Consider the following 72,089-nt stretch of genomic DNA (forward strand, 5'->3'; position numbering starts at 1 on the left):
CCCCCCGCACACCACAACCCCATCCCACAACCCCATATCTCCCACACACCCTTCACAATTACAACACCCATCCAACACCCCCTGCACCAAAGCACAAGCTTAGCCATCTGACAAATCACACCTCTGAACAAAAACCTCACCCACCCACAACTTCAACACACTACACCCCCCCACTACAATTAAACCACCACACCTCACAAACACATCCATCTACCACACAAGCACAATACCGAACACACCCCTTCCATAAATACATCCCACCTTGCACCTCAACACAGCCTTCCACATCCCCCTAGCCTACTCACCCCCCATCCTCCCATGCACACACCACACGACCCTACACACCTCACCCTATCCAGACAACCCTGCGCCATGGCACCTTTACACACCCTACCCCTTATCCACACACCTACAACTCCGCCAAGTGCAGTACCTCAGGCCCCCTCCACCAACCTCACCCCTAGCCCAAAGTATACAGTGACCGGACCACATCCACCGTCCAGCCTTACTGTGGTCAGCCACCAACCACAGCTTCTTACGGACAGACAGCCGTATCCATGTACCCCTTCCCACAAAACACTCCACCAACCACAGTCCCTTCACCCCCCTCCACAATGTACACCAAAGCCGCCCTAAACCTATTACATCCAACCTTTCAACCTACCCTTAACCCACATACAACCCCACCCACAGCCTACACCCCCATCAAGTCCCCCTTGCACATGCCACAGACACACCCTGCACCCCCTCTCAACCTACCTGCCCGCAAACCCTTCCTCCCTCACACACACACACACACACACACACACACACACACACACACACACACACACACACACACACACACACACACTTTACCTTCACCCTCCCTTATTGCCATCCCTCCCAATGCTAACCACCCACCACTCACATCATGTACACACCACATTTTCTTCCACACCTCAAGAACATCACCCCCATCCGCACGCCCCTTTCCCAAAAAACCATCCTCCACATCCACCTCACACAATACCATCCCACTCTGCACACTGTCACTACCTACATCATAAAACACTCCCACCACAAACAAACCCCTACCCCTCAACACAACCCCACCCACACCTTCAACTCACCCACCTCCACCACATCCCCTGCACCTCACAAGCACATCCCACATACAACCTAACACTCACCATCCACACAGACACCACCCAACCATTGCCCCATACACCTGACCAGCCCATTCACCATCCCCCTACAACAATCCCCACCCCCCTTCCTAAATTACACCACACTACCCCAAATACCCTACATCATCCCACCACACTCCCCATGTGCAACTCCCCCACCTTCCAACACCCTCCCATGTCCCCGTGTACCCCACAAACACAAATCCAACAAATACAATTCCTCATAGCACCTACACCATCCCTTACCCCTTGCCCCCTATATACGCAGTCACCGGCCCCCATCCATGGGTAAGCCCATACACGCTCATTCACCCTCCCCAGCATCTTACCAACCCACAGCCCTAACCTACTAACACTCACACCACCACACCAAACCCATTACCATCAACACTCCAAACACAACCCCCACTCTCCCTATCACATACATCCTCAAACCCTAACCCACCTAACCAACCCACCACACTCACAACACCCCCTAACCACTTATGAACACCCTGCCAAATGCTAAACACCCTCTCAACCCACCTGCACACCACACATTCCTCCATCACTCACAGCACATCAGTTCCCCCTTCAACAGTTCCATACCCCCCCTGGCAACCCTCCACCACTCACAACATCCACATACCCCATTTACAACACCACCTCTGCACCAACATCCCCGTCCACAAGACAATTTTACACACAACCATCCACCACTCACACCACCTACAACACCAACCCTACACACAACCAGTCAATACCACAATCACAGGGCAACGCCAACACACACACACACACACCTCCACCTCACTACACCCACCCCCTTTCACATTCAAACAACACACCATGTACACTGTTGCCCCACACTCGCACAACACACACATGCCAAGCACCCACAACGCCTCACACTAACATCCACCCAACCCCCTTGCCCCATCCTTGACACACAGCTTATTCAAATACACCACCCCTCCACCTCCCCCTAAACATCAACAAAACCATCAACCTCCGCCTACCCCACTCCTCCCATGAACACTACAAAGCCATGTGAAACTCCACCACCCATTACTCTACACCTTCACCTTTCTGTAGGGGTTACGGGGGCGTAGCCCCTTACGACGGTGTGAAGAGCGCCCGTAGGGCGCGATGAATCACCTAGTTATGTATATATGTCATTTTGCTTTGTATGATGCTGCAGAACTTTGTGGTACCTTATAAATAAATATTAATAATAATAATAGTAATAATAATAATAATAATGATGATGATGTAGGGATAGTCCTGAATAAATACTTATAGATGTCTTCAGAACTTTTGTGTAGGAGACTTTCTACTACTATCTCTGACCACCACGTTTGAAAAGTCCTTTCCTCCTCTTCACTTCCTCCATTGCTGGCTTTGATGGAGTGGATTTAGGCAGCAGTCCATAGATAATTTGAAGAATATTGTCTATTGTACATGCAATGTGGAATACTTTGCTTAGCACTGTAGGATATTTGTCAGGATACAACCAATATCTGCATATAGATGGATTTTGAATAGGGTATGGCAAAATGAGTATTAGTGAGATTATCTATCTGAGAAGACGATAATGTACAGCAATTGCAGTAGGACTGGTAAAAAATATTTTTGGCAAAGTGATATATATATATATATATATATATATATACTGTGTGTGTATATATATATATATATATATATATATACTAGGTGATTCATCGCGCCCTACGGGCGCTCTTCACACCGTCGTAAGGGGCTACGCCCCTGTAATCTCTACTGAAAAGTGAAGGTGTAGAATAGTAGTTGTATAGTTTGTGTTGGTGGAATGGGAGGTTTGTTCGTGGGTAGATGTAGTATGACACAAGGGAATGTGATGGTGAAGGTTGTGCGCGTGTTGTCTGTGTGGTTATAGAAGGGGAGATGTGGATGGGGTTGTTATTGTAGAGGTGTACTGTAAAAAGGTCTATGTAGCTGTAGTCAGTGGTGGTGGGTGTCCTGTGTGGAGGATGTGAATGTGTGAGTCTGAAGGGAGGTGGTGTGTGTGTGTGTGTGTGTGTGTGTGTGTGTGTGTGTGTATGGTTTGGTGTATGGTTGGTTTTAAATGAGGGTGTTGGGCATGGTCGAGGGGTGCATAGGTGCTGTACTTGTGTAAAGGTAGGTGTATTAGGGGTAGGGGCATAGTAGTTATGAGTTTTCGGTTGTGGTCTCTTGTGATAGGGTTTGTGGAGGATGAAGAATGTTGTGAGGTTTTTGGAGTGGTGGTAGGGCGTGTTAAGTTGATTGTGTGGAGTGGGCCTGTAAATGTTTGTAGTGCATGTGGTTGGTTGTAGGGTAGACGGGTAGTGTTGTGGGGTAACTGTTGTTGTTGTTATGGGCAGATATAATCCGTGTTGAGGGTCAGAGTTTGTACGTGGTAGGTGTATATATTGCATGCTGCATTGTGGAGGGGGGTGAAGGAACAATGTTTGGTGTTTAGTTTGTTGTGGAAGGGGTACATAGATTGTGCATGGTGTAGAGAAAATGGTGTGTTTGGGGGGCTGAGCAGAGTGAGGTTGGACGGTGGATATGGTCTGGCCAGTGTATGAGTTGGCGTAGGGGTGAGGGGTGGGTGAGGGTTTAGGAGGTGTAGTAGTTGGTGGAGTGGTATGTGTGTGCTTTAGAGTGAGTGTTTTGGAAGGTGGCATGGCTGTGGGTTTTCTGCATAGGTTGCTTTGTGTAGGGTAGTGTGGTGTGTGGCTGGGAGGTTGTGTGTGTGTGTGTGTGTGTGGGGGGGGCAGCAATTGGCATGTGGGTGCCTGGTTGTGAGACGGGTACTGTTGTGGCCTAATTGTTGTGGTGATGGGTTGACAGAATCCATGGGCTGCATAGAGAGAGGTGGGTGTGTAGTAGGGGTAGTGTGATGTTGTGCAGGATTGTGGAGTGTGTGGAAGGGAATGTGGGTGTTGGAGTGTTATGTAGGAGGGGTACGTTGGTGTGTGTGTGTGTGTGGTGTGTGTGTGTGTGTGGGTTAAGAAAAAGTGTTGGGTAGTGATGTATGGTGCTTGCGGAATAGCGTGGGGGTGGGTGGCTGCCTCTATATGTATTGGTGTAGGGATGAGGGATGGGGGTTGTGACAGGACGTGCAGTGTGTGATGTAGTTGTGGGTGTTAGGGGGATGGAGTTGGAGGTGTGCATGGGTGGAGTGTGTTGATATGTAATGGACGGGTGGAGGGTGGTGTTTTTTTTTTTTGGGGGGGGAGGTAGGGGTGTGGGCATGGAAGGGGGGGCCATTAGGTGAAGGTAGAGATATTTTTGTGGGTTTTTTTTTTTGGGGGGGGGGGAGAAGCTGGATGGGTGTTGTATTTGTGGTGGGTGGTTGGCAGGTATGGGGTTATGGTGGGTGTGGGATGACCTTACGGTGTGCGGGTTGTGTAGGAGAGGGGTTTGGATGGGTGGGTGGGTGTGTAAGAAGGTGTGTTGCGGGTGTGTGTGATTTGTATATGTTATTGTGGAGTGAGGGTGATAGGGGTAGGAGTGAAAGTTGGTGGGTGTTGGTGGTGTACACATGGGGAAGGTGTATTGTCTGTGTTTGGGGGGGTGTAGGGTACGTGTGTTATGTTAGGAGTGTGCAGGCTGAGTGTGTGTGTGTGTGTGTGTGTGTGTAAAAGTATAGTAGACCATGGTATATGTGGGTGTAAAAGGCAGCACCGCGGCCCCCCCCCCCCACCCTGAGATGAGAGGGATGTGAGCGGAGTTGTGAGCAAAAGGGAGGCATGCTCATTTATGGCCTTCGGGGGATGGCTGATAGGGGTGTGTGGATGGATGATGTGGGGGGGTATGATGGCTGATAAGGGGTGGGGGGGATGGCTGATAGGAGGGGGATGTATGGCTGATAGTGGGGGGTGTATGGCTGATAAAGGGGGATGGCTGTTAGAGGGGGGTGTATGGCTGATGGGGGGGCCTTATAGAGGGGTGTGTGGCTGATAGGGGGGTGGCAGGGGCGGTGATGGCTGATGGGGGGGTGATGGCTGATAGGGGGGGCGGAATGGCTGATAGGGGGGTGGGGGTGATGGCTGACGGGGGGGTTAGATGGCTGACGGGGGGGTAGATGGCTGACAGGGGGGTAGATGGCTGAGGGGGGGGTAGATGGCTGAGGGGGGGGGTAGATGGCTGACAGGGGGGGTAGATGGCTGACAGAGGGGGTAAGTCATGGGGGGTGATGGCTGACAGGGGGGTGATGGGTGACGGGGGGGTGATGGCTGATAGGGGGTGGGATGGGTGATGGGGGGGGTGATGGCTGACAGGGGGGTGTGATGGCTGAGGGGGGGGATGGCTGACGGGGGGGGAGATGGCTGACAGGGGGGGCGGAGATGGCTGACAGGGCGGGAGGTAGATGGCTGACGGGGGGGGGGTAGATGGCTGACGGGGGGGGTAGATGGCTGAGGGGGGGGGGGTAGATGGCTGAGAGGGGGTGTTGGCTGATAGGATAGGTGATGGCTGATAGGGGTGGGAGGTGATGGCTGAGAGGGGGTGGTGGCTCATGGGGGGGTGATGGCTGACAGGGGGGGTGATGGGGTGATGGCTGATGGGGGGCGGGATGGCTGGGTGTATGGTGCTGGGAGGGGAGAGACTGTGTATGTGGCACTGGGGGCTGGAGCGGCGAGAGTCCTGTCGCCTGCACACAGACAGGTGCGGGTGATGGGGGACGGGGATGTGTGAGTGCAGCGTGTCCCGGCGGTACAGTGTGGTCGGCGGTCGGGAGACAGTTTGTGCTGGGGTTGTGGGGAGGGCGGGTGTGGTCTGTGCGGCCGTGGTGTGGACGGCGTGCTGCGGGACTGTGTGCCCGCGGCGCGCCTGCAAAGTGACAGATGGTGCGGCGAGGGGGGGGGTTATCGGCGGTGTGTGCTGCGGCCGTGGCGGGGAAGGTGTGTGCGCTAACGGGGGGGGCGGTGTGCGGTGCGGCTGACGGGAGGGCCGGTGTGCGGTGCGGCTGACGGGAGGGGCGGTGTGCAGCGCGGTGCGGCCGTGGTGCGTGTCCCTGCCACTGGATGTGGGGTTAGGCTGGGCAGTGTGGTGAGTTATGCAGGCATCGGGATGGGGGTGGGTGGGCCGTCCATGGCTGGATGTGGGAGCTGGTGGAGGGGGGGGGGTTTGGGGGTGTGTGGTGCGGGTGGCATTGTGGTGTCCGTGGTTACCTGGGGCGTCCATGCACTGGTGGCTGGGGCTGGTGGGTGGATTCTGCTGCTGCTGCTCCGTTCTGCTAGTGGTGTGCTGGGATAAGGCAGGAGCTGCTCACTCCACCCACCACTGTGACTCCGCCCAGCGTTAGAGGGCCAAGCACAGAGTCACAAGGCAAATATATAGGAGATATATATAGATGTATTCACATCTGACATTTAATGTGAATTCATTTTAAAGACAGGATCTTGCTCATCAAGTTTAGGCTCCACCATTGTGTGTATTTTTAGATTTTCACCAGATTCAATGGGATGCTTTGTAAACCTAGGGTAAAGGTCAGTATGGAACAGATCATTCAGTGTCCTCCCTTCCCCTGAAGGAATGCATATATTGATCACCTAAAATCTGTTGTATTTCTTTTTTAAATATTGATACACTCTGAACAATCAGAAGCTTTTTGGAAGGGATTAGAAAACGAGGTAATGGTCCCATACATTTCCAGTTCATTCTGTCAAAGGCTTTTGAGGAAAAAGTGGGAGAGAAATGGCGAAAAGGTCAGAGGATGAGAGGATGGGGTGAGTAGAGACGGGGACAGGAGGGAAGAAGGCAGAATCTTTTGTCAAAACAGTGTAAATTTGTAACAAGTAGAAGTATCTGTCATAGCAAGTAGGAACAGATGTGTTTATCTCTTCCAGCGTAGACTAGATCAACATTTATTTTATATTCTTGTGGGTAGAAACAAAATATCGACATGTAAGAATTGTCCTAGAGTCTTAAAGTTCATTAAGTTGTTTTTAGTCGGCTGCTAAGTACTACTGGAATCTTAAAGTGTTGTAGTAAACTTCACAGACTGTAGGAGACCATTTGTTGCCGGATTGCATGACTGTGGGCAGATAATAAAGTTTAATAAGTCTTTCATAGCTGTTGTAAGAGAATACTTGGATTAATGGGATGGGCATCACCAGTGTTTTCTGAAGTTTTTGTATTGAATCTTAAGCAATGCGAAAATTCTTTATAAAGCACAACGAAATACTATATGTGTGCATTATGTAAATGTTAAATCAATCAATCAATCAATCAATCAATCAATCAATCAATCAATCAATGTGTGTGTATGTGATTTTGTTCCTTACTGAAACTGGAAAATTTCATGTCACAGCAGCAGAGGTTGTTTCCGTGTGATTTTAGGATTAATTAATAGACTCGATATGACTGCACATTTATAAAAACTGGTATATTTGGAGTGACTCTAGCACCAGATAGCTAGCCCTTCCTCCTTCATCATATTAACATATTACATCTACCTGCCACCATAAGTAGACGGGGTTGGTGTAAAACCAGTACTCTGACCATACAGTATGTGTGCTGTATAAATCTCACTCCATGTGATTCATTTGCATGTTGAGCTGTGTTATATGGACTGTTACTATGAGTGAAATGTATCAAACCTTGTAAACAGTGGTCTAGTGGAGAAGTTGCTCATAGCTACCGTTCAGATTCCTTTTATGTACTTGGTAAATGCATGCTAGAAACTGGTTGGTTGCTATAGGCAACTTCTCCATGGTTTAGAAGTCTTTATATATCTCCCCCATTAACTGGTCTCTCCTGCTTACTCCAGTCAAACACAATTTATTTTACATTAACAAGCTAACTAGTGTTCCATAATCAGCAAAAGTGAAAAATCTGTCTATTACACCTGCTTTATCTTTAATTTCTTATACTGTACTTGACAAATGCTAGCTAAAAGAGAATTGCTATGGGCAGGATCGAACTGGAACACGCCGGAGAAATCCCCAGTGGGCCCCACCACCTGAGAGCCCCACCCCCTCCTTAAGAGGTCAGTAACTTGTGGGAGTAGGATCATGGATTATCTTCTTGGGTGTTTGTTTTGTTTCTATGGAAATTATACCAAGATTAGCACTCACTCCAATCAAAATGGGTGGTCCTGACACACCCTGTATCTTCCTTTCTAAAGCAGCCATGTTGTTTGTATGTTCTCTTTAATGGTTGTCCAAGTTTCTATGTGGTGGCTGGCCACACCCCATCTGATGGCAGAATGCACCTTTTAATGGCCCCTACCACTGTATGCCCTGGTGGGCCCCTTTTGCCGCAGTCCAAACCTGGCCATGAGCCACTTCTCCATTTGTTCACTTTTCCACTCTTTAGGAGGTTTGATTAATTTTCCCCTGTATCACCTCTAGAGATTGAATTGTCCTTTTATGTTTGTAAATCCTCTAATAATGCAATCTCCAAACATGAGTAAGACACCATAGAACAATAAACGCTTACTAAAAGAGGCCTGATACCATTATAAAAGTAATGGCCAAGTGGGCTCTCTTGGGAACAAAAACCTATATAGACAGTTTTGAGGGAAGAAGACCGTAGCAGTTCATAGTATGTTTCTGTGCTTTAAGATTTATATGGAAAAGAAAAATCATCACAATACAACATCGCTGCAACCTAAATGCCAAGTTGTGATGTACTGTACAGTAATGCACTTATAATCATACAATAATAACATAGCTTAGTGAATAAAGACGGTGTCCAGCAGGGACTGCCTGACAACTTTTTGCCTTTTGGAAAACACAGTTAAGTGGCCCCTGCGTTTCTACCTCTATGCAATACAAAGAACATTCTATGAACCTATCTGCAATACACAGAGCATTCTAGAACTTTTAGACCACACATAGAGCAATCTAAGGCTCTCTATACTATATACAGAGAATTCTAAGAACCTCTCTACAATACTCATAGCATTATAATGGCCTCTATACCATACTTGAAGCATTCCGAAGACCTATATATCATAAACAGAGCATTCTAAGGGCTAATTGTAATAGCCTGCAAGATGCCGGAAGAGTAAGACTTTGTGCAAGTCTGCCCGTATTTTCAAATCAGCAATCAAGTCAAAACCAACCTGGTTTTGCCCTGTAAATGATTGGCGCTTTAAAAATATGGGCAGACTTGCACAAACTCTCGCACCTCTGGCAGCTCGCAGGCTACTACATTTAGCCCTAAGTTTCTACAATACACATAGTATTCTAATGATCTCTATACCATACACATAGCATTCTAATGACCTCTATACCATACACATAGCATTCTAATGAACTCTACATCATACACATAGTATTCTAATGAACTATGGGGGTCATTCAGACCTGATCGCACGCTGCCGTTTTTCGCAGCACAGCGATCAGGTCACTACTGCGCATGCATATGCACCGCAATGCGCACGCGCATTGTATGGGTACAAAGCGGATTGGTGCTGGGTAATGGATTTAACGAAGAATCCATTCGCACAGCCGATCGCAAGAAGATTGACAGGAAGAAGGCGTTTACGGGTGTCAATTGACCGTTTTCAGGGAGTGGTTGGAAAAACGCAGGCATTTCAAAGCATTTGCAAGGCGGGTGTCTGACGTCAATTCCGGGACTGGACAGGCTGAAGTGATCGCAGCGGCTGAGTAAGTTCAGACCTACTCAGAAACTGCACAAACTGTTTACTGTACTACTCGGCTGCACAAGCGTTCGCACACTTGCAAAGCGAAAATACACTCCCCCATAGGCGGCGACTATCTGATCACAGTGCTGCAAAAAATAGCGAGTGAGCGATCAACTCGGAATGACCCCCTTTATACCATACACATAGCATTCTAATGAACTCTATACCATACACATAGCATTCTAAGGCCTTTCACATCATAGGCAATGCATCCTAAGGACTGCTGTACCATACACAGAGAATTCTAAGAACCTCTCTACATAAGAACCTCTCTACAATACAAATAGCATTATAATGACCTCTATATCATACAGAGGTGGCCAGTGATTATCATCACTATTAGCTCGCAACCTGCACCCGAGCTTAAGTACTTGCAAGGCAGCCTCTTCCAAACATGCACATTTAAGACAGTTATGTGGCCACCTTGGCAGTATCTCTACATGTCCCCTCCAACTCCCACTCTACCACCATGCCGCACAGTGCCGTAAGCACAAAATGCAACCGAGTCACTAGTGCAAAAGACATGCAGTGCAAATTGAAGCTCATGTGCACTTTAAGGGCGGGATGTACTAAATGGAAAATGCAGTAAACCCCTGTTTACCGCATTTTCCGAATGTACTAAGCCCCAGCCGCCAAGTCAGCGCCGTGGAGATCGACAGCTTTTGCTGGCGATACCCCATTGAAGCCTATGGGTTTCTCTCTGCAGCACTGGTGTGAGGGATCCAATCAGATCCCTCCCAGCATGCCCCGCGGCCGCCCCGGTCACTCTGTGCATGCGCAGAATGATTCCGGGGGCTAAAATCCGGAAGTCAGGGAGCCGCCATGGATCGCGAAGGACAGCTCTTATTGGAAGAGCTGTCCTTCCCAATGCTAATCACGTATGTAAGTACATATGCGAGTAACGATGGGCGGCGATGTCTCTTAGTATATCCGGCCCTAAAAGAGAGCAAGTTATGGTGGGAAAAATAAACACATTTACAAACACCTCGGAATGAAGTCCTGTTATGTATTGCTTACTGTATGCCAACTTTAAAGTTTCTTATACAAGATGATTAGCTACAGTATATTCTATTTTAAATAATTCCAATCCGATCGCCCATCATGGAGGCCGTACCTAATTGTAGGCATGACAGCCTGGCTCTGTCTAGGAGTTTGTACTGTATGTATGTATATATGTATGTATGATCAGAGAGCAACCACATATATCATCTACTGTACATTTATCTCTCATAATCCACCTCCAGTAGTAACAGTAACTCTCTTTCCGCCTTTGTATAACTACCATATGTCAGCTATGTCATCTTTCCTTTATCAACTATATTTCGGTGATTCATACCTTTTTGAAACAATACAGTCTTTAAAACATTTAGACATAGATATTTTGGGTTTCCTAGCATGTATTAAGCTACGTTCGTCTGAAACTTTCAAGGGTTGTAGAATGAATCATCTGCTGTCAGGTTTGATATCCTGAGGTCCATATGCCTAGAGGGTGCCTAGCAGGTAAGTAGAGCCGAGTTTGCCTTCAATATATAGTGTTTGCAACAAATGTGTCTGTTTGCTGTGCTACTGTGCAATGTCTTTATCATCCTTTTCACATCACACAGGTGAAGAAGAATGGCACTGCCAAGTTATTATTATGGTTATGAATTATGAATATCGTTAGGCTACAAAAATAACTGGACTTTGAAATACACAACAATATGCGATATGCAAAATAGCACACAGGTTTAAATAACAGTGGCATCAAATATGGTGCTACAAAGTGCTGACTAGTCTAGTTGGGGATGATTATAAGACATTAGAAACATAAAGTTCTAAATAAAACAAAGAGATTGATGTTTCCAACATTTAGGGGTCATCTCACTTGTGGGCGATGGAATATCAGCAAACCAAAGAGACCCACAACCATTCTGATTTTGCCTACTAATTGATTATTTTTGTTCAAAGCTACCATAAATGCTGCATGTACATGCACAAGACGGCAGGCATCATCGGCACCGTCTGTAATTATATTGAAACTGTAATGGTTTAATTCCGGGTTCTTTTCTTCCTTTTTTTTTCAACAGGATCTTTACTTTTTTACAGTGGACATCTGGAATTTTAGTTTTCCCAGGATTCATGTTGATTATAAATGAAAGGTCCTGGAACGGGATGTAGTTAATACACCGGCTGTCAGGATCCCAGTGTTCAGGATCCTCATGTTGGAATCCCAACAGCCGGTAAAATGCTAGTGGTCGTAATACCAAACACTCCCCTGTATTGCCACTTGGGTGGTGGTGGGTACATGCCACCACCCAAGGGTGAATAGAACCTGTGGAGAACGGAGCTCGCTACCGGGCCTGAAGTGTGGCGAGCACAATGAGCCCGCAAGGGGACTCGCTAACTCACTGCCGGTATTCTGGCTGGCGGTATGCCACTGTCGGGATCCTGACAGCCGGCATCCCGTCAGCAGGGAAATCATACTGAATCCCCTGTAAAACTAGGCACTGTAGCAATAGGAACATACTGTAGCAGGGACTATAGCAAATGAATAAAATATTTTATACAGTAATAATTTTCTGCCCTATCTCAGTCTTCAGTCATTGAAGTCCTGAAATAGTTACTTGTTCCAGGCAAGCCATAGATAATACAGTGGAGAGACATATACTGGGAACTGCACGCAATCCTCCTATCTAATGATGGATTCTTTCAATCTAAGGGGCTCATTAATCAAGCCTTGGAGAATGATAAATAACATGGTGATAAAGTACCAACCAATCAGCTCCTAACTGCCATGTTACAGGCTGGGTTTGAAAAATTACAGGAGCTGATTGGTTAGTACTTTATCAGTCTATGTCCCTCAGTCCCAGGGACATAGACTGACTTTCTATGTCCCTGGAAGGGAGATCTGATGATAGTTTGACTGATTGCACTTGGAGCCATGTGGTCTAGAAACGGGATCCGGTCTCTAGGTCGACAGTAACTAGGTCGACACTGTCTAGGTCGACCGCTATTGGTCGACAGTAACTAGGTCGACAGGGTTTCTAGCTCGACAGGGTCTCTAGGTCAACATGTTCTAGGTTGACAGGTCAAAAGGTCGACTTGAGTTTTTCACAATTTTTTTCTTTTTTTTAAACTTTTTTATAATTAACGATCCACGCTGACTACGGTTGGGAATAGTAACCTGCTGAGCGCAGTGGTAGCGGAGCGATGCAACCTTGCCCGAAGCATGGCGAGCGAAGCAAGCCATGCGAGGGGACACGGTACACTAATTGGGGTTCCCGGTCACTCTATGAAGAAAACAACACAAAAACATAAAACACGCATGTCGACCTTTTGACCTGTCGACCTAGAACATGTCAACCTAGAGACCCTGTCGACTTAGCATCCCTGTCGACCTAGTTACTGTCGACCAATAGTGGCTGACCTAGACACTGTCAACCTAGTGTTATGTTCTTTCCCCTATGATAACATGACATGAGCGAAGAGTTCTGAAGGGGTTTAAGGTCATTATCTGTCACTACCATGGGCCATACTTTTTTGGCTGCTCTGTTTATATCAATGCTCATATGGTTACATTTATTAACCCACACATGTCTATTTTGCACCTTTTTGGCATTCTTATTTTTTTTCCAAAGACACAATATGTCAAATGAAAAAATGGCGCTCCTTTCTGTTCGTATTGTTCCTCAAAAAGAAATAAATAAATATATCATAGTGTAGTATGTTAATGACATTTCCACTTTTTGTGTCAAAAAAAGGGGAATTTTATTTGAAGTCGGGGGTGAGTGATAGCAAATCCGTTATACCCGTGTGGATCACCTTATGGTAATACAATTACCTTTATATACACCTCAAACAAATGAGGTATATACGTATAGGTATTATTGTTTTTTGAGTCACACGTCAAAAATTGTTTTATTTTGTATTTCTTTTCATTGTGCTCAAAATCAATCATTTTTCTACTATTTTTATTTTTATATGTTGCTCTACAGGGTAAGCAATTCCCACATCTGTGGAACCCCATATTTCTAGCACTACCCCTTTTATCTTCGTATATGGCACTTTTAACAACTTTGTCCCTTAGAGAGGGTGCCTTTCTATAAATGAAGGATGGATGATCGGGAAGATATTTCCCTAAAATTTTATCTTCCTTCAGGAGATGCCAATTATTCTTAAATGCCTTCTCTATTCTACCATGAAAATGTCCATATCTGGTTATAAAGGCCCATTTGTGTCTATCGTCCACATTTGGCCTCTTCCCTTTTTCTTTTAAAAGGTCCTCCCTCTCTATATTTTTAATTTTATCTATAGCTGTATTAATTGAAGTTTCCTTATATCCCTTTCTTTTGAACCTCTTTTTCATTTCACATATTTGGGTATCCAAAACTTCTGGTTGTGAGCAGTTGCGCTTTAATCGCTTAAATTGACCCAAAGGCACATTATTGAGCCAACTTTTGTGATGCTCACTTTGTATCCCTATATATGAATTTGAGTCAGTGTTTTTGCGATAGGTCTTTGTTTCCAATTTTCCATCTTTTTTATAGATACATAAATCCAAAAAATATATTTCTTGCTGGCTTATGGAAAAGACCAACTTGATATTTAAGTTATTTGTGTTCAACTTATTACAAAAAAGGGCTAAATTGTCTTGATTTCCCTTCCAAAGAAATAATATGTCGTCGATAAAGCGATACCAACAGACCAGGTCCGCCTCCAGCCTACCGTCCCGCCACACCTCCTTGCCCTCCCAATAGGCCATAAAGAGGTTGGCATAGCTGGGGGCGAACCTGGTCCCCATCGCCGTACCTACTAATTGTACATAGTAACAACCATCAAAATAGAAATAGTTGTTGACAAAGGGAGAAGATCATTACAGGAAAAATACAGAAAATAACTAAAGATCTAAGAATAAAAAAACAGAAAAAATTCATTCGAGATAAAGAATTCAAAAATAGTGGTGAAAGGGATAAGGAATCAACAAAAAATGATTTAGTAACAACAGGAGAAAAATATAGAATGAGATATAAAGAAAATCCATTAGAACAAGAAGGTAATTGGCAATTACCTAGAAATAGGGGCCACTATAAAAATAAACAGAGAAATTGGAGGGGAAGAAATTATTGGGATGGAAGGTTTGAGGATCAAGAAATAGATGACTCAAATAACTCATATTTTGAAAAGAATTACACACATCCATCTTTGTTACCTTTAACAAATAGATATGAAGCTCTAAATAGAAATTATGATCAGCCAATAACCCCAGTTATGCGTCCAAAAACTTTTTTTCAACGAAATCACCCATTCACCAGAAGAAAATAAGAACAAAAACAAGGAAATTTAGAAGGGGAAAAAGGGCAGGTAAAAAGAAAAAGAATAAGGTTAGTAATGAAAGTGAAACTAATATCCAGGAATATTTTAGGTCAGAGGATGATAATACAAATATAAAACAGCCAATAGATCAGGAAGATAGTAAAATCTTCAACCTGAGTGATAGAATTTTGACTAGGGAAGAAACATCTGTTTTATGTAAGGGCCTAAAATTTGCCCCAACAAATTTAATAAATCCCTTTGAGGTCTATATTGATCTGCAAAAATTTATTAGAAAAATAACCATAAAGAAATTTTTCATTGATAAGAATGAAGGTGAATTAGAGAACAATGATCAAAGTAAAGGACTGTTTAAAAAGAAGTCCACCTTTTACCCAACGCATATAAAGGGTAGTTGTATAGATTGTTTTAGTCAAGTATTGAGTAGTGAGTTGAATAAAATTGATAAATTAGAAGGGAAAAGTAAAAAGAAGTTTAATCTAACAAGAAATGAACGCAAAGCATTGAGCTCCCTACAAAAAGACCCCTCTATCATAATAAAACCGGCAGATAAGGGGGGTGGGGTAGTAATATTAAATAAAAACGACTATATGGGAGAGATACATAAACAGTTAACACAAGAAAATACATATAAAAAAATCAAAAGTGATCCAACAGTAAGGATCCAGGAAGAACTTAAAGAGCTTACGAAAAAAGCTCTTGATAATGGATCCATTACAAAGGAACAATTTGAGTTCATTAATATCACCAATCCGAATACGCCGACCATCTATGTCCTCCCGAAGGTTCACAAAGATCCTGTGAACCCCCCAGGGAGGCCCATAATTTCAGGGGTAAAGTCAATTACATCGAATTTGTCAGCAGTAATTGATTACCACTTACAACCAATGGTAAAAAATACAGAATCATATTTGAAAGATACGGGTGACATCTTAAGAAAATTGTCCCATTTGGAAGATATCAAAGATTGCTTTTTAGTCAGTGCAGACGTCAGCACATTATACACTATTATACAACATGATAAGGGTTTGGAAGCTATATCCTTTTTTCTAGATAAAAATGCGGTTGAACCAAACCTAAAAGCATTTTTGTTGGATGGTATCAAATTCATTCTTGTCAACAACTATTTCTATTTTGATGGTTGTTACTATGTACAATTAGTAGGTACGGCGATGGGGACCAGGTTCGCCCCCAGCTATGCCAACCTCTTTATGGCCTATTGGGAGGGCAAGGAGGTGTGGCGGGACGGTAGGCTGGAGGCGGACCTGGTCTGTTGGTATCGCTTTATCGACGACATATTATTTCTTTGGAAGGGAAATCAAGACAATTTAGCCCTTTTTTGTAATAAGTTGAACACAAATAACTTAAATATCAAGTTGGTCTTTTCCATAAGCCAGCAAGAAATATATTTTTTGGATTTATGTATCTATAAAAAAGATGGAAAATTGGAAACAAAGACCTATCGCAAAAACACTGACTCAAATTCATATATAGGGATACAAAGTGAGCATCACAAAAGTTGGCTCAATAATGTGCCTTTGGGTCAATTTAAGCGATTAAAGCGCAACTGCTCACAACCAGAAGTTTTGGATACCCAAATATGTGAAATGAAAAAGAGGTTCAAAAGAAAGGGATATAAGGAAACTTCAATTAATACAGCTATAGATAAAATTAAAAATATAGAGAGGGAGGACCTTTTAAAAGAAAAAGGGAAGAGGCCAAATGTGGACGATAGACACAAATGGGCCTTTATAACCAGATATGGACATTTTCATGGTAGAATAGAGAAGGCATTTAAGAATAATTGGCATCTCCTGAAGGAAGATAAAATTTTAGGGAAATATCTTCCCGATCATCCATCCTTCATTTATAGAAAGGCACCCTCTCTAAGGGACAAAGTTGTTAAAAGTGCCATATACGAAGATAAAAGGGGTAGTGCTAGAAATATGGGGTTCCACAGATGTGGGAATTGCTTACCCTGTAGAGCAACATATAAAAATAAAAATAGTAGAAAAATGATTGATTTTGAGCACAATGAAAAGAAATATAAAATAAAACAATTTTTGACGTGTGACTCAAAAAACGTCATTTATGTTATTAAATGTACCTGTGGTCTCCTATATATAGGAAAGACCTCAAGACCCCTAAAAAAGCGTATATCTGAACACATCTACAACATAAGAAAGGGTCTTTTAACCCATTCCCTTTCGAGTCACTTTAAAGAGAAGCATGGATGTAATGAACAAAACATCCTATCTTTTTGGGCAATAGAACAAATTACTCCAAATTGGAGGTCCAGGGATTTAGAAAATGTTTTATCTAAAACAGAAATGAAGTGGGTATTCAATCTGGGAACTTTAATCCCAAAAGGATTGAATGCGGACTTCGAATTAAAATGCTTTCTGGAAGAGTAGTATTTGTTTCTAAATATAATGACAGATAGAACAATGTCTTTTATAATTGTTATTAAAGTATTTAACGCACTCTTTGTTTATCATAGAAAATTGACACATTTTGTTCTTCCTGTGAGTTTAGATATTCACTCTGTTTAAAAACAAGAGAGAGATGCAGGAAATGGTCGGAGCTGGCGGACGCGTGGAACGCATGGTGCGTTCCACGAACCTTTGCGGAAGTGACGAAATAAGATCTTGTCCGGAAGTCCGGGCCGCGCGGTGTGCGTTCCACGGCCGCCTGCATCGGATTACCTGGATCTCTTACAATTAAGGAGCCCTATAAATAGGATAATTTTAAAAGAGGACAGACACCGGAAGCCTGAGGAAGGGAAACCGAAACGCGTTGCTGACGGAGGGGATTGTCTTGGGACTCAGCTGGACCTACCATCGGAAGAGAAGGACTGAATCTCCACAAGGGGTAACCGGGACTCCAAGAGGACTTTCTGTTCTCTCCCTTGCACTGTACATTTACCATCTGGTAGGCGCTTTGACTCATCAGACACCCCCCCCTTTTTTTAATTCATTTTAATTGTCTGTCTTGTATTACGGATACTTCCATACAAACAGTATTATGCTATGTGAGTATCCTCTTTTTTTACAAGTTCATTTTGGAGGATTGTAATAAAAGAAACTGCTTTTAAGAAACTGAAGTGTTCCTGACTCTGCTGGGTATAAAACCTACACGTATATACCTCATTGGTTTGAGGTGTATATAAAGGTAATTGTATTACCATAAGGTGATCCACACGGGTATAACGGATTTGCTATCACTCACCCCCGACTTCAAATAACCTGTATGATCTGTTTCTGCTGGGCCAATAAGTGACACGTATACACCTCATTATTTTGAGGGGTATATAAAGGTAATTAGACTACCTAAAGGGGATCAACATACCTATTTATCCTTGAGTAATCTGTTTTTAAGAAATTGAAGTGTTCCCGACTCTGCCGGGTATAATACCTATACGTATATACCTCATTTGTTTGAGGTGTATATAAAGGTAATTGTATTACCATAAGGTGATCCACACGGGTATAACGGATTTGCTATCACTCACCCCCGACTTCAAATAAAATTCCCCTTTTTTTGACACAAAAAGTGGAAATGTCATTAACATACTACACTATGATATATTTATTTCTTTCTTTTTGAGGAACAATACGTACACAGAAAGGAGCGCCATTTTTTCATTTGACATATTGTGTCTTTGGAAAGTTTGTATTTGAAAGAACGGTGGTATTCTTTATTTGTCATTTGAAGGCTGTCACCTTACTTCTGTTTGTAAAGAGCGCTAAGAATTGTCACCCTATTTTCTCTTAGAGCATTCTTATTTTTGCCTAGCAACTGCTCTGGAGACAACGACAATACCTTTTCTTTAGCCTTCTCTAGACAGGACGTTGAATAACCTCTTTCTAAAAACTTTTCATACATCACCTCAACCTGTCTAATACCATCTGCTCTTTCAGAAGATAAAAGCAAGGCGTGCAAAAATTGTGAAAAGGGCAACGCATTTTTTAGTGGGGCTGGATGGGAACTACTGGCCAGCAACAAATTGTTTCTATCTGTAGCTTTACTAAATAACGAGGTTTTAAGTTTACCTTCCGACTTCGTGATGGTAACGTCAAAGAAATTGATCTGTTCACCATCCATTACAAACGTGAATTTGACTGGACTATCAGTACCATTGTGTTCACTGATGATGCGTCCAAATTCAGCCTCTGTGCCCCCCATGCAATTAACAAATCATCGATGTACCGATGAAAGGCTAAGATCTTACTAACAATAGCCGTCTCAGAAAAAACGCATCATGTTCTACAGCGAACATGAACGCATTGGCGTATGGTGGGGCCTCATTGGAGCCCATTGTACACCCAGACGTCTGTATATACGGCCTAATTCAGACCTGGTCGCACGCAGGCTATTTTTTGCACTGCTGCAACCAGGTAATCGCCGCCTACAGGGGAGAGGGTTAGGGCTTTGCAGGGATGCGTTCGGCTGTGCAGTGTCTGCACAGCCCAGGACTTAATCACCCACTGTGATGATTCAGGAAGAAGCTCACGTCAGGATCCCTCTCTGGAAACGGCCGGGCACGCCTGCATTTTTCCGACCACTCCAAGAAAACGGTGAGTTGTCGCCCACGAGCGTCTTCTGTCTGTCAATCTTCTAGCGATCGCCGGTGCTAACGCTTTCTTCGTTCCTTTCGTCGCTGCCCACGCATTGCGGCCCGCACGCATGTGCTGTTCAGACCCGATCACACGGCTACAAAAAACTGCAGCGTGCGATCGGTTCTGAATGACCCCCATAGAACGCCTCATCATGAATAAAATAGTTACGTTTCAATATGAGCTCCAGGAGAGATAGTACAAACTCCACACCGGGACCATTGTATAAATGGTTGTTGGTAAGTAATATCTGCATAGCTCGTATACCAGTAGTATGAGGGATACATGTATATAAACTACACACATCAACAGTGCAAAGAAAACAAACCTCAGGTATTAAAGGTAATTTGGATAACGCAGATAGTAAACTACCAGTATCTTTCAAAAAAGTAGGGCGGCCTGTACGCATGGCTGAACAAGTGCATCTAGGTAAGTTGATATTGTCTGGTACAACGAGCCTCGTGCTGCTATAATGGGCCAACCCGGAGGGTGTACTGGCTTCTTATGAAGCTTAGGAATCATATAAAATAACGGTCTTATAGGATGAGACACCTCTAATGCTTTTTTAATAGCTACTGTAATCACACCCTGCGCACAGGCCTCCCCCACTACACCATCTAATTGTCTTTCGAAAGTTACTGTCAGATCTCCTGATAACTTCCTATATGTGGAGACATCCTGCAATTGTCCTTCCGCTTCTTTTTTATAATCATCCAAATGAAGAACCACAATGGCTCCCCCCTTGTCCGCTTGGCGGATAACTATGTCATCATACAAGGCTAAATCCTTCAAAGCCTTTTTCTCATCTTGTGTTATATTCCACATCGTAGGACCTCTAATGGCTGGGTTGCTTTGTACGCTATTGTCCAACAAGCGAATAAATGTCTTTAAAGACACATTACTGCTCACCGGATAAAATTTAGATCATTGCTGCAAGTTGGGTAATTGTGGAGGTACATCCGTAGTTTTGATGGGTTTGTCTGAAAAAAAATCTTTTAATTTGACACTTCTGTTTAACTGGTAAAGCGCTAGGCCGCCGCCCTCTGGGAGTGTATCTCGGCTTAGCAGAATAGCGAACGAAAGATTAGCAGAACTGCTACTAAATAATTCCCTGCAGTTTCTGAGTAGCTCCAGACCTACTCCTAGATTGCGATCACCTCGGTCTGTTTAGTTCCTGGTTTGAAGTCACAAACACGCCCTGGGTTCGGCCAGCCACTCCCCCGTTTCTCCAGCCACTCCTGCGTTTTTACCTGGCACGCCTGCGTTTTTTTAGCACACTCCCTGAAAACGCCATGTTGCCGCCCAGAAACACCCACTTCCTGTCAATCACACTACGATCACTCGAGCATTGAAAAAACGTTGCTCGAGCTTGTGTAAATCTACTAAGTTTTGTGTTAAATAACTAAGCGCATGCGCGCTGCGTATCATGCGCATGCGCTTTTTCTACCTAATCGCTCCGTTGCGAAAAATGGCAACGAGTGAACAACTCGGAATGACCACCAATATTCAATTAGATAAGTTAAAGATCAAGTCCTGCGGCCTCTTGGAGGTTTGGCTGCTTTTCCTTTCATTTTGTTTCCCTCTACGGGTGTACTTGGGTCTGGTTCTAAAAAACGTGCCCTTGTACGGTGGCCGACGGGAGATGCACCCTGCCTTCTTCCTACATCACTATCACTGCCTGTTGTCGAAGTATCATCAGAAGTGTCAAAATGTGACTTCCTCAATGTTCGTCTGAATAAAGGTCTACGGTCCTCCCTTTGGTAGACGCCTGTGAGCCAAGCATACACCCTTTGCAGAGCCGGCCATAGGCAAACTAGGCAATTGCCTAGGGCATTTGATATGCCTAGGGGCATCAGCAGCTTCTGCTGATTAAAATGATATGCGGCATGCCTATATTCTGTGTAGCATTTCATATGCAGATACAGCCACAGTCTCACACAGTATATAGGCATGCGGCATATCATTTTAATCAGCAGAAGCTGCTTGTGCATCCTAGCCACATAGCAATGCAAATAATATGCATTTTAATTAAATAAATGTGCCCGACGTTCACATTGAGGCAAGATTTATGAGGACATATCTGTATCCAAGCAGAGGCAGAGGTCACAGTGTTAGTGGCAGTGTGAGTGCTGTGAGCAGATGAGTGGGTTGGTTGTGCAGTAGTGTTCAGAATATGTGTAAGGAGCATTATGTGTGTCATGTAAAAATGCATTAAAAATGTGCAACATATGTGTAAGGGGCACTATGTGTGTCATTATGTGTATAAGGGCATTAATAATGTGTGGCATATGTGTAACAGGGCACTATGTGTTATGTGTATAAGGGCATTAATAATGTGCGGCATATGTGTAACAGGGTACTACTGTATGTGTCATTATGTGTATAGGGGCACTAATAATGTGCAGCAAATGTGTAGGGGGCACTATGTGTGTCATTATGTGTATAAGGGCATTAATAATGTGAGGGACATTATGTGTGTCATTATGTGTATAAGTGCACTAATAATGTGCGGCACGTGTAAGGGACATTATGTGTGTCATTATGTGTATAAGTGCACTAATAATGTGCGGCATATGTGTAAGGGACATTATGTGTAAAAGGGCATTTATAAAGGTTGTCATAATGTGTAAGGCACATTTATGTTTATAAGGACATTAATAATGTGTGTCATATGTGTTAGGGGCATTACTGTGTGGCATTATGTGTATAAGGTGCTCTACTATGTGGCGTTGCGTATAGAAAGGGCACTACTCTGTCGTCTAATGTGAATAAAGAGCAATATGGTGTGGTGTAATGTGAATAAGGAGCAATTCAGTGTGATGTAATGTGAATAAGGGGTTCTACTGTGAGGAGTAACATATATAAGGTAAAGTGATACTACTGTGGGATGTAATATGAATTATGGAAACTATTGCATGATCAAATGTGAATAAAGTGCAGTACTGTGTGGCGTAATTGGAATTGGGGTCACTATTGTGTGGCCATGCCCCTTGCCAGCAAAAACACACTCCTTTTTTTGGCTGTACGCCAAATGTGCGAACTGTTCCTATTTAAAATATAGGGGGTACAAACACCAAAATAAGGACTGCTATGGATGAGGGGTGATGGTGCTGGGAAAGAAGTGCAAGAGGCGGAACCAGCGGTGGTTTAGGGGGGCACCAGCCAAAATCTTGCCTAGGGCATCATATTGGTTAGGGCCGGCTCTGACCCTTTGTAGTTCATAGTCGGCGTTGATTTTCTTGCACTTTTCACTTTTAAACTTGATGAGTTCTGACTTATATGATTCAATATGACTATTCAGTTTAGCACTCCAATCACACTGTTTATCCGCCAATAACAATGGCAACCGAATCGCCTCAAATTCTTTGATCATATTCCTGGCAATGTCCATCTCCCTCTTAGATTCCTCAATTACCATCAGTAGCAAATCAAATTAACATTTATTGAGGATTGATGTCCATTTGTTACAGAACTAAATATTATATCATCCAATCGTGGGTGCATTTTTAAGTCTAAATCCATGTGGGATTTTTTTATCCTTGTAATAACTTGATAATGTCTACCATGATAGAAGAAATCAATGTCACGTTTTTAATCTTCACTAGATCATTAAACAACTCTTGTGCAGTAGGTGTGTTACCATGTTGGTTATTGTCAACAGCAAATAAAATCGCATCAGCTTCAACATCAGAGAAGCTAAATACTACTCCTTGTTCCAATACAATTCTGTGATGCAAACCTTCCATTTTTTCCTGGGCCATGATCCAGACACGGCCCAAGTCCTCTTTCTCTTACATCCTAGAGGAGACTGGGGTTCCATTTAGTACCATGGGGTATAGATGGGTCCACTAGGAGCCATGGGCACTGTAAGAATTTGATAGTGTGGGCTGGCTCCTCCCTCCTACCAGACTCAGTTTAGAAAATGTGCCCGGAGGAGCCTGTCACACTTATGGAATCTCCCGAAGAGTTTTCTGCATTTATTTTATATGTTTATTATTTTCAGGCAGGGCTGGTTGGCACCAGCCTGCCTGCTTCGTGGGACTTAGGGAGGGGGGACGGCCCAACCTCTTGAAGGGTTAATTGTCCCGTTCCCCGCTGACAGGACACTGAGCTCCTGAGGGAACTATTTGCAAGCCCCACCACGGCGAGCGTACATTCCCGCAGCACCCTGCCACCCCTGACAGAGCCAGAAGAATGAATAGTGGTGAGTACTAAGCCGGCGTCCCGGCTAGCGGGTCGCCGGCCATTATAGTGGCATGAGGGTACGGAGACGCACGGCTTCTAACCGGGGCGGAATGCGTCTCCATACACAGTACACAGCTGCGTCTCAGTACACTGTACACAGTACCCACACTGGCAAAACAGCCTTAAAACGGGTTTCTCTCCATTTTAAGCACCAGATTACCTCAGCCAGTATAAAAAAAGCATGAAGACCGTGCGCCATTGAAGGGGCGGGGCCTTCACTATTTGCGAATCCAGCAGCTCAACAGCGCCATTTTCCCTCTGCAGTGGACACAGACGCTGACTGACAGGGACACGCAGCTCCTCTGGAGAGACTCCAGATTACCTCAGCGGTACCAGGGGGTCATAGCAGGAGGGGTGCGATTATTAGTTTACTAAGTCCCCTATCAGGGTACTTACTCTGTGACCCGGCTAAGTTTGGCATTAGCGATAAGGGCGCAGTTGGGCTGGCTCCAAATAACTCTGTGTCTCCCTGAAGGGCTCTTTGTGGGTTAATTGTGCTTTACCTTTTCTTGTGTGTGTGTGTGCTTACATTATGTCAGGCAAAGAGTGTGTTTCTTTTACAGCGGAGTGTTCCTCTTCACCAGGGGGCTCACTACTGGGTATTCAGGGCAGTGCACCTTCCCAGAATAGCGGGGCTGAACCGGAGTGGGTTAATTCCATTAAGGGAATGATCTCAAATATTTCTACAAAACCATCCCGCAATGAGAAAGAGACGCAATACTTAAGACAGACAAACCAGCGTCTCAATCCCCTCCCATTTGTCCGCAAAAATGATCTCTGGCCCATATCCTGCAGTCTGACATGGAGGAGGGCAGGGCCGGATTAACAATGGGGCTGATGGAGCTGCAGCTCCAGGCCCACTCTCCCAAATAGGCCCACAGCATTTTACAGATTTCTATGCTGCTGCAGATAGGATTTTTGTCTCTTCTTTTGCTTGCGTTAGTGCGCTAGGCCCCGTCCCCTCCAGCATCAACAACAAACCCCCCCCCCCCCCCCCTCCATCACCGGCATTGTCAGACAGTCGGCTGCCTACCTCCTACCAGCCTGCCTCCGCTGGTTTACTGGTCCCACATATTCGGATGCAGTGGTTGATTCCTCCTCCAGTCACGAGCTGCCCTGCTGCTGCATTGTAGTGAGTAAGTATTGATGTCCACATAACCCCTCCCATCTCTATGACCAGACCGCTCCCCCCTCCTCCTGCTGCTATACCACCCCAGCTGCCTCCCTCTTTTCTTGTACTCCTCCCATCCCCAGACCCGCCCCTCCTTACCTCCTGTCCTGTCTGAGCCTGCCCTCTCTCTATACTCTGCTCTGGAGGCGGGGCTTCTGTGCACGCAGCCAGCAGAAACCAGAGGAAACTGAGAGACAGAGGCATCCTCATTAAAAGTAAGTGCATGTGTAGGGTATAATCTCATGTAATGGGAGGGAGCGTTAGTGGAGTAATGTGATGTAGTGTGGGGCATTAGTGCTGTTATTTAGTATGTGTGTGTGGGGGTGTTAGTGCAGTGATGTAGTGTGGACCTAGGCTGTTAGTGCTGTTGTGTACTGTGTATGTGTGTGGAAGTAGTGCTGTGCTGCAGTATGGGTAGGTAGTGCAGTGTTGTAGTGTAGAGTGGGGCATTAGTGCTGTTATATAGTGTGTGTGTGTGGGGGCAGGGTAGTTCTGTAGTATGGGTAGGTGGTGCAGTGTGGGCTGGGGTGTTAGTGCTGTTATGTAGAGTGTATGTGTGGGGAGGTAGTGCAGTGGTGTAGCGTAGAGAGGAAGTGCAGTAGTGCAAAGTGGGGAGGTAGTGTAGTGCTGTTTTGTAGTATGCCTAGGTAGTGCAGTGATGTACTGTGGAGAGTCAGTGCAGTGATAGGAATGCACACGGGGTGTGCCTGGTGTGCACAGGCACACCCTAATGTGGAGAGCCACCCATAGTCGGATTCGGGGGGGATACTTTTATTTTATTTCACTTTAATTTTCTGCAGCTGCACATGCCTGCTGGTCTGTCCGCCACCAGGAAAGGCTGCTGGCTGCCAGTCAGCCTGTCAGCCCCTCCTCTGGACAGCTATGCATGCAGCCCAGTTCCGCCTCCCTCTACTGGCATGTACATCATTAGCTCCCTGCACACACTTGACACTGGGGGTAATTCCAAGTTGATCGCAGCAGGAATTCTGTTAGCAATTGGGCAAAACCATGTGCACTGCAGGGGAGGCAGATATAACATGTGCAGAGAGAGTCAGATTTGGGTGTGGTGTGTTCAATCTGCAATCTAATTTGCAGTGTAAAAATAAAGCAGCCAGTATTTACCCTGCACAGAAATAAAATAACCCACCCAAATCTAACTCTCTCTGCAAATGTTATATCTGCCCCCCCCCCCTGCAGTGCACATGGTTTTGCCCAACTGCTAAAAAATTTCCTGCTGCGATCAACTTGGAATTACCCCCACTGTGCGGTGAAGAAGAGCCTAGCAGCCACCACGCAGACTCCGAGACACCATTCACACCCACTGGTGCCAGTCCGGGAGGCGGACACCCTGCACCGATGAGGGACATCACCGACCAGACATACAGCCCAGCCACCAGTCAGAGGAAGCTGCAGTCTCTGGACTCCCCGCCAGGTCAGCCACCACCATGAGGATGCCAGTGTTGTGGTCCAGACGCCCAGCAGGCCACACCATAAGGAGGATGCCGCATCAATCGGGACAGGCACACCCCAGCTTTCCACAGTGAGGTGAGCATTACAATGAGTCCAGTCACTTGAGTTCAGCAGCTGCTTCATTCAGTGGCGCAACTCCACCGACTCCCCCTGTGTAACCCTGTCCCATTACATAGCTGAGATGGGCCAAGAGGGTGAGAGGAGTGCGAGTGAGTGACTAGGCCGCTAAGGGTAGCGGGTGACTGACTAAACTGAAATGAGCACAGGAGGCAAAGTTTGACATGAGGGGGAAGAGGAGGAGGATGCTGGCTTAAGGGGATTGGGTGATGCTGAGAGGCACAGAGTGAAGGGGGGCAGGCTCAGACACACAGAATGAAGGGTGGGAGGCTGAGAGGCACAGAGTGAAGGGTGGGAGGCTGAGAGGCACAGAGTGAAGGGGTGCGGCTGAGAGGCACAGAGTGAAGGGGTGCGACTAAGAGGCACAGAGTGAAGGGGGCGGCTAAGAGGCACAAAGTGAGGGGGATGGTGAGAGATGCAGGTGGGAGATGATGGTGTGGCAGAGAGACACAGGAGGTAGATGCTGGTGTAGCTGAGAGATGACTCAGGGAGGAGATGATGGTGTGGCTGAGATATGCAAGGAGGAGATGGTGTGGCTGAGAGAGACACAGGCCGGAGATGATGGTGTAGCTGGTGCAGGGTGGGGGTGATGTTGTTGCTGAGAGACTCAGGACGAACATAGGGCCTAATTCAGACCTGATCTCTCGCTAGCTATTTTTTGCAGCACTGCGATCAGATAGTCGCCGCCTATAGGGGAGTATATTTTAGCTTTGCAAGTGTGCAATCACATGTGCAGCCGAGCGGTACATTTTGTGCAGTTCCTGAGATGCCCAGAACTTACTCAGCCGCTGCGATCACTTCAGCCCTGCAAACGCTCGGACACGCCTGCATTTTTCCAACCACTCCCAAAAAATGGTCAGTTGCCACCCACAAATGTCTTCTTCCTGTCAATCTCCTTGTGATCTGCTGTGCGAATGGATTCTTCGTTAAATTCATCGCTCAGCAACAATACACTTTGTACCCGTGCGACGAGCCTGCGCATTGCGGTGCATACGCATGTGCAGTTATGACCTGATCGCAGTGCAGCAAAAAAACCTAGCATGCGATCAGGTCTGAATGACCCCCATAGTGTGGCCGAGAGGCGCAGGTAGGGGATGATCGTGTGGCTGAGAGGTGCGGGGGGAGATGATTGTGTGGCTGAGAGACGCAGGTGGGAGATGATGGTGTGACTGAGAGACGCAGAGGATAGGAGGTGACATGAATCTGGTTGAACCTCTGTTGTATGATGATGACCTTGGTTATATTCCTACATAAACAGGCATCTTCCGGTCCATGTGATATCCTACGTGAATAGTGAATACCGACTGAAGGCGCTGTCTGACTATGGAGGTTACATTTCTTCAGAGGTTCCTCGTTCTGAGAAACGACCATTTAGAAGAGAAACCAAAAGTAGTTGCTTGGTTGGGCGCACTAATGAAATTTGTATTGATATTAATTTTAAAACTTAGCTTTTATTGCTTCACCTTCTAAAATGCCCCCTTTATATGGGGATAAGTGAAAAGAGAAGATATAAGTGTAGATAGATTTAAAAAGCGGTACTTCCACTGTTACTCCGGCAGGTGTAGGAATGGAATTGTTTATGGAGTCCCTGAGAGTCTGGAATGTATTAACTAACAAAATCTCCCGATGTGATATGGCTTTGGTCATACAGAGGGCCAATAATTGTAATTCAAAGAATTATTCCATATATTGTATGTACTAGTTATCAGAGGCGGAACTACCGGCAGTGCAAGCAGTGCGTTGCACTGGGGCCCGCCTCTGTTCAGGGGCCCAAGCATGTAATGAGTCAAACTGACTCATTACATGCCGCTGTGCGCTGCGGGCAACCGCTGCCCGCAGCGCACAGCCGCCCGGAGAGAGAGGAGAGGAGCGGCGCGCACTGCAGCGGTACGGGGTAAGGTGGAGGACAGAGATGAAAGAGGGAGCCGCAGCAGCGCTTTGTTACTGGTGGAGGCGCTGCTGCTGCTGCTCCTCTACTTCACTATAGGCTGTCTCTGAGAACAGCCTATAGTGAAGCAGAGGGGCAGCAGCAGCAGCGCCTCCACCAATAACACAGCGCTGCTGCGGCTCCCTCCTCCACCTCCCTCCTCCTTCTTCTCTACTGCCCGGGAAGCTGCACAAGGAGCCTGAGCCAACAGAAAGGGTAAGTATAATTTTTCTTTCTTTCTTTCTTTCTTTCTTTCTTTCTTTCTTTCTTTCTTTCTTTCTTTCTTTCTTTCTTTCTTTCTTTCTTTCTTTCTTTCTTTCTTTCTTTCTTTCTTTCTCTTTCTTTCTTTCTTTCTTTCTCTTTCTTTTTTTATTTGTTGGGACTGCCTGCCGAAATGTGTAAAAAGGGGGAATCAGCCTGCCGCAATGTGTAAAAAGGGGGGACTGCCTGCCGCTATGTATAAAAATGGGGAATCTGCCTGCCGCTATGTATAAAAATGGGGAATCTGCCTGCCGCTATGTATAAAAATGGGGAATCTGCCTGCCGCAATGTGTAAAAAGGGGGAATCTGCCTGCCGTAATGTAAAAATGGGGAATCTGCCTGCCGCAATGTGTAAAAAGGGGGAATCAGCCTGCCGCAATGTGTAAAAATGGGGAATCTGCCTGCCGCTATGTATAAAAATGGGGAATCTGCCTGCCGCTATGTGTAAAAAGGTAGAATCTGCCTGCCGTAATGTGTAAAAAGGGCACGTTGTCTGCCGTTATGTGTAAAAAGTGTATGCTGTCTGCCGTAATGTGTAAAATGGGGATGCTGTCTGCCGTTATGTGTAAAAAGTGTATGCTGTCTGCCGTAATGTGTAAAATGGGGACGCTGTCTGCCGTAATGTGTAAAAAGTGCACGCTGTCTGCCGCTATGTGTAACGAGGGCACGCTGTCTGCCGCTATGTGTAACGAGGGCACGCTGTCTGCCGTTATGTGTAAAAAGTGCACGCTGTCTGCCGTTATGTGTAAAAAGGGGAATCTGTTCGCTGTAAGGTGTAAAAGGGTCTCTACCTGGTGTAGTGGTGCTACTGTGCGGCGTAATTTGAAGAATGGAGACTACTGTGCACCGTTTTATGAATTGGTATTATTTTGTGGACACACCCCTTCCCCACGAAGCCACGCCACTATGTATTTTTGCGCGCGCCTACGGCGCGCACTGCCCATGGGGTGGACTTGGATGGGATGGGGGGGCCCAAAGCATTTTGTCGCACCTGGGCCCACCGCTTGCTTGTTCCGCCACTGCTAGTTATATAAGTTTAGAATATATGTTGTATTTGTGGAAGCCATATATTAGCTAGTTCAGATGTGGAGACTCATTTGTCACAATAAACTATTACTGTAAATATGATGTGTGTTTTACTGTGTGTTCACTTATGCTATATATCTTTAGCGTTCTTTACTTTGGTATTTTATACACATTCATCTCATATTCTAAATCACTGATATTTATTGAAAAGAGCAGGGGTAAATATCCCTAATATGAATAATTGTTAATCAAGGGGTAGGTCATATGATTGTCTTACAACCCTGCATTTATATGAGTGACAGACCAATCAGTCATACAGTTACCAATGTATTAAACACACTGATGCTCTCACTAAAATGTTGTGGCAGCCTGTGTTTCCTGCAGGAATGATATTCGCTACATAAGTATTCTTTCTCAGACTACACCTGTGATTGGATATATTGTATCAAGATGTATAAGCCAGTTCCCTTCCTTTACGTGTCACTGACTTGTATCGCTAAGATACTGTAGCAGCCTGTGTTTACTATCTTGTGACACAGGATTAGTATTTGCTACTTTGTTGATCTATCTTAGGCTGTATCTATGCTTCAGATACAATATATCAGGGTATGCTAACCAGTTCCCTTCCTTTACATATCACTAATTAATATTTAAGGGCTGGTAGATATGCACTTAGTCACTGGTAAAAAAATGGCCAGATCACAACATTCACATATAAGTGCTATTGGCCAAATTAGCCTGGCAGTACTGCTATGGTATTATAGTTCTATTGACAGATTGCGTTCTGAGTATAACACATTAACTGGTAACCATCCGGTGACCACACAATACTGTTGCTAATGACAACGGCACATACTGGTCAGTTAATCACAGTGCTCTCTGGGTGGATTGTATACATTCTCCGTGCTCCCTAACGACTAACACTGACACTTGAGCTTAATTCTAGTAATCTCATTGTACGAGGGTGCCAGTGGAGGTCTATTATGGCTCGGCTGCACATGCGATCACACACTTGCAAAGCGAAAATACACTCCCCTATAGGCAGCGACTATCTGATCGCAGCGCTGCAAAAAGTAGCTAGCGAGCGATCAGGTCTGAATGACCCCCATAGTGATATACTGATGGGATGTAGTGTTGTGAGGTAGCATAGGAATGTAGTGTGGAAGGTATAGTGTGGAGATGTAGTGTAAGTAGGTAACATAGTGATGTAGTGTGGGGAAGTAGTTTGGGGAGGTAGATATTGTGAGGGAGTGCAGTGTGGGGAAGTAATGTAGAGGTGTAGCGTGGGGAGGTAATGCAAGGATGGGGTCTATTTACTTAGCATTGGATGGAGGTAAAGTGGACGGAGATGAAGTTCCAGCCAATCAGCTCATAACTGTCATTTTTCAAACCCAGCCTGTAACATGACAGTTAGGAGCTGATTGGCTGGTACTTTATCTCCATCCAAGGCTTAGTAAAAAGACCCCATAGTGCAGACATGTAGTGTGGGAAGGTAGTATAGTGATGTAGTGTGAAGAGGTAGTGCAGTGAATGGTATGTCACCACATCCCCCTACCCACTTGGAAGAACTTCTTTATGGCTCTGATCACACTACCTGCGACAGCTCATAATAGGCCCTTCTGAAATTTCAGCTCCAGGCCCATGTGGACCTTAATCTGGCACTGCACCCACTGAAGGATGCAAAACCTGCTTTTAGGAACCATGTCTATAGGGGTACTCATTGGGGGCCTTCCCCTTTTTTACAATATAGCTTGGTTAGCTATAAACCCCTTATTTGTTTGATGCAGTTTCCTCCTTGCATGAAAAGTTTTCTCCAGCTGTCATCTTAGTAATAACATAGTGGATCATTAGTTGTGTGCATGTTTCCTTTTATTTGGTGTGGGGCGCTTGTAATTTGTTTTCCACTTTTATATCTTTGACACACAGCGCCGCAGCCCGGCTGTTTTAGCATCTGAGGTCTGCATGACGACCAGACGCGACCTGATGACGTCATCAGCAGAGAGACGGAAGAGACGCCAGAGCGTGCGGCCGGGCGGGCGCTGTTCACATGGTGGGTTTTCTTTGCTACTTAAGGTATGTAAATTGTTTTATTATCTCATTGTTCACCTTGACAAAGGGGGCGTAAGCACCCCCAAACATTGGTTCTACTTGTGTGGCATACAATTCTGATTATTACAGTCTCTGAGTGCAGCTTTTTCCTCGTTACACTGCACCATTTGCATTGGAGGGCACCGGAGCAACATTGCTAGTAAGGAGGGAGTGCCGGTCCGCAGTAACTCTCTCTTTATATATATATTAGAGATGAGCGGGTTCGGATCTCCGAAATCCAAACCAACCCTGAACTTCACAATCTGAGCCGGGAACTGAGTCCTGGCCCTGTCTTGTATGCTGTAAAAAATACAGGGGTTTTGTAAAGGTACACTTGCCCTGTCTTGTATGCTGTAAAATTACAGGGGTGTTGTTAAAATACAGGGCTGCTGGACCTGTCCTGAATGCTGTAAAAATACAGGGTTGCTGTGAAAATACTGGGGTGCTGGTTCTGTCCTGTATGCTGTAAAAAATATAGGGGTGTTGTAAAAGTACACTGGCCCTGTCTTGTATGGTGTAAAATTACAGGGGTGTTGTTAAAATACAGGGGTGCTGGCCCTGTCCTGTATGCTGTAAAAATACAGGGGTGCTATGAAAATACAGGGGTGTTGTAAAGGTACACTGACCCTGTCTTGTATACTGTAAAATTACAGGGTTGTTGTTAAAATAGAGGGGGGCTGGCCCTGTACTGTATTCTGTAAAAATACAGGGGTGCTGGTTCTGTCCTGTATGCTGTAAAAAATACAGGGGTGTTGTAAAGGTACACAGGACCTGTCTTGTTTGCTGTAAAATTACAGGGTTTTTGTTAAAATACAGGGGTGTTGACCCTGTCCACTATGCTGTAAAAATATAGGGGTGCTGTAAAAATAACGGTACACTGGCCGTGTCTTGTTTGCTGTAAAAATACAGGGGTGTTGTTGTTAAAATGAAGGTACACTGGCCCTGTCTTGTATGCTGTAAAAATACAGGGGTGCTATTGTTAAAATAAAGGTACACTGACCCTGTCCTGTATGCTGTAAAAGTACAGGGGTGCTGTTGTTAAAATAAAGGTACACTGGCCTTATCCTGTGTGCTGTAAAAATACAGGGGTGCTGTGAAAATAAAGGTACACTGGCCATTTTCTGTATGCTGTAAAAATACAGGGCTGCTGTTGTTAAAATAAAGGTATACTGGCCCTGTCCTGTTTGCTGTAAAAATACAGGGGTGCTGTAAAAATAAAGGTACACTGGCCCTGTCTTGTATGCTGTAAAATTACAGTGGTGCTGTGAAAATAAAGGAACTGTACACTGGCCCTGTCGTGTATGCTGTAAAAATACAGGGGTGCTGTGAAAATAAAGGTACACTGGCCCTGTCTTGTATGCTGTAAAAATACAGGGGTGCTGTGAAAAAAAGGTACACTGGCCATGTCCTGTATGATGTAACAATACAGGGGTGCTGTGAAAATAAAGGTACACTAGCTCTGTCTAGTATGCTGTAAAAATACAGGGGTGCTGTGATATAAAGGTACACTTGTCTGTCTTGTATGTTGTAAAATTACAGGGGTGCTGCGAAAATACAGGTACAGTTCATTGGCCCTGTCCTGTATGCTGTAAAAATACAGGGGTGCTGCGAAAACAAAGGTACACTGGCCCTCTCCTGTATGCTGTTAAAATACAGGGCTGCTGTTGTTAAAATAAAGGTACACGGGCCCTGTCTTGTATGCTGTAAAAATACATGGGTGCTGTGAACATAAAGGTACACTGGCCCTGTCTTGTATGCTGTAAAATTACAGGGGTGCTGTGAAAATAAAGGTACAATGGCCCTGTCTTGTATGCTGTAAAAATGCATGGGTGCTGTAAAAATAAAGGGGCACTGTTCTGTGTGCTGTAATAATAAAAGGGTGTGAAATGGATAACAAAAATTTGGCAGAAAAAATAGTGAAAGACCAGTAACCACTTCCAGTTCCTAGTACTAGTGCTGAAGCTGCTGCTGTCACCAGTCATGACATTGACGATGCAATTTCATCAACGTTGTCTGCTAAGGCCGATGCCCAATGTCATAGAGAGCATGTAAAATCCAAGGCGCAAAAATTAATAACAAAAAAATAAAAATGATCTGATAAGAAACGTAAAATTGGCAATATGCCATTCACGACACGAAGTGGCAAGGAAAGGCTAAGGCCTTGGACTATGCTCATGACTGGTGGTTCAGGTTCTCATGAAGAGGGAAGCCCTCCTTCCTCTCGAAAAAATTAAGCTTGTTAAAGCACAGGAAAAAACAACTGTGAGTTCAGAGATATCACAAATCCCCAAGGAGAGTTCAAGTGTGTCCGCGGTTGTGATGGCTTGGCCTGACCTTCCCAAGACTGTATGGGAAGAGGAGGCTCCTACCACCATTTGCACGCCCCCTGCAAGTGCTGGGATGAGCACCGCCACTCCATTTGCTGATATTGAGACTGAGGATGTCACTGTAGAAGTACACAAGGATGAGGAGGATATTGGTGTAGCTGGCGCTGAGGAGGAAGTTGCCGATGAGGATTCTAATGGTGATGTGGTTTGTTTGAATAAGGCACCAGTGGAGACAGTTGTTGGCCATGGGATGAAAAAGCCCATTGTCATGCCTGGGCAAAATACCAAAAAATCCACCTCTTCAGTGTGGAATTATTTCTCTGTAAGGGTGAGGATGAAGACACTGAAGGGGGTGAGAAATTGTAGGATTAGGATGAGGATGACATCTTGCCTCTGTAGAGCCAGTTTGTGCAAGAAGAGATTATTTGCTTCTTTTTTTGGTGGGGGCCCAAACAAACCAATCATTTCAGCCACAGTCATTTGGCAGACCCTGTCGCTGAAATGATTGGTTTGTTAAAGTGTGCATGTCCTGTTTATACAACATAATGGTGGGTGGGAGTTCCCAAGGACAATTCCATCTTGCATGTCTTTTCTTTGTCTGCCACATCATTCCAGAGGTGCTGCCCTATATGGGGTGCTGCCCCTCTGCCCTATCAATCCAGGGGTGCTGCCCCACTACTGTTTAAGTCCAGGGGTGCCGTTGCCTGTCTGCTGTGCTGTGTAATTCTCCAGGGGTGCTGCCTATGCTGTATAAGTGCAGGGGTGTTGCCTATCTGCTGTTTAAGTCCAGGGGTGCTGCCTATGCTGTATAAGTCCAGGGGTGCTGACTATGCTGTATGAGTCCAGGGGTATTGCCTATCTGCTGTATAAGTCCAGAGGCACTGCCATATAATTCCAGGGGTGCTGCTGTACTTGATCCTAGGTTTAAATTAAAGCTTAGAACATTATATGAAACAAGCTTCAACATCAAAACGAGATTTGTGAAAACATATAGCTGCAATGGTGGAAATGGAAATTGCAACTTTGACAAAGTGTTTTCCAATAAAGTGGGGAGAGACCACATTTGTGGCCAAAGTCAGTCAGACTCAGAAGAAACAGAATCATAATCCAGCGGAACATGACATGCAACATCTCCTACTTAATTTTCTCTGGCAACTGCCGGAGAAAGCTAGATTTTCCAAACACACCTATGTCTATATGTCTGCCATATAATGAAAGGGGTGCCCTGTCTGATCCCGCTCATCTCTAGTAGATATATCTTCTAGTGTGCACTGTGTACCCAGCATTAGAGAGAGGTTCTTCTCAATTATTTCATGTTAGGGGCTCAAATTAATGGATCCAATTAGTCAACCTTAATTTTGATTTATTAATGTTCCACATTTTGGGATTATTTACAAGATGCGCATTTGTTGTACAGGGTTCTTTTCCTTTATTTTGTAAATTTTTACTCCTTAATATTTGTACAATGTAAGGTCTGCGTAGGGTTATCGCAAGACCTGTGGTGTTAGAAGAACAAAGTTTCAGTGATCTTGCATTGCATCATCTTTCCATTGCACTGCAGCACTAGATGGGCCAGGAGCTCCTGTGAGGCACAAACAGGTACTGAATAAGGGCCCAGTAGGGAGTCTCACGGTGGCTTACAGCCAGGAAGCTGTCTGACTTGCCAGGCTGGGGAATGCTAGTGGTACAGAGGTTAGCATTGCTTCCTCCCACAGTCCTACTTGTAATATGAAATTAGGTTGGACTAGAGTGGTAAACTCCACTAGGGCAGGAGCTCAATAACAAAAAATTCACTGTACAGTCCTGCTTAGCACTGTACCGAAGCCACCCGAACTCAACTTACCCGATCCGGGGCTGCTGTGGGGGTTTACGAGGGGCTGCTATAATATCTAGGGGGCTGCTTTACTTAAAAATAAAATATGAATATAACATACAAGAAGTATGCTCACATGCGTGTAACTGGGACCCACAGGTATGCTCACATGCGTGTAACTGGGAGCTGTGAAAAAAAGAAAATAAGGTATCTGCCACAAAATATGTAAATAAAAATGCTATTAAAAAATGGAAAAAAAGAAACCCACAAAATTTTCACAAAATAAGTCTCCAGACTCCATGGAGGGCAAAATATCCAATCTTGATCCTGTGGTATGCACCTGTTTATTTGCATCCCAGCATTAAATCCGAGATTATCGTAATCCCTGAAAATGGAGAAGGGGGTACAAATTCGGAGGCTTTGGCCATTCGTTTTTCAGTTTGTCCAGTAATGTGGTAATTATATATTTCCTTGGTTAAAGTCCTTTCTGTTCCACACCAAGATAGGAGTGGAGGTGAAAGCCTGTGTGCTGTTCCTGATTACGTGTGCCTCTCTAATTTTTAATCACCTTCTTGACACTGTCCTCTTCCTCTTGCCCGTCTTATAATGTGAAAAGTCATCAAATATGGAGGTGGTATGTTTGTAGCTAGCTATGATTCAGAGAACTTGGCAAGCTTTTTCCAGGGAAACCACCTGTCACTGAAATGATGGGTTTATTAAACTGTGCATGTCCTGCTTAAACAACATAAGGGTGGCTGGGAGGGCCCAAGGACAATTCCATCTTGCACCTCTTTTTTTCTTTGCATCATGTGCTCTTTGGGGCCTAGTTTTTAAAACTGCCATCCTGTCTGCCACTGCAGTGCCACTCCTAGATGGGCCACGTGTTTGTGCTGCCACTTGTGCCGCTTAGCTTAGTCATCCAGCGACCTCAGTGCAACCTTTTGGCCTAAAAACAATATTGTGAGGTGTAAGGTATTCAGAATAGACTGGAAATAAATGTTATTGAGGTTAATATTACTGTAGGATAAAAAATAAAAAAAAATAAAAAAAAATCTGTGATTTTAGCTGTTTTGATGTATTTTAAAAACCAAACAAAATCCAGATCCAAAACCAAAACCCGGAAGGGTGGTTTTGGCAAAACCAATCCAGATCCAAAACACAAACGGAGATCCAGATCCAAAACCAAAACCCGAAAAGTGTCCGGCTCACATCTCTAATAATTTATTTTATATATATATATATATATATATATATATACTAGGTGCTTCATCGCGCCCTACGGGCGCTCTTCACACCGTCGCAAGGGGCTACGCCCCCTTAACCCTTGCATGCCTTTCTGGGGTTCAATATTTGTGTTATATGGAGTATCACCTGCATTCCTTTGTTAGTGGCTAAATATTGCACAATGAAAGGGTGTGCGATGGTGAAGGAGGCGCAGCCCCTTGCGACGGCGTGAACAGCACCTGCAGACCACAATGTACAGAATGTAGCGGGTGCGGGGGGTACTGCGGATGGTGTCTGTAGATGCTGCGGATGGAGGGGGGGCGGAAGTGGGGGTGGGGCCCGGATGGTGAAGGGTTGGGAGGTGCTGCGGGTGGGGGAGGGGCAGAGGAGTGGGGGATGCAGATGGGGGAGGGGTCCGGAGGCACTGCAGGTGGGGGAGGGGCAGGGGTGCCATGGGTGGGGGAGGGGCAGGTGTGGAGATGTTGCAGATGGGTGAAGGGTTCCGGAGGTGCTGTGGGATGGGAAGGGGCAGGAGTGCCACTGGTGGGGTAGGGGTCCGTAGGCACCATCCTCCACCACATGCGGCACTCCACCCCTCCCCCACATGCTGTGCCTCCAGACCCCCTACACCACCCGCGGCTCCCACTCCTCCGCCCCTTCACCACCCCCAGCAATCTCCAGGCCCCCTCCACCATTCACCCCCCTTATATGTCTCCCCCACACCTGCCCCCCTCCACCCGCAGCATCTGCAGACACCATCCTCCATCCGCGGTCCCCCCCTCACCCACCTCTCCCCCACCAATGGCACCCCCGCACCTGCCCCACCACCACCTGCAGCACCTCCGGACCTCCTTCCCCATCTGCCGCAACACCCGTACCTGCCCCTCCCCTAAGGTGTGGTGCATTGGGGAGAGGTCTGGAGGTGCTGCGGGTACTGTACCTGCCAAAAAGGTAGTTGGAGGGTATGCAGTAACAGGGCCAGGACAGGGGTGACAGGGTCAGAACAGGGTTGACTGGGCCAGGACAAGGGTGACAGGGTCAGAACAGGGGTGACGGGGCCAGGACAGGGGTGACGGGGCCAGGACATGGGCGACGGGGCCAGGACAGAAATGACAGGGACAGGATAGGGGTGACAGGGTCAGTGTAGGGGCAGCAGGACCAGGACAGGGGTGTCAGGGCCAGTATAGGGTTGACAGGGCAAGCACAGGGGTGACAGGGCCAGGATAGGGGTAGCAGGGCCAGCATAAGGGTGACAGGGCCAGGATAAGGGTGAAAGGGCCAGGATAAGGGTGAAAGGGCCAGGATAAGGGTGGCAGGTCAAGGCCAGGGATTACAGGGACATGACAGAACACAGGGCACGGGAGAGATTGGTATTAGGGACAGAACAGTGGTGACAGACAGATGTGTCTTACCGGAGTCACTGCTGCTGGCTGCTGCTGTTCCACTCCAACCTGTTGGCATCTGCTGCGGGTGGAGACTTGGCATGGCTGACTCTCTTAGGCTGTATTCCTGCTTCCTCTGCCCGTCCGCATCACTCCCCCCCTCCTCAGTCACACACCGCAGACCTCGCGCAGCTGCCGGGCACTGTGGTAAGGTGAGACTGGGAGTGACTGGTTAGCCCCCAGGAGATGCTGCGGCTGGAGGGAGGAGGGGGTCATAGCATGCACGTGGCGCGGACCTCACGGCTGCTGGGCACTATGGTAAGGGGAGACTGGGAGTGACTGGTTAGCTCCCAGGAGACGCTGATGCTGGAGGGAGGAGGGGGTCAGAGCCTGCAAGCAGCGCGGACTTCTGCAGCGCTACCCGCCGGCTAAAGTGTGTGAAGGAGCTGGGCGCAACTCACTGCGGGTGGCAGCGCTGCAGCTAGCGGTGGGGTCGCAGGGGCTGGAGATAACAGAGGCAGTACGGAAAGTGCACAGCGGCTGGTGACCCACAAAACTACAGCTAAGAAGCGTGGAGTGTGCCAGAATGTGACGCTCCTCCCTGCCAGAGAGACCCTGCTGAGTATGCTGATGTGGGGGTCAAGTATGGCATACCCCCTCACACACCCCCATACCTCCCAAATGTCCCAATTTTCGCGGGACAGTCCCATTTTTTGGGGTCTGTCCCGCTGTCCCACCCGCGGGTCGCAGTGTCCTGCGGTGGGGGGGGGGGAGCAGTTGGAAAGCGCTTGTACTCGCTGTTCTGCTTAGCAGAGCAGCGGTGAATAGTGGAGACAGAGGGAGAGGGGGCATCAGGGGGTACGGATTAAGGGGGGGTTCCAGCAGCAGAGCCGGATTAAGGGGGGGGGGCAGGCGGTACGTACCGTTGGCCCCACAGTTTTAGGGGGCCCCCTGGCTGGAGTAGCTCTGTCCCAGCTCAGAAGCTCCCCCGTCCTGCCAGCAACAGCGTCAGCATTGTGCTACAGTCAGCACACGCTGCTGCGTATTGGCAGGCCTGTGGTGTTGCAGGGAGGCAGCAGTCTCCCTGCTTTCTTCTGCCTGTGCGGGTGTGTAGGGGGGAGCGACCACCTCCTCTGGATTTACCTCTAGCTGAGGGGCCAAAATGCCATAAAAATAATGATAAAAAAAAAAATCCCGTAATTTGCATAATGGGGCGTGGCCTCGCGGCCCGCGATTAGGCCACGCCCCCAACCCACAGCAGGCACAGCAATGAGATAGGGCTCCCCTGTCTCAAGTACCCTGTGCCCCCCGGACTCATAATCAGCCCCTGGGGCCATGCCAGCAGCTCACAGAGCGCTGGGCATGCCCCCTCACTGACGAAAACGGGGGCCCTCCCGCGAAGCCACGCCCCCTTTTCGCTGTGTGTGTGTGTGTGTGTGTGTGTGTGTGTGTGTGAGTGTGTGTGTGTGAAAGCTGGGAGGTATGGTGCATACTGTGTGCCATGTCCATACTATCTGCTTCTGCAGCTGCTCCTAGTGTCCTATAGATTTGGCCAGATCTGTGACTCATTTGACTAACTCCGCCCACTGTTGTGACTCCGCCCAGCGTTAGCAAATGAATCACAAGATCACAGAATAGGGCTATTATATAGGAGATATATATATATATATATTTATTTAGAGATACTGTATATATATATATATATATATATGTATGTATATATGGCGATCGGTTTGCAGGCTTCCGTGCATTAGCCAATTAACTAACTAAACCCCCATCATTTATTTATTGATGTTGTGAGGATAAGTGAGCTTGCTATGGTGAGTGCTGAATTTTCTGTCTGTATATATTTAAGTAGGTGGCCATGGGCTACTTGCACCCCACCCTATGAGTGGTGAGTGCAGACATAGTTGAAGATTATTAAAGTAAGAAAAAGGATAAGCACATGAGTGAAGAGGGCCCTGCTCGTGAGAGCTTACATTCTAAAGGGGAGGGGTAGACAGACAGGGGTGACACAGACAGGGTACATAGACAGCGTGGAACAGAGGGCTAGGATGAGATTTGACTACCGCCTTGCCCCGGGTGACGAAAATCCTAGTTTCGTCCCTGGTGGGAGTGTAAAGGGAGATAAGGTCAGAGATGTAGATGGGAGAGGAGTGGGTGAGGGCTTTGTAAGCGAGTGTGAGGAACTTGAAATGGATTCTGAAAAGGAAGGGGAGCCAGTGAAGGTCTAGTAAGAGAGGAGAGGTGGATGTAGTGCGTTTGGTGAGGAAAATGAGGCGGGCAGCAGCATTGAGGATAGATTGGAGTGGAGAGAGGTATTTGTCAGGAATGCCAGTCGGGAGGAGATTACAGTAGTCCAGTCTGGAGATGACCAGTGAGTGGATAAGGGTCTTAGTAGCATCCTGGGTCAGAAAGGGTCTGATCCTGGAAATATTTTTTTGGTGAAAACGGCAGGGTTGTGCAAGGTGCTAAATGTGTGGTTTGAAGGAGAGGGAGGAGTCAAGGATTACTCCAAGACAGAGCAATTGGGGGCTAGAGGAGATTTTATCATCTATGTCATGACTAGTGGCAGCAGCTTCAGCACTTGGAGGAAGTGGTTCTTGATCTTTCCCTATTTTAGCCTCTAAATTTTTGTTCTCCATAATTATTCTGAAGTTATATAGGAGAGCATGCCTCTACACCACACAGGGCAAACCCTGAGAAAATTATTTTTATTATTAATAACCACTTTATTTTGAGTAAATAATATACAGCACAGGACAGCACCACTGAATTTACATTGCAGCACAACTGGACTGGACTTATACGGCAGTACCACTGGAATTATACAGCAGTACCACTGGACTTATACGGCAGTACCAATGGACTGGATTTATACGGCAGTATCACTGGATTTATACGCCAGTACAACTGGAATTATACGGCAGTATCACTGGAATTATACAGCAGTATCACTGGAATTATATGGCAGTATTACTGGAATTATACGGCAGTATTACTGGAATTATACGGCATTACCACTGGATTTATGCAGCAGTACCACTGGACTGGATTTATGCAGCAGTACCACTGGACTGGATTTATACGGCAGTATCACTGGATTTATACGCCAGTACCATTGGATTTATACGGTAGTATCACTGGAATTATACGGCAGTATAACTGGATTTATACGCCAGTACCACTGGACATATATGCCAGTACCACTGGAATTATACGGCAGTATCACTGGAATTATACGGCAGTACCACTTTTATTTATATGACAGTACCACTGGACTGGATTTTTATGGTAGTATAACTGGATTTATTTGCCAGTACCAATGTTATTATACGCCAGTATCACTGGAATTATATGGCATTACCACTGGATTTATACAGCAGTACCACTGGACTGGATTTTTAGGGCAGTACCACTGAAATTATATGCAAGTACCACTGGACTGGATTTATACGCCAGCACCACTGGAAATTCACTGGATTTATACGGCAGTACCACTGGATTTATACGACAGTACCACTGGACTGAATTTATACGCCAGCACCACTGGAATTATACGGCAGTATCACTGGAATTATACGGCAGTATCACTGGATTTATACGGCAGTACCCCTGGATTTATACGCTAGTACCACTGGACATATATGGCAGTACCACTGGATTTATACAGCAGTACCAATGGACATATACAGCAGTATAACTGGAATTATACGGCAGTATCACTGGAATTATACGGCAGTATCACTGGATTTATATAGCAGTACCACTGGACTGGATTTATATGGCAGTATCACTGGATTTATACTCCAGTACCACTGGAATTATACGGCAGTATCACTGGAGTTATACGGCTGTATCACTGGAATTATACGGCAGTATCACTGGAATTATACGGCAGTATCACTGGAATTATACGGCAGTACCACTGGACAGGATTTATATGGCATTATCACTGGACTTATACGCCAGTACCACTGGAATTATACGGCAGTATCACTGGATTTATGCGCCAGTACCACTGGAATTATGCGGCAGTATCACTGGAATTATATGGCAGTTTCACTGGATTTATACGCAAGTACCACTGGATTTATATGGCATTATCACTGGATTTATACGCCAGTACCACTGGAATTATACGGCAGTATCACTGGATTTATGCGCCAGTACCACTGGAATTATGCGGCAGTATCACTGGAATTATATGGCAGTTTCACTGGATTTATACGCAAGTACCACTGGATTTATATGGCAGTACCACTGGACATATACGGCAGTAACACTGTATTTATACGGCAGTACCACTGGACATATATGGCAGTATCACTGGAATTATATGGCAGTACCACAGGAATTATATGGCAGTATGACTGGACTGGATTTATACGGCAGTATCACTGGATTTATACGCCAGTACCACTGGAATTATACAGCTGTATCACTGGAATTATACGGCAGTATCACTGGAATTATATGACAGTATCACTGGAATTATACAGCAGTACCACTGGACTTATACAGCACTCGCTCAGGTTAGAGGAGAGGAGATTCCACACAGCGTAAACGCTTTTATACGGTAAGGACGATACGTGTTTGGAATCCCTGCCTGAGGGAGTTGTAATGGCCAACTCAGTCAACACCTTTAAGAATGGGTTAGATAAATTCCTAATGGATAAGGATATCCAGGGTTACGGGGCATAGTCACGCACTTTGGTTATTATAAAAAAGAGGGGTTAATCGGAACGGCAGTCAGCAACTTCAGTCAAAATTTTATAAAAAAAATAAGCGTGCATAGGAGACCACAAATAGGTTGAACCCGATGGACAATTGTCTTTTTTCAACCTTAGATACTATGTTACTATGTTACCACTGGACTTATATGGCAGGACCATTGGACTGGATTTATACCGCAGTATCACTGGATTTATATGACAGTACCACTGGAATTATACGGCAGTATCACTGGAATTATACGGCAGTATATCTGGATTTATCCGCCAGTACCATTGAATTTATACGGCAGTACCACTGGACATATACGGCAGTATCACTGGACATATACAGCAGTATCACTGGATTTATACGGCAGTGCCACTGGATATATACGGCAGTATCACTGGAATTATATGGCAGTATCACTGGAATTATACGGCAGTACCACTGGACTTATATGGTAATACCAATGGACTGGATTTATATGGTAGTATCACTGGACTTATACGCCAGTACCACTGGAATTATATGGCAGTATCACTGGAATTATACGGCAGTATCACTTGAATTATACAACAGTATCACTAGAATTATACCGCAGTACCACTGGATTTATACGGCAGTACCACTGGACTGGGTTTATATGGCAGTATCACTGGATATATACGCCAGTACCACTGGAATTATACGGCAGCATCACTGGATTTATACGGCAGCATCACTGGAATTATACGCCAGTACCACTGGATTTATACGGCAGTATCACTGGATTTATAAGACAGTACCACTGGAATCATACGGCAGCATCACTGGAATTATACTGCAGTATCACTGGATTTATACGCCAGTATCACTGGATTTATATGGCAGTACCACTGGACATAGGCGGCAATATCACTGGAATTATATGGCAGTACCACTGGACATATACAACAAAATCACTGGATTTATACGGCTGTACCGCTGGACATATACGGCAGTATCACTTGGCATATACGGCAGTACCACTGGACATATACAGCAGCACAGGGACACCGCCACTGGACTGATGCAGGACAACACAGCACCATTGCAATGGACTGGACTTATACAGCAGCACTGGACATATGGCAGCAGAGGACACCACCACTGTGACTGGACTGATGCAGCACAAGACACTACCACTGGACTGATGCAGGACAACACAGCACCACTGCAATGGACTGGACTTATACAGCAGCACTGGACATATGGCAGCAGAGGACACCACCACTGTGACTGGACTGATGCATCACAATACACCACTCCTGAACTGATGCAGTGCAACACAGCACCACTGGACTGGACTTATACAGCAGCACTGGACATATGGCAGCAGAGGACACCACCACTGTGACTGGACTGATGCAGCACAATACACCACCTCTGAAGTGATGCAGCACAACACAGCACCACTGGACTGGACTTATACAGCAGCACTGGACATATGGCAGCAGACCAGAGGACACCACCACTGTGACTGGACTGATGCAGCACAAGACACTACCACTGTACTGATGCAGGACACTGAGGACAGAGACACGTCCTCTCGCTACACTCTCCAATGCTGGAGTGAAAATGGCGGTGACGTACGGCTCCTTATATGGAATCCAAAACCCGCGATAATCCGACAGCGGGATGATGACGTTTTGCCTCATTCAGGTTTACGAGTCAGGTGGGAAAACCCGAGCCTGACTCGGATACGGGCTCGGGTAGTGAAGTTCGGGGGGGGGTTTCGGTTTTCAGGGAACCGAACCCGCTCATCTTTACTTAAAAGTGTTGGGATTCTGGCAGTCAGATTGCTGCTATCGGTTTTCTCACCCTCAGCATCCCCACTGTCGGGATCCCGTACTGAACCCATATATAGTTGCTAGCACATATTTTATGGCAACAACATTTTTAGGAATAAAAGGCAGTAACGATAAGAAGATCAGATATGGTATGATTGGTCGTCAGTTATCATGTTGACATTCATCAATTCAAACTATTGACATGCTTAACATTTAGACAGTGATCATGTTGACATTACTTATGTCTACACTGGATATATATCAACATTGTTTTTTACTTTTCATGATATAATTAAATAAGTATAGGGTAAAAATATGAATGAAAAATATAAACGGTAGGGAGTAAAGGGTTAAAAGAAATGCTCTATAAAATGCCTCAGATACAGCAAAGTCCTGTGGTGACTGTTGTGCGGGCGGAGACACAGGTACAGTATATTCAGGAGGCAGAAGAGTCAGGGACAAAGCTCAGGAATTTGGAAGACTTGGGGGCATATTCACTAAAGGTTGATTTTCAACGATTTGTAATAAATTATTTATTTTTGATTTATTAGCAGTTTCTTATATAGCGCAGCATATTCCATTGCGCTTTACAATTAGAACAACAGTAATAGAACAAAACTGGGTAAAAGCAGAAAGACATAGAGTTAGGAAGGCCCTGCTCGCAAGCTTACAATCTATAGGTAAATATTATTATTACTAGGTGCTTCATCGCGCCCTACGGGCGCTCTTCACACCGCCGGAAGGGGCTACGCCCCCTTAACCCCTGCACGCCTTTCTGGGGTTCAATATATGGAGTATTACCTGCATTCCTAGTTTTGTTAGTGTTTGAATATTGCACAATGATAGGGCGTCCGATGGTGAAGGGGGCGTAGTCCCTTGCAACAGGAAGGGGTTTGGGGAGTGGGGACCGCGGATGGGGGAGGGGGTATGAAGGCGCTGTGAGTGGGGTAGGAGCAGGGGTGTCGCAGGTGGGGGATGGCAGCTGCAGGGCTGTTGCGGATGGAGGAGGGGTTCCGAAGGCGCTGCAGATGGGGAAGGGGTGGGTGCGGGTGTGCAGTGGATGGGGGAGGTGTCCAGGGGGCGCGGTGGGTGGGGGAGGGGTGGATGCGGGGGTAACATGGGTGGGGGAGTGGCGGGTGCGGTGCTGTTGCGAATGGTGTAGGCGATGCGGATTGGGAAGGGCCTGCTGCGTGGGTGGGGTAGGGGATCCAAAGGTGCAGCGGGCGGGGGAGAGCCAGATGCGGGGTGTGGCGGATGGGGGGGGGGCTGCTACAGATGGGGGAGGGGTTTGGAAGACACTGCGGGTGGGGTAGGGGGTCCGAAGGCGCAGTGGGTGGGGGTGCCACGGGTGGTGGAGGGGCAGGTGCGGGGGTTTGCGGGGGTTGGGGAGGGGTCCAAGGGCGCTGTGAAAAATGGGCGTGGCCACACTCCAGAAGGGGTGTGGCTACGCTCCAGAAGGGATGTGGCCACTGAAAATGGCCCACAGTGCCAGTTACATTGCCCCACGGTGCCAGATACATTGCCCCACGGTGCCAGATATATTGCCCCACGGTGCCAGATACATTGCCCCACGGTGCCAGTTACATTGCCCCACTCAGTGCCGGATACATTGCCCCACTCAGTGCCGGATACAATGCCCCACTCAGTGCCGGATACAATGCCCCACTCAGTGCCGGATACATTGCCCCACTCAGTGCCGGATACATTGCCCCACTCAGTGCCGGATACAATGCCCCACTCAGTGCCGGATACAATGCCCCACTCAGTGCCGGATACAATGCCCCACTCAGTGCCGGATACATTGCCCCACGGTGCCGGATACAATGCCCCACGGTGCCGGATACATGCCCCACGGTGCCAGATACATGCCCCACGGTGCCAGATACATGCCCCACAGTGCCAGTTACATGCCCCACAGTGCCAGATACATGCCCCACAGTGCCAGATACATGCCCCACAGTGCCAGATACATGCCCCACAGTGCCAGATACATGCCTCACAGTGCCAGTTACATTCCCCACAGTGCCAGTTACAGTGCCCCACAGTGCCAGATGCATGCCTCACAGTGCCAGTTACATTCCCCACAGTGCCAGTTACAGTGCCCCACAGTGCCAGTTACAGTGCCCCACAGTGCTGGATAAAATGCCCCACAGTGCTGGATACAATGCCCCACAGTGCCAGTTACATGCCCCACAGTGCCAGTTACAGTGCCCCACAGTGCCAGTTACAGTGCCCCACAGTGCTGGATAAAATGCCCCACAGTGCTGGATACAATGCCCCACAGTGCCAGTTACATGCCCCACAGTGCCAGTTACAGTGCCCCACAGTGCCAGTTACAGTGCCCCACAGTGCTGGATACAATGCCCCACAGTGCCTGTGACATGCCCCACAGTGCCAGGCCCCCCGTGCCGCCGCCGGACCCCCGTCACTAACCTCTTGTGAGGGGAGGAGAGCGCAGCGCAGCGCCTCTCCTTCCCCTTGCTGCTCCAGGTCTCTGGACGCCGGCGGCTGTCTGGCGCCGGTTCGCTAGCCAATCAGAGCTCGCGGACCGGCAGCCAATCAGGAGCCGGTCCGCAAGCCCTGATTGGCTAGCGCCGGAGACCGGACACGGCAGCGCTGCTAGTGCTCCCAGCGGCGGTGAGGGGAGGGAGAGACGCTGCACTCTCTCCTCCCCTCACATTTAGGGTTAACGGGGCGAGTGGGGCATGATGCCCTGGACGCCGGCGGCGCCCCCCTCTCCTGGGCCTGCCAGGGCGCCCAGGGCACGAGCCCCACTCGCCCTACCCTCGTTACGCCTCTGGTGAGGTATATGTGAGGTATGTGTGAGGTATGTGTGAGGTATGTGTGAGGTAAGGATGTGCGGGTCGTGGTGGCCACTAACCTCCAGGCTGCTGCTGTGAGATGGTGACTGCAGAGGGAGGGAGCTCAGACCCAGCAGCAATGGGTCGTGGTCAGCATTCCCTCCTGGCCCCGTTCCGCCGCACACTGTCCGCCCCGTCTGACGGGCGTCATTCCTCCATCCTGCATGGCAGCGTCAGCTGCTGTGATCGCGGAGCATAGGTAAGCGTCCGGAGCCCTGTGGGCGGGCAGGCATGGTGTTTCCCTGGAGAGGTGCGGCGCGCGTCCTTAGGCTGCAGACGGAGGGCGCTCCGGCCCAGCAGCAATGTTGATTAGTGCGTGTCCCGTCCTGGCGCTGTCCCGCTGCACATGCTCCGCACCGCTTGCCGCTGAGCATGGCAGCCCTTGTCTGTATGCTGCAGATGCTGATCTAGCGGTGCCTGAGCTAGCGCCCTCTCCCTGGGGTGTGGGTGTCAGGCGGCAGGTATGGTGTGTAGGTGGGAGAGGAGCTGCGGGCGGCGACTCGCTGCCTGCAAGTACCCTCCATATCAGCGCTGTTCCCCTCCCTGCAGATAGTGTCAGTGGCCGTGGTGTACTTTTGCTACTGGTGGCCAGGGCCGGTGCTAGGGTGTTCGGCGCCCCCCTGCAAACTATGAATTTTGCGCCATCCCATATTCCTTTGTTGTGCATCGGGAAAAGTGGTGTGGTCTCACAACTAAGGGGCATGGCCACACAATAGTACCCCCATTTAAAATTACGCCACAATGTAGCACAATCTTATTAATCTTATACGTAATGCCCCACCCGTAGTAGTAGCGTCCTTATACGTAATGCCCCACCCGTAGTAGTAGCGTCCATATACGTAATGCCCCCCCAATAGTAGTAGTGTCCTTATACATAATGCCCCCCCAGTAGTAGTAGCAGTTATATGTAATGCTCCCCAACAGTATTAGTAGCGTCCTTATACATAATGCCCCCCCAGTAGTAGTAGCATCCTTATACATAATGCCCCCCCAGTAGTAGTAGCATCCTTATACATAATGCCCCCCAGTAGTAGTAGCGTCCTAATACATAATGCCCCCCCAATAGTAGTAGTGTCCTTATACATAATGCCCCCCCAATAGTAGTAGTGTCCTTATACATAATGCCCCCCCAGTAGTAGTAGCAGTTATATGTAATGCCCCACAACAGTAATAGTAGCATCCTTATACGTAATGCCCCACCCGTAGTAGTAGCGTCCTTATACGTAATGCCCCCAGTAGTAGTAGCAGTTATATGTAATGCCCCCCAACAGTAATAGTAGCGTCCTTATACGTAATGCCACCCCTGTAGTAGTAGCATCCTTATACATAATGTGCCCCCAGTAGTAGTACCGTCCTTATACATAATGCCCCCCCAGTAGTAGTAGCATCCTTACATGTAATGCGCTCCCAGTAGTAGTAGCACCGTCCTTATACATAATGCCCCCCAGAAGTAATAGAGTCCTTATACATAATGCCCCCCCCCAGTAGTAGCGTCCTTATATGTAATGCCCCCCAGTATTAGTAGCCTCCTTATACGTAATGTCCCCCTATAGTAGTAGCGTCCTTATACGTAATGCCCCCCCTAGAGTAGTAGCGTCCTTATACGTAATGCCCCCCCATAGTAGTAGCGTCCTTATACGTAATGCCCCCCCATAGTAGTAGCGTCCTTATACGTAATGCCCCCCATAGTAGTAGCGTCCTTATACGTAATGCCCCCCTATAGTAGTAGCGTCCTTATACGTAATGCCCCCCTATAGTAGTAGCGTCCTTATACGTAATGCCCCCCCTATAGTAGTAGCGTCCTTATACGTAATGCCACCCCTATATTAGTAGCGTCCTTGCATGTAATGGCCCCCCCAGCAGTGGCGTCCATAAAGTGCGCACACACAGACATACCTCACACACACACAATTCACACATATATACAAACACACACACACCCCACCATATACACACACACACACACACACACACACACACACACCACTACACACACACACACACACACACACACCCACTATATACACACACACACACACACATTTCTCTCTCACCCTCCACTTACCAAGTCTGGCTGGCCGTCACTGCAATGCTGATTCCACCACTGTTCAGCGTCTGGTCCTGTGTAGCTCCGCCCATCTTTCCCGTGTAGCTCCGCCCCTCGTGACGCCATAGCTCCGCCCCCTTTTCGGGCCCCGCTCTGCACAGCACACAGCCCGCTGTCACATGTGATTTGGGGTGGGGGGGGGGGGACAGGCACAGCAGCCGGCAGCTAGTGGCCAGCCTCACCTCCTATACTGTAAGGTAGGGTCTTGCACCTGACTGCTGCTGGCGCTGGGTATGGGGTAGCTCCCTGCAGCAGATGCAGTTGACTCCGCCCAGCTCTGTGACTCCGCCCAGCGTTACGAGCACAGAGTCACAGATTAAGGCAAATATATAGGAGATTACCAGTTATTTATATAGCGCACACATATTCCACAGCGCTTTACAGAGAATATTTGCTCATTCACATCAGTCCCTGCCCCAGTGGAGCTTACAATCTATATTCCCTATCACATGCACACACATTCACGCTAGGGTTAATTAACCTACCAGTATATTTTTGGATTGTGGGAGGAAACCGGAGTACCCGGAGGAAAACCACGCAAGTACGGGGATAATAAACAAACTCCGCACAGCTAGAGCCATGGTGAGAATCGAACCCATGACCTCAGTGCAGTGAGGTAGTAATGCTAACCATTACACCATCCGTACTGCCCGGTAAATAGGCATTGATACACAAGGATAGATGCTATCTGTTGCATAAAGATCCACCAGATTGCTAGGTTCTTAATGGGTTGTATGATATGATCACCCAGCAATGTTGGCTAAGGGTCAGGAGGGTGTGAGAGTAAAGAAAGACAAGATATGTGACAAAATATGAATGAAAAATATAAACGGTAGGGAGTAAAGGGTTAAAAGAAATGCTCTACTGTACAGAGAGGATGTAATTAGATAGGGAAGCACTGAAGGTTATGTGTGTGGGTCTGGAATTTGCTAGGCTTATCTAAAGAGGTGAGTTTTCAGGGAACGTTTAAAGGTTTGGAGACTAGAGGTGAGTCTTATTGTGCATGGGAGGGCATTCCACAGAGTGAGTGAAGCCCGGATAAAGTCCTGTAATTTTGAGTGTGAACAAGTAATGCGTGTGGATGAGAGATGCAGATCTTGTGCAGAGCGGAGAGGTTGGGTAGGGAGATATTTTGAGATGAGTGAAGAGATGTATGTTGGTGCAGTTTGGTTAATAGACTTGTATGTAAGTAAAAGCATTTTATATTTAATACAGTAGAATCCAGGTAACCAATGGAGGGACTGACAGAGCGGATCTGCAGACGATGAACGTCTAGCGAGGAAGATTAGCCTCGCAGCTGCATTCAAAATGGATTGTAGTGGTGAGAGCCTATGTTTGGGAAGACCAGTCAGGAGACTATTACAATAATCAATGCTTGAGATAATGAGTGCATGAATTAGAGTGTTTGCTGTGTCTTGTGTAAGATAAGGGCGTATTTTGGGTATGTTTCTTAGATGTATGTAACATGATCTTGAGACAGATTGAATGAGGGGAACAAAGGACAGTTCAGAATCAAGAATGACACCTAGGCAGCGAGCTTGTGGGGTAGGGATGATTGCTGAGTTATCAACGGTGATAGAGATATCAGATTAGCAACTACTGTTGGTCGGTGGAAATATAATTAATTCTGTTTTGGAAATATTAAGTTTGAGGTGGTGAGATGTCATCCAAGATGAAATGGCAGAAAGGCATTCAGTGACATGGGCCAATACAGATGGGGAGGATACAGATGGTACTGAAATCCGAAAGAGTTGATTCATTTGTCAAGAGATTTGGTATAGAGAAAAGCAGAGGACCTAATACTTAGCCTTGCGGTATTCCAACTGAGAGAGGTAGCGAAGAGGAGGTGGAATCAGAGAAACGAACACTGAAGGAGCAATTAGATTGTATTGTTTGTATGAGAAGAGAGTGGTCAACTGTGTCAAAAGCAGCAGAGAGATCAAGGAGAATAAGTAGTGAGTAATGGCCTTTAGACTTCGTAGTGACCAAATCATTCACTACCTTAGTCAGTGCTGTCTCTAAATAAATTCATTCGATCTACATTGATGTTGTGTTTCTGGGGCTAAAACACACAAGTACTAACATTTAAAATATGTGTTATAGCCCCTGAAATGGGATATCGATTTACATCAGTTTTCAGCGATTTCAAATAGATGAAATACGACCTTTAGTAAATATACCCCTTAATGTCTGTCCATCATGTGTGCCAGAGATCAATGTAATTAAGTGGAGCTAGGGGTCAGACACAGGAGGCAGGTCAGCAGATCAAATAAAACAGAAGCAGAAGTTGTTGCAAGGGTAGATACTGTGTAGAGACCACTCAGTTACAGAGCAGGATAGGGATGGCCATCGACCATTGAGGATTCATAATCATCAATGGTTTAAGGCTGATGTCGAATGGTTTTGCCATCGATGGGAGAGAACCAGATGGTTTCCCCCCATCGATGGCTTAGCATAAACAAATAGTTATTTTTTTTGCAATGTGCAGGGACACGGAGCTTAGCTCTGTCCCCGACACCCCCCGCCCCTGGGCTGTGATTGGCCCGTGGATCATTTATTGTAATAATAGGGATGACCGTCGATGGGTGAAACAATCAATGGTTCCCATAGTATAGTTGGTGACCAACGATGGACACTCACAGTTTTGGCATTGATGGCAACCATCGATGACGAACACACCGATGGCCAGAGGGCTACTGAAGAAGTGCTAGCAGTGGACAGCTGGAATAAGGGCGGAGTCAGTGGTGCATACGTACTGAGCATGCTCAGAGACTTGTTATTGGGGAAATTCATCTATCCTTCTAAAGCAGGCATGTCCAAACTGCGGCCCTCCAGCTGTTGTGAAACTACACATCCCAGCATGCCCTGACACAGTTTTGCTGTCAGAGAATGCTAATGCCGTGTCAGGGCATGCTGGGATGTGTAGTTTCTCAACAGCTGGAGGGCCGCAGTTTGGACATGCCTGTTCTAAAGGGTGGAGGAGTGGACAATTGGAGAAGTTGCCCATAGCATCCAATCAGCATTTAGCTAGCATTTACCAAATACATTCTATAAAACGATAGGTAGAAGCTGGTTAGTTGGTATAGGCAACGCTTGCACTTGTCCAGCTCTCCACTCTTTAAAGGGTTTGACAAATTTCCCCTCGGCTCTGAAAGCTGAAAGCTATTTCTTCTAGTGAGGTCACTTAACTGACAATTTTTTTTTCTCACAGAAATTGCAATTTTTTATTTAATACATTTGAAAAGGTATTGTTTATTAATATATTTTATTTACATTGTATTTTTCTTAAATAATGTAGGGGCTGTTTTGCACTCGCTAAAGGGGTTATGTCCTACTGTCAGCATTTGTCAAAGAGCGGTAATCTAAGTTTACCACTGTTTGCCCCTGTACCGCTCTTGCCATCTATAGATGGCGAGAGCGATGCCAGAAAAGAGGACCCAGTGTTGACTTTCTGGTTTCAGCTAAGCCCTCCGAGCATTGCCGGCTCCCCGCTGGGCGAAGGAGTTATGTACATGCAGAAACTGCATGCCGCGTATGTGCATGACTTAGCAGCCTGTCACTGGTAGCATTAGCCTGCCAGCAGGAGAGCTGAGGATACCGCTGAGGTAGGAGATAGCGGTGGAACTCGCCGGAGAGGTAAGTAATGCTGAATACCAGCTGCATTTTCTTTTGCATCACAGTTATACTAAATGAAATATGCCGCTGGTGTTATTCTGCGTTGACAAAGGGGGCTCTTAATGTGTCCCTGGTCTGAACAGATGATCACTAATACCCCTTTCAGACAGATAAAAGAACCCGGTAATTTCCCGGCTCTGGAAGGTTTGACCTGGGATTTTTTTCTGTCTGAAAGGGTCAACATGGGACTGAATTCCCAAAACATCAACCCAGGTTTCTACCTGGGTTTTTCCCTGATCACACACGGGTTGCCGGCTCTCTGAAAGGGTCCAACCCAGGATTTTAGAAATGGGTCACGGTTAACAGGGCTGATTGGCTGAGCTGGCGGGCCACTGGCAATTGGCTGAGCAGCAGGGTCTCTCTGATTGGCTGAGCGGGTGTGGCACTGGCGCTGGCATCTGAGGTCACAATTGTGCTGCAGGGGAGACGAATGAGAGAGAATTGCTCCCTTCTCCTCTTGGCATCAGACTGTGCCAGGTAGCACAATGCTAGCAGCTGCACCAGGCTCTCATTTGCTGTGTGAAACAGCAAAAAAACAGCAAGAAGCCAGGAACTCCGGGCTACTCAGCAGTAACTCGTCGGCCATGGTTAATGCAATGCTGTGAGCAGTCACCACCCACTTTCATGACCTCATCCCTGTGCAGTGGCGCACCCAGGGGGGGTTTCCGAGTACCCAGAAACCCCCCTTCACTAATAAAAAAATATATATATTTTTTTTTTTTTTAGCTGCATGAGTATTATTAATGGCTGTCTAGCGTCCTCTGCAGCCTGCTGTCTTCCTGGTGGCACTTGTAAGTGCAATAAAAGTTTACTTTATTTTAATTTATAGTACATATATATCCACGTGCATACATATATACACAGACATACATACATACATACATACATACATACATATAAACACACACATGATATATATACATATATATATATGTGTACTGTATGTGTGTGTACATATATATATATATGTATTGTGACAAGAACACTGGGATAGTGTTTGAGGGCAGGTATATTTGTCCCAGGTTCTTGTCTTACATGTTTTAGAAAATGTTAACTTCTAGGAAAAATGCTTTTTGTTTTGTCTGAACCTTTTCAGTTTGCTGTAAAAGCTGGGTAAAGGCTCTGAGAGAGAGATAAGGCGAGTTCTAGACATTGGGCCCAGTTCGGGTCTTTGGCCTCACAGAGGGCTAATCAGGGTTTCAGCTGTGTAAGAGTGTTATAGTGCTTCTAACCTGATTAGTATGGGCAGACTGCCTGGGAAGGCTGCAGGATCTGTGTGTGAGAGACACGCTTTCTGATGCAAGTAAGCTATACAGTATGTACTGAAGAACTCTGTGTTTTGTTTAGTGACAGTTAGGAATATCTTATGTTTAGTTAGTGCCGGACAGGCAAGGTATTTTTATTTTGGGGTTTGTTTTATTTTCTGTTTCAATAAAACTGGCCGGGGTCAGTTGTACCAGAAACTGGACTTGTGTTGTTCCTCAGCTGCTGCGTGCGGCCATATTCCCCAGGAAAAGGCGCCTTGCACCCCTACAGTGTTACAACTTGGTGGAGAATGCGAGCACACCGTTCTGCGCATAAGTGAAAGCAGCAGCTTTGTGAGGCCTGCAGAAAACGGTGGTTTATGCAGATACAGCCCAGTGTGAAGTTACTGAGACTCACCCCTGAGGGTTTGATATATGTCCTGGGTGAAAGCAGCTACAAAGCCGCCTGAAAAATCTGTCGACATGGAGGATCTGCTTAAAGCCTTGCTGCAAGCTACAGCGGCTCAGCAGGAGGCCAACCGACAGCAGCAGGTGGCAATGGAGGAAAATAGGAGACAACAGCAGGTGGCAATGGAGGAAAATTGGAGACTACAGCAGGAGGCTAACAGACAGCAGCAGGTGGCAATGGAGGAAAATATAAGACAGCAGCAGGTGGCAATGGAGGAAAATAAGAGACAACAGCAGGCAGTTGTTGATGAACTTTACAGGCAACAGCGTCAGGATAGAGAGGCCTTAGCAGAAGTGGTGCAGAGACTTGCAGCTCGGGTTGGAGATGTGGCCGTCAGTGCTCCAACCAGCTCTAGTTCTATACGGGCCAGTCACTTCCTGCAGAAAATGACAGAGGCTGATGATGTGGAGGCCTATCTGACCACGTTTGAAAGGACTGCCGAGCGTGAGAACTGGCCGAAAGCACAGTGGGCCAGTCTGCTGGCACCTTTCCTGTCAGGTGAGCCCCAAAAAGCTTACTTTGATTTAAGCCCTGCTGAGGCTCGGGACTATGATAAACTAAAGACTGAGATCCTGACCCGCCTGGGAGTCACGCTGTCAGTACGAGCACAACGGGTGCACCGTTGGCTGTACGCCATGGAGAAGCCTCCGCGCTCCCAGATACACGACCTTATTCAGCTAACAAAAAAATGGCTACAGCCAGAGACATTAACTGGTCCCCAGATGGTGGAAAGAGTCGTCATGGACCGCTACTTGAGATCTTTGCCCATGGTCCTGCGCAAGTGGGTGAGCCATGGAAACCCGGGTACTGCTGACCAATTAGTGGACATGGTAGAGAGGTATTTGGCAGCAGAGGAACTACTGATGACCACCCAGCAACCCATAGATCCTCGACAGCGCCCTTCAGTAAAGACTGGTAAGACTGTTCCGTGGGAAAACGTTGCTGGGCGGTTAAGAGAACGCAAGGCTGGAGAGACTGTAAACACTGGCCCTGGAGACAGGCCAATGGGGCTAGAACGGTCTATGCTGCCCAAACGGGTTGATAATCGTGTGGTTAAATGTTTTAGGTGTGGTATGCCAGGTCATGTTATTGCCAATTGCCCAGTCACGCAAGAACCCATGCAATGTGATGCTGCCTTTGAATGTCGCAGAATGTCTTTCTTTGCTAGGTTAGCCTGTACTGTGGTACCTTCACCTGAGCTGGAAAAACAAATGTGTGATGTGTTCTTAGAGGGTAACCGGGTAGAGGCCTTGCTAGATTCAGGAAGTTTAGTTACCCTCGTGAAAGCTGGGTTAGTGAACCCCTTAAAGGTCCAGCAAATACCTATTGGGGTAACTTGCATACATGGGGATACCCAACATTATGCCACTGCTGAGGTGAATATAGAAACTTGTTGTGGGTCAGCAATGGTTAAAGTGGGACTGGTCCCTACCTTGGTGCATGAGGCCATAATAGGGAGGGATTTTCCTCATTTTTGGAAACTGTGGGAATCACGGTTATCAACAGATGTGAGAAGTAAAAAGCCAGTTGATAATACCGGTGATTTTATGGATGTACGTGGGTCTTCGGAACTTTCTGGCCCTTTGCCTTTTGCTAGTTTGGCTGGGGAAGTGACAGATGGGGAGTCCAGTGAGGACCCTCTTGCCGGGAACAGAGACATAGTAGTTAGAACTGAAAGCGTGCCTGACCTGGAGGTAAAGAAGGATCTGTTTGCGTCTGAACAGTTAAAGGATCCTACCTTAATAAAGGCTAGAGAGAATGTTAAGATTGTTAATGGGGAACCTGTGGTACCAGGTGACAGGGTTACGTATCCCCACATGGCCATCTGTAATGAGCTCTTGTACCACATTGTCAAAAGGGGTGAGGATGTGGTGGAACAGCTGGTAGTTCCACAGCCTTATCGGAGAACGGTACTAGATTTAGCTCATAGTCACGTTACCGCAGGACATTTAGGGGCAGAAAAAAACCACTGAAAGAGTTTTACAAAGGTTCTTTTGGCCAGGGGTTTATAAAGAAGTGTCTGAATATTGTTCTTCCTGTCCTGAATGCCAGTATCATGCCCCTAGACCCCATTTCAGGAGCCCACTAGTTCCCATGCCTATTATAGAGGTCCCGTTTGACAGAATAGCCATGGATCTCGTGGGGCCCTTGTTAAAGTCTGCTCGGGGCCATCAGTATATCCTGGTAATTATGGACTATGCCACTCGATATCCTGAGGCTGTCCCTTTACGTACTATCACAACCAAGGCGATAGCTAGGGAGCTGGTGCAGGTATTTAGTAGAGTGGGAATACCAAAAGAAATTTTGACTGACCAAGGTACTCCATTTATGTCAAGGATCATGAAAGAGTTGTGCAAGTTATTTAAGGTCACTCACCTCAGGACGTCCATCTACCATCCCCAAACTGACGGGTTGGTGGAAAGGTTTAATAAAACATTAAAAAGTATGTTAAAAAAGGTTGTTGAGAGAGATGGGAAAAACTGGGATTGTTTGTTGCCCTACTTGTTAATGGCCATCAGAGAAGTTCCTCAGTCCTCTACGGGGTTTTCTCCATTTGATTTGTTGTATGGTAGACACCCCAGAGGGCTGTTGGATATTGCCAAAGAGACGTGGGAAGGACAGCCCACTCCTTATAGAAGCGTTATTGAGCATGTAACACAAATGCAGGATAGGATTGCAGCCGTGGTACCTGTTGTCAGAGAGCACATGGAACAGGCCCAAAGTGCTCAACAGAGGGTCTATAACCGGAGTGCCAAGATACGGGAATTTGCTCCTGGCGATAGAGTTCTTGTTTTGGTACCCACTGTGGAAAGCAAATTCCTAGCTAAATGGCAGGGTCCATTTGAGATTAGGGAAAAAGTGAATGAGGTTAATTACAAAGTATACCAGCCGGGAAAGAGAAAACCCGAACAGATCTACCATGTTAACTTAATCAAACCCTGGAAAGATAGGTTGTCTCTGTCAGCGGAGCCTTGCCCTTCGGTGTCTTCACCCCGGTTGCTTCCCGCAGTGAAGGTGTCAGAGACATTATCAGCTGATCAGAACAATCAGGTTAAAGAATTTCTCATCCAAAATAGGGAGGTATTTTCAGAGCTGCCTGGCCGAACGACCATAATAAAACATGACATTGTCACAGAACCAGGGGTCAGGGTTCATTTAAAGCCATATAGGATTCCTGAAGCTCAGCGAGAAGCTATTTCTAAGGAAGTTAAAACCATGTTAGAACTGGGAGTCATAGAGGAGTCTAACAGTGAGTGGTCCAGTCCCATAGTGCTCATCCCGAAGCCCGACGGTAGCATACGCTTCTGTAATGACTTTCGTAAGTTAAATGAGGTGTCCAAGTTTGACGCATACCCCATGCCCCGTGTGGATGAGCTTGTAGAAAGGCTGGGAACAGCCAGGTTTCTCACCACATTGGACCTGACCAAAGGTTACTGGCAAATACCTTTATCTGATAGCGCCAAAGAAAAAACAGCCTTTTCGGTTCCGGAGGGGCTGTACCAGTATAAGATGTTACCCTTTGGGTTGCATGGGGCTCCAGCAACCTTTCAACGGGCGATGGATAAAATTTTGAGGCCCCATAGAAAATATGCAGCTGCCTATTTGGATGATGTGGTAATTCACAGTACAGACTGGGGGTCCCATTTGGTTAAAGTACAAGCAGTACTGGACTCAATCAGAGAGGCAGGGTTAACTGCTAACCCAAAGAAGTGCTGCCTCGCAATGGAGGAGGTCAAATACTTGGGCTTCACCATAGGCAGATGTCTGATTAGGCCCCAATTGAATAAAGTTGATGCTATTCAAAACTGGCCTCGTCCAGTAAATAAAAAACAGGTAAGGGCTTTTTTGGGAATTACTGGGTACTATAGACGGTTTATTCCTAATTTTGCGACCACAGCGGTGCCGTTGTCAGACCTTACCAAAGGGAAGCAGTCAAATGTGGTGAAATGGAACCCTGATGCAGAAAAGGCGTTCCAAGCGTTAAAAGTGGCTTTGTGTTCACAACCGGTGTTGATAACACCAGATTTTTCAAAAGAATTTGTGGTACAGACAGATGCCTCAGAGGTAGGGATAGGTGCTGTGCTGTCCCAAACCAGAGATGGGGACGAACACCCTATCATTTATTTGAGTAGGAAACTCAATGAGCATGAAAAAAGGTATGCCATTGTGGAAAAGGAGGCTTTGGCCATTAAGTGGGCACTAGATTCCTTGAGATATTACCTCTTGGGTAGACAATTCAGACTAGTGACAGACCATGCCCCTTTAAAGTGGATGTATGTAAATAGAGGCAAGAATGCTCGTGTAACTAGATGGTTTCTAGCGTTGCAGGACTTTAAGTTTACTGTCGAACATAGACCGGGAACACAATTGACCAACGCAGATGCATTGTCTCGCATCTTCTGTTTGGGGGCTACAAGTGTTCCGGCCCCTAGGTCGAAACAGGGGAGGGGGATATGTGACAAGAACACTGGGATAGTGTTTGAGGGCAGGTATATTTGTCCCAGGTTCTTGTCTTACATGTTTTAGAAAATGTTAACTTCTAGGAAAAATGCTTTTTGTTTTGTCTGAACCTTTTCAGTTTGCTGTAAAAGCTGGGTAAAGGCTCTGAGAGAGAGATAAGGCGAGTTCTAGACATTGGGCCCAGTTCGGGTCTTTGGCCTCACAGAGGGCTAATCAGGGTTTCAGCTGTGTAAGAGTGTTATAGTGCTTCTAACCTGATTAGTATGGGCAGACTGCCTGGGAAGGCTGCAGGATCTGTGTGTGAGAGACACGCTTTCTGATGCAAGTAAGCTATACAGTATGTACTGAAGAACTCTGTGTTTTGTTTAGTGACAGTTAGGAATATCTTATGTTTAGTTAGTGCCGGACAGGCAAGGTATTTTTATTTTGGGGTTTGTTTTATTTTCTGTTTCAATAAAACTGGCCGGGGTCAGTTATACCAGAAACTGGACTTGTGTTGTTCCTCAGCTGCTGCGTGCGGCCATATTCCCCAGGAAAAGGCGCCTTGCACCCCTACAGTGTTACAGTATGCATGTTTAATATGCTATGTATATGTGTATATGTATGTGTGTGTGTGTATATATATATATATATATATATATATATATATATATGTGTATGTATATATATGTGTAGATATATTATTATTATTATTATCCTTTATTTATATGGCGCCACAAGGGTTCCGCAGCGCTCAATTACAGAGTACATAAACAAATAATCAAACAGGAAAACAGCAACTTACAGTTGACGACAATATAGGACAAGTACCGGGTAAATAACATAGCTACATCAGCAGATGACACTGGAATAAGTATCAGGTGGCAGAAGACTGCTGGATTTGGTGCAGCTGAAGATTATTAAAGTAAAGGGTAAGCACATGAGGGAAGAGGGCCCTGCTCGTGAGAGCTTACATTCTATGTGTGTGTGTGTGTGTATGTATGTATATACACACACACACACACACACACACACACACACACACACTAGTTTTACGGACCCAGCATATACTGGGTCACCTCAGTCCGCACCCCGTGATTGGCTCCGCCCAGTTCTGGAAACCCCCCCATGCAAATCCTGCGTTTGCCACTGCTGTGTGCCATAAAAATGGTCCATTTCTGTTATGATTCCTGTACTCCAGACCGGAGGAGATCTTATGGCAGGGATCTGAGTACAGGAAAATAAGCTGGTTGTGGGAGCTGGATAGCCTAGTAACCCCTGGCGCCCTAACTCCGTTGTCTCGCCCGTGTTATCAGAAATCCCCTGCGAGACTATGGTTGCTTGAGCCCATGGCAGCCGCGTTCGAAGGGCGGATTATGTCTGCCCAACCCCGATGCCCCCGCAGGTCTTAATGGGAGACAAGGGGAAGTCCGAGACAGGGTGATAACAAGGGGCCCTCTGACTAAGCAACCAGGCCAGGGGTTACAAGCTAACTAACTAAATCAAAAGGTATGTGCGGACTAGCCGCCAGGAAAAAGGACAACCAAGGATCCACTGATCCGACACTCCTATCCGGCACCGCCGGACACCAGAGTGGATCTGTGGAAGCGGAATCCTCCGCAAAGCTCCAGAACACAATTAAACAAAATAATAAACAGAAGCGGACAAGCCGCAACACACGGCTGCGCCGCGACTCACGAACACCACCAGATGTTAAAGGTGCTCGGTCAGACTCCAGGAACAGATGGTAACTTCCGAGTACAGGATCTCTGAGGACAGGAACAACCGAAAAGACCGGGACTGGGAACTCTCTGCAGCAGACACAGGCAAACAGGAAGCTATCACCGGCGTCTGTAAGAAGTCCTGAGGGTGCCTTTATTCAGGCACCCTCCAATCAGGATCCAGACAGGACAATCAAATAGAAATGCCGTGCAGCTTGCATGCTGCACGGCCAGCACATAATCAGGGTAATGAGAATAGACCCAGCAACGGGGAACGCGGCTGAACGTGGCGTCCCCGTTGCTAAGGTCAGAGCGGCTCCGTGCGCCCGGCGTCTTAGCGTTGCCAGGGAGCCGGCGGCTGAACGCGCACGGCGTCCCTGGTTGCTAGGCGCCGGGCCGCACGGCCAAGCGGACCCCGGCGCCTAACAGTACCCCCCCCTTGAGGAGGGGTCAAGGAACCCCTAAAGCCAGGTTTCCGAGGAAATTCACGAAAAAATGCCCTTTTGAGCTTTGGGGCATGAAGGTCTTCATCCAGGACCCACGACCTTTCCTCTGGCCCATAACCTCTCCAATGCACCAAAAAATAAAGCCGACCCCGGGACAACTTGGAATCGAGAACCTTCTCAACCAAGAACTCTTGCTGACCCTGTACATTAACTGGTGATCTCCCCTGAGATTTTTTACGAGGAAATCTGCTGGACGAAACATATGGTTTAAGCAATGAGCAATGGAAGGTATTTCCGATCCGTAAAGTTTTTGGTAAACGTAACCGGAAAGCAACTGGATTGACTTTTTTGATAATGAGAAATGGTCCAATATATCTAGGACCCAATCTGGCTGAGGTTTGTCGAAGTTTGATGTTGCGAGTCGACAACCACACCCTGTCTCCTACTTTAAAAGTGCACGGCCGCCGGAGCCTGTCAGAAAATTTTTTTTCCCGGAAAGCTGCTTTTCTGAGAGCCAGGTGCACTTTTTTCCAAATAAGTTTAAGATGAGAGGTCAGGGCCAGAGAGGAGACAGAGGAATGTTGAAAAAATGAATTAGCTCTGGGGTGGAAACCAAAAACTGCAAAAAATGGAGACACATTGGTGGAGGAATGACAAGCATTATTATAAGCAAACTCCGCCAATGGAAGAAACTCAGACCAGTCATTTTGGAGTTTGGCCGAGTACAAACGCAAATATTGTTTTAGAGATTGGTTAACTCGCTCAGTCTGTCCATTGGATTGTGGATGATAGCCGGAGGTTAATGATAATTTCATCTTTAATGAAGCACAAAAAGACTTCCAAAATTGCGCAATGAATTGTGGACCCCTGTCAGAAACAATATCAGTGGGTAACCCATGGAGTCTGAAAACATGACGGAGGAACAAGACTGCCAATCCCTGGGCAGATGGCAATCGGGGAAGAGCAATAAAATGGGCCATCTTGCTAAAACGGTCCACTACCACCCATATGACTCGGCATCCGGCTGACAGAGGGAGATCCACCACAAAATCCATGGAGATATGCGACCATGGCCTAAGAGGAACTTTCAAGGGCATAAGTTGACCAATAGGCAAAGAACGGGGAACTTTATGCTGTGCACAGACCTGACACGAAAAAACAAACTCTTTAATGTCTTTAGAAAGACCAGGCCACCATACTGAGCGGGATACTAATTCCAAAGTCTTAGCGATTCCCGGATGCCCTGCAACTTTGCTATCATGAAATTCCGCCAAAACAGTTGCTCTCAAAAACTCAGGAACAAAAAGACGACTAGCAGGAGTATTTCCCGGAGCTTGATGTTGAAGCAGCTTTAATTGGGAAAATACATCCTGTGTGAGACCTGCCTGAATGACTGAAGGCGGAAGTATGGGAGTAACAGGACTGTTGTCTTGAACCGGAAGGAAACTGCGTGACAGGGCATCTGCCTTGGTATTCTTGGAACCTGGTCTGAAGGTGATAATGAATTTGAAACGAGTAAAAAATAAAGCCCAACGAGCCTGTCGGGCATTCAGTCGTTTAGCCGATTCAATGTATTGAAGATTTTTGTGATCAGTCAAAACTGAAATGGTGTGGGTAGCTCCTTCAAGCCAATGTCTCCACTCCTCGAAAGCCCATTTAATAGCCAGCAATTCCCGGTTACCAACATCGTAGTTGGATTCTGCAGATGAGAATTTCCTGGACATAAAGGCACAAGGATGTAACTCAAGGGAATCTGGATCCTTCTGAGAAAGGATAGCCCCTACTCCAACCTCCGAGGCATCCACCTCAATAATGAAAGGTAATTCTGGGTTGGGATGTCTAAGGACAGGGGCTGAGACAAAGGCTTGTTTTAAGGCCTGAAAAGATAACTCCGCTTCACATGACCAATTGGTAGGATCTGCTCCCTTCTTAGTAAGTGCCACAATGGGAGCAACTAGGTCAGAGAAAGAGTGAATAAATCTTCTATAGTAGTTTGCAAACCCTAAAAAGCGCTGAATTGCTTTTAAATTGGTGGGTTGCGCCCAACTAAGGATGGCTTGGAGCTTTTTTGGTTCCATTCGGAATCCCCGAGGGGAAATAATGTACCCTAAAAAGGATACTTCCGTGACATGAAATTCACACGTCTCCAGCTTGGCATATAAGTGATTTTCACGTAATCTCTTTAGCACCTGACGCACCTGGGTAACATGTTGTTCCACGGAGTCAGAATATATCAAAATATCGTCTAAATAGACCACGACGAATCTTCCCAGAAACTCACGGAGCACATCATTAATGAGATCCTGGAAAACTGCCGGAGCGTTAGATAGGCCGAATGGCATGACCAGATACTCATAGTGGCCCGACTGAGTACTAAATGCCGTTTTCCACTCATCCCCTGACCTGATTCTGATGAGGTTATATGCTCCTCTAAGATCAATCTTAGAAAAAATAACAGCCGAACGTAGCTGATCAAAGAGGACAGAGATCAGCGGCAGAGGGTAAGTATTCTTTACTGAGATTTTATTCAAAGCTCTAAAGTCAATGCAGGGTCTGAGTGAACCATCCTTCTTCTCTACGAAGAAGAAACCTGCACTTAAAGGGGATTTAGATGGCCTGATAAACCCTTTCCCAAGGCATTCTTTCACATACTCATTCATGGCCACAGTTTCAGGACCAGACAATGCATATAACCTTCCTTTAGGCAACGTGGCACCAGGAATTAACTCAATGGCACAATCATAAGGCCTATGGGGAGGCAAAATATCCGCATTGCCCTTGGAAAACACATCAACAAAATCCTGGTATTCCCCAGGAATATGTGCGGAACTGGCGGCAGCTACTCGGATAGGAAGCGTAATACATTCTTTATCACAGATGGTACCCCATTGTAGGATCTCCCCAGACTGCCAATCAATGACGGGATTATGAAAGGCCAGCCAAGGATGACCCAGAACCACAGGAACTGCTGGACAATGGGTAAGGAAAAACTCAATTTTTTCAGAATGCAGAGCTCCCACCGAGAGCAAAACAGGAGGTGTACATAGAGAAATAACCCCATTGGATAAAGGACTCCCATCTAAACCATGCATGGTGATACACCTACCTAAGGTTAGCTGAGGAATACCTAAGGCCTTGGCCCATGTTAAATCCATAAAGTTTCCTGCAGCTCCACTGTCCACAAAAGCAGAGACCGAGGAACAGAGGCTGCCATAGGAAGCTTTAGCAGGAACCAACAGTGAATTATTTGAGGAGATGAGCTGCAGACCAAAGTGAACCCCCTCACAATTCATTTGGTCAGGAAGTTTCCCAACTTGTTTGGACAACTACGGGCAAAATGTCCCTTACCTCCGCAGTATAAACACAGACCATAATTTTGCCTCCTGGTTCTTTCTTCCGGAGACAATTTGGAGAGACCAATCTGCATAGGCTCCTCTATGTCTACAGGAATGGAAGGAACCCAGGGAGAGGACCCGACAGATGCCCCTTTTTCAGCCCTCCGCTCTCTGAGCCGACGATCTATTTTAATAGATAGCTCCATGAGGTTATCGAGGGTCTCAGGAGCGGGATACTGGAGGAGACTGTCTTTTATAGATTCCGATAAGCCGAGGCGAAACTGACTGCGCAGGGCTGGGTCATTCCAGCCACAGTCGTTCGACCAACGGCGAAACTCCATACAATAATTCTCTGCGGGATTCCTACCCTGTCTAAGAGCACGCAACTGACTTTCTGCGGACGCCTCTCTATCAGGGTCGTCATACAATAGCCCTAAAGATTTTAAAAAGGCGTCTACAGACGATAAGGCCGGATCGTCTGTCTTTAAACCAAAAGCCCAGGTCTGAGGATCCCCCTGAAGTAGAGAAATAATAATCCCAACCCGCTGAGCCTCTGTACCTGAGGTAACTGGTCTTAAACGAAAATACAGTTTGCAAGATTCTTTAAAATTAAAAAAACTGTTTTCTATCCCCAGAAAAACGGTCAGGCAGATGCATTTTTGGTTCAGGGATGACCCTCGGGGAAGTCCGTAACAGATCTTCCTGTGACCTCACCCGGAGGGACAGATCCTGAACCATCTGAGTAAGTTCCTGAATCTGACTAACAAGAAGCTGGCCAGGGTTTGGCCCAACACCGGTGGGATTCATAAGGCCGACAAAAATCTCCCAACTAAAAAGTGAAAAAATTTACTGTAAGTTAAATCTTTTCTTTTGTAGGCCGGTGATAATGTTATGATTCCTGTACTCCAGACCGGAGGAGATCTTATGGCAGGGATCTGAGTACAGGAAAATAAGCTGGTTGTGGGAGCTGGATAGCCTAGTAACCCCTGGCGCCCTAACTCCGTTGTCTCGCCCGTGTTATCAGAAATCCCCTGCGAGACTATGGTTGCTTGAGCCCATGGCAGCCGCGTTCGAAGGGCGGATTATGTCTGCCCAACCCCGATGCCCCCGCAGGTCTTAATGGGAGACAAGGGGAAGTCCGAGACAGGGTGATAACAAGGGGCCCTCTGACTAAGCAACCAGGCCAGGGGTTACAAGCTAACTAACTAAATCAAAAGGTATGTGCGGACTAGCCGCCAGGAAAAAGGACAACCAAGGATCCACTGATCCGACACTCCTATCCGGCACCGCCGGACACCAGAGTGGATCTGTGGAAGCGGAATCCTCCGCAAAGCTCCAGAACACAATTAAACAAAATAATAAACAGAAGCGGACAAGCCGCAACACACGGCTGCGCCGCGACTCACGAACACCACCAGATGTTAAAGGTGCTCGGTCAGACTCCAGGAACAGATGGTAACTTCCGAGTACAGGATCTCTGAGGACAGGAACAACCGAAAAGACCGGGACTGGGAACTCTCTGCAGCAGACACAGGCAAACAGGAAGCTATCACCGGCGTCTGTAAGAAGTCCTGAGGGTGCCTTTATTCAGGCACCCTCCAATCAGGATCCAGACAGGACAATCAAATAGAAATGCCGTGCAGCTTGCATGCTGCACGGCCAGCACATAATCAGGGTAATGAGAATAGACCCAGCAACGGGGAACGCGGCTGAACGTGGCGTCCCCGTTGCTAAGGTCAGAGCGGCTCCGTGCGCCCGGCGTCTTAGCGTTGCCAGGGAGCCGGCGGCTGAACGCGCACGGCGTCCCTGGTTGCTAGGCGCCGGGCCGCACGGCCGAGCGGACCCCGGCGCCTAACAATTTCTTGTGACACACAAGTCTATTGCAGGGCTGACACGGGTTCTGTCTGAAAGGGGCCGACCCGGGAATAATCCGGGTTAAATGTGCTGTGTGAAAGGGGGTTAGGAACTGTAACCCGGGTTTTTCCCGGCTTCACAAAACTGGAAAAAACCTGGGAATTTTAGACTTTTCTGTCTGAAAGTGGAACTATACCACTTTCATACATATGACCCGGGAATATCCCGGCTCAGACCCGGGTTTTTCACCTAGGAAAAATCCTGGGTTTTTGATCGAGACCCCCTTTCACACTACACGTGGGAAATTCCCGGGTTGTCCCCTTTCAGACGTAAGCCTGGTCTGCCCTGGCATTCTACAAGCCAGGGCTGCCAGGGGGCTCTCATGCCACACACACCCACATACATGTCATATACACACATACATTTCATATACACACATCACACTCATATACACACACGCCACACTCATAAAAACACACACCAGGTGAAGGAAGCTGGAAGCGCACCTCAGATGGCACTCCCCGTAAGCACAGTCCTGGCCTCTTACTGGCAACCCCACCCCCCACCCCCTGGCATCTTCAAACAGCCTATCAGAGTGCGACCTGGGAGTAAAGTCCAGGGTTGCACCATTCACACCTAACTTGGGTTGTCTACCTGGGACGAAAGTCCTGGGAAAAACTCTGGTCAATAACAGTGGCGCCGACCCAGGAACATGTTCCTGGTTGGTGTCTTTCAGACATACAGAAATACCGGGTTGATGCGCGTTAACGGGCAAAAACCGGGGATTTTAGAGTATGTCTGAAAGGGCTATAAAAGCAGTGGATGCATAAATGAGTATCTTTGTATATATTCAAAAAAATTAGGTTAGGCAATGTTATACATGGTTATAGTGGAATCTAATGATTGTCACAGCTTATTTTTACTTCAGCAATAATAATAATGTAATATTGCTGGTCACATTATTCTGGGACCAATGTTGAAGAAAGAACAATCCTGGGAGTTTCTGGAAAGAAGGGAACTCTACCCGTTGCAGGGGCGGCAACAGAAATCTTTGGGCCCCATACAGTGATAGCTGTGGGGCCCCAGTCAGTATTTATATATATATATATATATATATATATATATATATATAAAGCACAACTTTAATACGTTAATATACAGTGCTAATAGATATATATATATATATATATATATATGTCCTTCCTTCCCTACATACACCGCAGTCTGTGTCTCCCTCTCTCTTTCCTCCCACTGTCTGTCTCTCCCCAATGACTTCATTCGGCATTCCCGACTCCCCTTCCCCCATGCCAAGCTTTGTATCCCCTCAGCAATCCACTCTTTCCCCAGGAAGAGACTTCCTAGTATCCAGACCCGAACACCGCACAGCAGGTACCATGCGGCCCTTAACTGCCTGCAACAGAGCCGGACCCGGACACTCGTGCCACACAGTCACTGTGTGTGAGAGGCTCCTATCACTCCGAGGTTACGCCCACACCGCCTACACTACAGCTTGCCGCCATATTTGGATAAAACGGTTCACATCACTGCCGGGCACTAAGCAGCATGTCCCCTTTGACACCCCCATGCCCCCTGTTGCCGGTCCTGCCCGCTACTCCCCTGGTGCCTTTATCTTCTGTGCTAACTTGGTATCATACGCACCACTTTATTTGTGCCTCAGTCTAGTGTCTCTCCCTCTCTACCTCTGTTACAGCTCTTTGTCACCACCCACTCCTTTCCCTAATTCCCTAGAGCTACAGTATGTCTTGCTGCATCCCCTTATGCTGCGTACAACTGCTCAGGCAGAATTACATTCAGAAATAATCTCCCACTGGGACTGGCATGCAGGCACCAGACTGAACATAGACGTAACATTAATCAGAGTGAACACCGGAAGGGTGAGAAAGTCGCACATTATTATTATTATTATTATTATTATTTTAAATATGTTTATTTGGTTTTTCACAATAAAGAAAACAAAGATACAGGCGTAATACACATTGGCATATCTGCGGTAAGGTAAATATCTAGATATAAGAGGATGACAACCTAAAGGAGACACAACGGCTTCTTTGTAGAAAAGAAACAATATATCAGATGCAAGGCTCCCAAGGATAAAAAGGGGTCATAGTAATAATGGCAAAAGACAAGGCCTGTGGGAAGACCTTCAACCGGAAATCCAAATACACCTGTGTAAAAATTGTACAATAAAAGAACAATACGACATATAAACCAACCAAAAGAGAAAAAAGAAAGAAAGAGGAGGGCTAAACTAAGAAGGGAAGAAAGGGGTAGGGAGGGGAGGGACATAGGAAGCGAAGTCAATGTCGATGGCATAAATAAGTATATCATCCCATGTCAAACATAGAATAGAACCCGAATAGGAAATGGGGAATATAAACAAAAACAAATATTTGTAATTCACTTAAACAGTAAAGGTTCATTAGCAATACGGCGTAACAAAAACCATTTAGTTGAGTCAAAGAAAGATAATATATGCTGTTGATGAGAAGGGTCTAGTGATTCTATAAATGGGCCCCATTTTTTATAAAAGCTTAGAACATTGCATTCTACATTAGGCATAGTGGACTGGCGCTCTAAGTATAAAGTGCGAATAAGGCGTGTGCGCAACGTATCAAGGGGGTCATTCCGAGTTGTTCGCTCGCTAGCAGATTTTAGCAGCATTGCACACGCTAGGCCGCCACCCTCTGGGAGTGTATCTTCGCTTAGCAGAATTGCGAATAGAAACTTCTTAGCAGTTTCTGAGTAGCTCCGGACCTACTCACAGATTGCGATCAGCTCAGGCCGTTTCGTTCCTGGTTTGACGTCACAAACACGCCCTGCGTTCTGCCAGCCACTCCCCCGTTTCTCCAGACACCCCCGCGTTTTTTCCTGGCACGCCTGCGTTTTTCCGCACACTCCCAGAAAACGGTCAGTTTCCGCCCAGAAACACCCACTTCCTGTCAATCACACTCCGATCACTTCAACAATGAAAATTCTTCGTTCGGACGTGAGTAAATCTACTAAGTTTTGTGCTAAAATACTTACCGCATGCGCACTGCGTACCATGCGCATGCGCATTTTTGCCTTAATCGCTCCGTTGCGAAAATCGGCAACGAGCGAACAACTCGGAATGACCCCCCAGGTCTAGGAGGGGCTTTGATAATCCAGTTAGTAAGAAGTCGCACATTATTTAATTTATTACTCCAAGGCTAATAAAACACATTGCAGTGCATTACTGCTGCTTATACTATTATGGTGCTTTATTCATTTGTAGCTCACATTCTGACTGAAGTGGCCGGCCTAAGGGGTTAGATGATGCCAGAACTGAGAACCCATATCTGCATGGCTGACCCCTCCAGGGCTTTCCTGGAGTTAAGTCAGTAAGTACTGTATGCTCATTCACCACACAACACTTAAGAGAGAGTGATTAGAGGGAAAGGGTGTTATAGAGAGGTCTAGTACCTAGACGCTGCCCCTAATAGCTTCATTCTTCCTCTGGTGGTTGCAAACACTGGGGCACATGCTTGGACTGTCTCACCGGGCTAAAAATTAACAGATAGCCACTGCTTGCAACAATGTAGAAACTCCAATGATTCTTGGCGATCTGCTAAATTCCATTGTAGAAGGTAAGTGAGAGATACAGGGGTTTATTCAAAGTTGTTAGCAAAGCAGAAAAGTTAGCAATAGGGCAAAGCTATGTTACACTGCAGGTGGGGCAGATGTAACATGTGCAGAGAGAGTTAGGTTTGTGTGGGTTATATTGTTTGTGTGCAGGGAAAATATTGACTGCTTTATTTTTACATTGCAATTTAAATTTCAGTTAGAACACACTCCACCCAAATCTAACTCTCTCTGCACATGTTACATCTGCCACACCTACAGTGCTACATGGTTTTGCCCATTTGCTAACTTTTTTGCTTTGCTAACAACTCTGAATAATCCCCACAGTCAGGCAAGCTATAAAGTGGGGGAAGGTCGGGACTTCAGTCCTGGGTTAGGACCAAGATGGGGCCCAGATGGCAGCAGTGTGGATCGGGGGCCGGGCCAGCTGCACACCGGAAGTCAGCCACGGAGGGACAAAGCCGCAGCAGTTTTAGAACAATAGAGATGGCCGTTAGACAGTTGGAGCTTGCGGACCGGCAGCCAATCAGGAGCTGTCGAGTGGCACACAGGCTCCTATGTCCACAGCAGATACTCTGCACTCATTTTTTCAATACGTACCTATCCGGAGTCCCGTGCAGCAGCACACACAAATCACTGAGAAGATGGTGTGAGGACCATTATCCTGGAGTGTTGCATAAGAGCAGTAGGACAATGGCCGCTGCACCGTTTTTCCAGAGACTGCACATGCGCAGTAGACTGTAAGTCAGTGCTGGAGAGTACTGTGCTGCCAGCTAGACAGAAAGGGTGCACACGGACCCCTTCCTCCCTTAATAATACACCCCTGCCTTTAAGATACTATTATTTTTGCACCTAAAGGCAGAATATTTAATTTGCAAGTCATCTTATTCTGGATTGGGGATAGGAATTTTCCAAAAATATATGTATGGAGTTTCATTATAAACGTAACTTCAGCATATCGTGGAATCTTCAGGACAGGATAAGGCATTCCTTAATACACACAAA

The sequence above is a fragment of the Pseudophryne corroboree genome, chromosome 4 (assembly GCF_028390025.1).
Source record: "Pseudophryne corroboree isolate aPseCor3 chromosome 4, aPseCor3.hap2, whole genome shotgun sequence".
Taxonomy (NCBI): domain Eukaryota; kingdom Metazoa; phylum Chordata; class Amphibia; order Anura; family Myobatrachidae; genus Pseudophryne; species Pseudophryne corroboree.